Raw genomic sequence first — 72,089 nt, forward strand, 5'->3', positions numbered from 1 at the left:
GAGCAAGTTGCTTAATTTCTGTCTACTTCAGTTTCCTCATCTGTAAAAGGAGGGTAATAATAGCAACCTACTTCCCAATGTTGTTGCAAGGATAATGAAATATTTGTAAAGGGCTTTGCAAACCTTGAAGCATTATGTGAATTATTGCTCTTATTATTTGTTTAGCTTTTATTACTTTATTTTCCCCCAGGGAAAAGTAAAAAAAATTTTAACATTCATTTTTAAAACTTTGAGTTTCAAATGCTCTCCCTTCCTCCCTTCCTTAAATTCCCCCATTGAGAAGACGAGCAATCCCATTTAGGTTATATATGTGTAGTCAAGCAAAACACATTCATAATAGTCATGTTGTGAAAGCAAACACAGGCAAGAAAAAAGCCTCAAGACAAAGAAAGTTTAAAAAGTATACTTCAGTCTGTATTCAGACACCAACAGTTAGTCTCCTTTAGCAAGCTGTGGAATCGCTTTTCATGAGGAACAGAGGAGAGTGGTATTATAGAATAAGAGCAGAGGGAGATAGGCTTTCTTTATTTTCTTTGTTTTACTTATTTATTCTTCTACTTACTTTCCAAATTCTCTTCCTCCTTCCCTCTCCTCCCCTTTTCTTGAGAAAGGCATGGAATTTGATATCAGTTATATATGTGGTCATGCAAAATATATTTCAATATTAGCCATATTGGAAAAGAAAACATGCCAAAAATCAAACAATAAAAATAAAGAGTAGGAAAAGCATACTTCAATCTGCATTCAAAGTTCATCAGTTACCTCTCTGGAGGTGGATAGCATTTTTCATCATGACTCTTTTGGAGTTGTCTTGGGTCGCTCTCCTGTTCAGAGTAGCTAAGTCTTTGACAGTTGATCATTATTGCAATTTCTGTTACTGTGTACAATACTCTTCTGGTTCGGCTCATTTCATTTTGTATGTTAGTCTTTCCAGGTTTTTCTGAAGGCATCTGGACCATCATTTCTTGCAGTGTAATAGTATTTCATCCCAATCATATGCCACAATTTGTCCAGCCATTCCCTAGTTGGTGGGTATGCCCTTGATTTCAAATTCTTTACCACCACAAAAAGAGCTGCTATTAAATATTTTTGTATAAATAGGGCCTTTTTCCTTTGATTTCTTTGGGATACAGACCTATTACTGGTATTTATCAACTGGGGAATGACTCTTATTTTTTATAAATTTGACCTAGTTTCTTCCATATTTGAGAAATGATGCCTGTACTAGAGAATCCTGCTCTAAAATTCCCCCTGCCCCATTTTCTGTTTTGCTTCTATTTTTGGTTGCTTTTGTTTTATTTATGAAAAAGCTTTTTAAATTTCATGTAATCAAATTATCCATTTTACATCCAATTCTCTCTATCTCTTGTTTGGTCATAAACTCTTTCCTTATCCATAAATCTGACAGGCATACAGTATGGGATGTTGGTCTATGCCCAGTTTCTGCCAAGCTGTTTTCAAGTTCTCCTAGTAATTTTTGTCAAATATTGAGCTCTTACTACAAAAGCTTGGATCTTTTAGTTTATCAAACACTAGATTACTATGGTCACTCTCTACTATATATTATATACCTAATCTATTCCCTTCATGGACAATTCTGTTTCTTAGCCAATACCAGATTGTTTTGATAATCACTGCTTTGTAACATAGTTTGAAATCTGGATCTCCTAAGCTTCCTTCCTTCATATTTTTTTCATAGATTCAGTTGATGTTCTTGACCTTGTTCCTCCAGATGCATCTTGTCACTATTTTTTCTAGCTCTATAAAATAAGTCTTTGATACTTTGATTGGTATGTAAATTTATCTTAGATAAATTGTTATTTTTACTATATTTGCTCAGTCTACCCATGAGCAATTAATATTTTTCCAGTTTTTTAGATCTGTCTTTATTTGTGTGAAAATGTTTTTGTCATTGTGTTCATATATATTTCCTGGTTTGTCTTGGAAGGTAGATGACCAATATTTTATATTCTCTGTCATTTTAAATGGAATTTCCCTTTTTATCTCTTCCTGTTGGGCTTTGCTAATAGCATGCATAAATACTGTGGATTATTATGGATTATGTGGATTTATATTATGTCCTGAAACTTTGCTGAATTTTTGATTGTTTCAACTAGTTTTTTTAGTTCATTCTCTAGGGATTTCTAATTATACCACCATATCACCTGCAAAGAGTGATTGTTTTGTTTCCTCATTGCCTATTTTTTTATTCCTTTAATTAATTTTTCTCTTTTTATTGCTTTAGCTAGCATTTCTAGTACAATATTGAATAACGGTAGTGATAATGGACACCCTTGCTTCACTCCTGATCTTATTGAGAAATCTTGAAGTTTATCTGCATTACACATAATACTTGCTCTTGATTTTATATAGATTCCAGCTATCATTGAAAGAAAGATTTCATTGATTCCCAAGTTTTCTAGTGGTTTTTGAAAAATTGGAATGGGTGTTGTATTGGGTTAAATGCTTTTTGTACATCTATTGATTATAATCATATGATTTTTGCTTTTTGTTATTGATATGGTTAATTGCATTGATGATTTTCCTGATAGTGAACCAGCTGCGCATTCCTGGTATAAATCCCATGTGGTCATAGTGTACGATCTTTGTGATATATTGCTATAATCTCCTTACTGTTATTTTATTTAAAATTTTTGCATCAATATTCATTAAGGAAATTGGTCTATAGTTTTCTTTCTCTGTTTTTGCCCTCCCTGATTTGCATATCAAAACCGTATTTGTGTCATAAAAGGAATTTGATAGGATTCTTTCTTTATTCCTTTTCAGATAATTTATATAGTTTTGAGATTAATTGCTCCTTAAATGTTTGGTAGAATTCATTTGCAAATCCATTTGATCCTGGGGTTATTTTACTTACAGAGCTCACTGATCGTTTGTTCAATTTCTTTTTTCTTTTTAAAGATCAGGGCTATTTAATTATTTTATTTATTAAAACTTTATTTTTTAAAGTTTTTCAAACTTCAAAATAGTTTATATTTTTGCTAATATTCATCAATTTCACTTAGATTGTCAGTTTTACTGACCTATAATTGGGCAGGATAACTCCTAATAATTGCTTAATTTCATCTTCACTGATGATGCATTAACCCTTTTTATATTTGACACTGATAATTTTATTTTCTTCTTTCTTTTTAATCAAACTAAACAATGACTTATCTATTTTATTGTTATTATATTTTTGAAACCAGGGAGCTGAATTTTCTTAAGGAATATTCCAATCAAGTTAGATTTCCTTGAGGAATTGCCTATTTCTATTCTCTAAAGGTTTCTATTTAAAAAATTGTTAGTCATCTAGTTTTTGAGATAGTGCTGGAGATACTAGCAAATGCTTCCTGCTCATTTAAACTACCACACTTTAGTTTGCATTTGTCATGGTTTTCTGATTGGGAAACTTCTAAAAATCAAATCCATCAAATCAAATTTATAATATATATATAATGTAATAATAAACATGCCTGTTATTACTCATGCCATGATGCGTCTGTGAACATAGGTTTATCCCTGAACTAGCAGTAAGGATGATCAGAAGAGTACTTCCTGGAACATTCAGCTCTGGACGCATCTGTTACCTAGCTTTGTTATCAAACTGGCCATAAACAAAACTCAAAAGAGTGCTTGCTAGCAGGGTCATTCCAATGACACAGGTGTTTTAATAGGAAAAGGAATTCAATCTAGAAGGGGGCCATGGTATATTATGGAAACTTGAAGTAAATTAAGAGAATCATAGTGACTTAGATTATATAATTCCGAGGGTTACAATACTTTCAGAAAATAGAGGACTTATATGATAGTTTAGGGCTATGAAAAGAAATCACATAGGTAGTGTGGCATAGTGGAAAGAGAACTGTACAAGAATGGACTTGAGTCTCAGCTCTGCTGGTTACCGTCTGTGCGTCCTCTGGGAAATTACTCCATTTCTCTGAAGGTCAATTTTCTCATCTCTAAAATGGAAGTGCTAATGATTTCTGTCTAGCTCACAAGAGCCATTGTGATGATTCACTGTAATGTTTATAAATCATTATATAAATTCTAGTAGTCATAGAGAATGGCCAGAGGAATTGCTTCAAACCTATTAGAATAGGACCGAAAAGAAGGTAGGAAACAGCTTCCAAGTCTAAGGATCTCGAGGGTTAAGACAAGTGAAAGAGCCCTGGATTGAGAGTCAGACGACCTGCCCTTGAATGCTTGTATGACCTTGGACAATTCACCTCATCTCTCTGGACCGGTTTACTCACATGTACATTAAGGAGGATGGACCAGATGACTTCTAAGGTCAAAGCAGCAGAGCACATAGATGGGGCTCTGTGAGTATATAGGGGACTGCCCAGAGACACTTCCCAAGCTGTGGTACCCTGCATTATTAAGGAAGCTAGAGATGTGGGAGGTGGTTAGTATAGGATCTGAAAAGTTTTATAAGATTAATCTCTTCAAAAGCAAGATAAAAAACAAGTAAGAGAGTAAAACCCAACTAAAATGATAAAAATTGGAATTATTTAAATTTCAATAAAATAAAAAATTTAACAAAATAATAACTTCTTACTCTGTAGCTCTTTCTGATCTTTTTCAACTGAGTACTTAAGAATTTTTGTTGTTCCTCATTTCATTGTAGTCAAAATGTGTATTTACATTCTGCTTTCTTTGGTTGGTATCATTTCATGTGTCTATATTTTTTAATGAGTTATTATAAACATATTAAACATAAAACTAATTAAACTTGGTTTTACATTTCTTTACATATAAATGAGTGAATTTTAGGCAATCCATAATGACAGCTCAGTCACTCCACCTCAATCTTTATTAGCTTCCTTTTTCATTTATTCTGACTTTTCCTCTTATGTAATCCAATTGCCATGTGCTCTAATCTGGTTTGACTGTTTTCATTTTTTCATCAGGCTCTATCCAGCTTTATCTTAGGGATTTTAGAGAGGTCAATAAGGATGAGGATTTATAAAAGGTCATTAGATTTGGCAATTAAAAGATCACATGCAAACTATTTGGACTTGCTGTGTCAAATATGTTCTAATGTACTTGTAACATTCAAATATTGATTTTGACCAGTGAATTTTACTGAGGCATTTACACCTCTTACCCATGATTAGGTCAGATCTGGGTTGACTGTGGGGTATTCACTCACCTGACTACCCACTACTGTCCTAATAAAGATCTTCCTGAAGGGTAAACCATGAAAACCAATGAAAAAACTGATATTTGAAAGGACAAACTGATTATTACTACAGTCTTCAGGAAAATGGTAGCCATTTTCTACTGCATCAATCTAGCCTTTATCACCTGGAAAATGAGGATAATGATAGCACCTACCTCATAGAATTGTTTGAGGGCCAGATTATATAATCATTTATATATCATGATATATAGTAGACTAGCTGACTCAACGGATAGAATACGAAGCCTGTAGTCAGGAAGACTCATTTTCCTGAGTTCAAATCTGACATCAGACATTTACTAGCTGTGTGATCCTGGGCAAGTCACTTAATCTCTGTTTTCTTTACTCCATTAGATAAGCAAATGGCAAACCACTCCAGCATGCTTGCCAAAAATTCCCATGGACAATATAGCCCACAGGGTCACAAAGAGTTGGACACAACTGAACGACAAAATTAAGATGTAATCTCACCATCTGCAAACCCATTGAAAGTATACTCATTACAATTTTAAGAGTAGATAAAATGGCAGGATAATGTGTACCTGACTTAGTTCCCATGTAATCTTGATATTTTCTGCCATAGATATTTTGAAAGCTTTTTGTTCCAAATAGATTGGATATTATGAATATTTGGTGTATTGACATCTATTTAAAATATTCCTTAGTTTTTATGGATCATTGTTAAGTCTGGGCGATTGTGGGCAATTGCTTAGTCTGTGATAATAAGCTGGTTCCAGTACAATTTATTGAGTGAGTATTTTGAAATCTTAATCATCAGCTTATGTCTTGCTAGTTATTTTTGGCACCTGTTACCTTTTTTCAGTCTTGGTAAGGTATTGAACAGTTTGTACCATTTCCTTGCATAAGCTCCATTGATCTCCATGTTTGTGTTCCTTAATGATAACTTGTCTATAATTCTGGTAGCAATGATCTGATCTTGAATTTCCATTAGAGACACCTCCATTTCTATGGGCATGATTCAATTGCTTGTTTTATTTATCATTCATATATTCTTGGCTGAACTCATGTGGATGTCATCCACAGAAGTCTTTTTATTTCCTTTCTTTAATCTTCACTGTTTCACAGGGTCCACCTGGAGGCAAAATGCCTTTTATTACATTGAACAAATCTGATGTTATGTAAGTGTTATCAGTCTTTACTGTGGCTTGCTAGAATCTTACCAGGAAATCAAAATCAGGTTGACTGGACTACATAGTTTGCAGACTCCATTCTCATCCCTTTTGGGAAAATTCATGTCATCTTCCTTCCTCCAGTTGGAACGTACCACTCCTACTCTCCATGAATTTTCAGAGATAGTGGCAGTGGCTCAGAAGCCATACCCACCACATCTTTCAGTTTTTCACCAGCACTAGATGTCTAGAAATCATCAAGTATAGACAGATTCCTATCTCATTATGTATGCTAGGTATTAACTCTTTGAAGGTCATTTTTGTTCGACTCTTTCCAACCAGGAGATCATTCTCCTTGGCAGAAAAAATACACATGCAAAAATAATGGAGCAGGTCTCACTGGATTCACCCTTAGCAGCAGCTCTCTCCCTTTAATCCATTGTCATTTCCCCAACCCGACTAGAGAATCCTCTATTTATTGCTCCACTTTCTTCATCAGCCTTGTCTCAGCTCAATCTAAACTTCAGCATTCCCACAAGACCTTGCAACATTTTTGTATTCATTCACTCTTACCATTGTCTATACATGTCTTTTCAACCTACTTATTAGTTACGGAGTTTCCTGTGCACTTACAAAGTTCTTTTTAGATAGATATTCTTTTTTCCTCTTCATGGAACTTGCTTCCTTTGTGCTTAAAAAACTTCATTCTTGACATCTTCCCATCGTCACTGGGGCCACTTACAATTTTTGCCTGTAGTACCTTGTCATTATTTTCTCTGAGCCCTTAGGGATTAGCCTATATCTCTTTTCCTCTTCTCAGCAAAATTTCCGAAAAAAAAAAGCCTCCATTTCCTCCCTAACCACTGTCTTCTAAACCCTGGGCAGGCTGACTTCAGACCTCATCTTTCATCTGAAACTGCTCTCCTCAAAGTTATGATGATGTCTTAGTTGTTTAATCTTTATCCTTTTCTCAATCCCTGCCCTTTCTCCCTCTTTACAATTTTAACACTGTCAATCATTCTCTTCTGGAAATCTCTAGGTTCTCATGATGTTGATCTTCTCCTACCTGTCTGACTTCTCCTTCTCAGTCTCTTTTACTGTGTCTTCTGCCGGGTCATGTCCACTAACCATGGATGTCCACCAAGGATTTGTTCTTATTCCTCTTTTCTTCTCCCTCTATGCTATTTCTCTTGATCTCATCATCTATCATCAACTGGATTCAATGTTTTTCTCAATACAGATGATTAGATTTATTTATCCAGTCCAGCTTTTCTCCTAACCTCCAGTCTTACAACAAAAACTCCCTATTGGACATCTTGAACTGGATGTTCATAGACATCTAAACTCAACAAGTCAAAAAGAGAATTCATTGCATTTTCCCCAAACCTTTCCCTCTCCCAAACTTCTCTCTTACTGTCAAGGGCACCATCCTATGTTTCATCCTCAACTTCTCACTCATACAATCCACACGTCCAATCTGTTTGCAAGTCTTATGTTTATCTTCACAATATCTCATATATAAATTCTCTCCACTCACATAGGCAGCACTTTGGTGCATTTGGTAACTGTATTTCAATATACTGTTCTTTCAATGCAATAGAATGTATATATAATATATACTTAATCTAAAATGCATTGTAGGCATTTAAAAGCATGATTCTGAGAAGGGATCCATCTATCGGTTTCATCATTCTGCCAGAGGGATGAAGAACCCCGACTCTAAATGATCCCTAAGTCTTTTCCTACTCTAACTCTTTGAATTCCCTACCAAATAGCTAATATCAGGGATAAACTACATTTTGCCTGAAATATACCACAAGGTGGTGCCAAATCTCCACCTTGACATTTTGAAGATTTGGTAAATTAAAATGAGAATTCGCATCCCTCAAATTTTCAAGCTGGAAAAGACCCTTGGAAAGTCACCTACTCCAGTACTCTCACTTTATATATGAAAAAACAGGTCCAGAGAGATTAAGTGACCTGTACAAGGTCACAAAAATATGAAGTGGTACAGTAGGGTCCTCCCAGGTCCTCTGATTCCATATCCAGTGTTCTTTCCATGACATCGCTTTTCACTTTATTTGTCCTTGTATTTAGCATTCAAAAGCTAGAGCACAATACCATTTAAAGGCTAGCACTTCTTTGGGAGTGTTCTATGATTTAGTTGGTGTCGAAACCTAGTTCAATGCCATACTGTCTTCTATTTTCAAATCTCTTGTCCCTTTCTCCTGTTGGCACATATGCTTTGCCAAATCTCAGCTCTGGATAACCCTCACCATCTGCTCCTTCCACTCTTGCTCATGTGCTGTTGAATGGCTTTGGGGGAAGTCATGCAACTGTACTGACTGGATTTCCTACCAATTGATGTTACCTAATCTCAATTGGACTGTCACTGCAGCAAGCTGGTGTCTTCCATTCTTTTCTAAGTGACTTGCAATTACATTCCCTACAGAGGCTTTTCCAAACATTCTCTTTTCTCTTTAAACTTTTCACATTTCTCCCTTCTTCCACCTTCTTAACTAAGGACCGTTCCTTATACTTCACTGGAAAAAAGGTTCCCTTTTGCCCTTGTGTTTCCCCTTCTATCTTGCTCTACATTTCAAAACCCCTTGGTATCATTCCACATTCTCTCCTTTGATCCAGCCTCTGATGACGAGGTCACCATCTCCTTATCAAGCAACCTTGCTCTCATCCTCTCTTGTCTCCTTAGACAAAATGCCTCTACAAACATTCCCTATTGATTCCTGCTCTGCTCCCTGAAGGCAAACACACCTAGGTTTCTGCTACCTTTAAAAAAAAGCCTGTACATGCAACCTCTACTTAATTGTGTGCATCTGATTTCTCCTGGAAGAATATATAGTCCTTGATTTTGTATCCCTGATTCTTCTACAATGTCTGGCACATGGTAGATACTTAAGAAATGTCACAGTGATGAATGTCTATTGATGGACTGGACTCCAGCTGTGGATATTGCTTCTATCAACACAGAGAGGTCAACTGCTATGGAACTGATAGTCTTAGAGACTTCCTTGGGGCAATGAGAATTTAAGTGACCTCCCTGTGTCCACAGAGTAAGCACGTATCAGTAGTAGGACTTGAACCCAAGGCTTCTTGACTGTGAGACTAGTTCTCTCTCTACTGGACATACTACTTAAGCAAGTTGATCATTTTTACTGTCTCTAAAATCAGGTCCAACTATGCACATCAACTTGGGAGGTTACAGATGGAGAATACAGATAAGGTGGGTTCATTTATGTGTTATCGTCACATGGAGAAGGTGACTGAGCTAAGCCCTACAAATACATTAGCCGAAATGTTTTGCTTATATGGCCAATAGGAACTAAAGTAGTGGTATTTCCAAGGAAGGTCTTCAAAACAGAGCCACAGGCTCAGTCTCCTGGGCCTCTCCAGCATAATATCATCAAATTTCCTCAGAATGTAAGCCTATGAAAATAAAATTTAAAGAAAGAAAAAAGTAAGCTTGCTACTAAAATTGTTCAATAATCAATCAGAGAAAGCCAGTCAAGTCATCATGTCTATTTCCAAATATAGTATGTACTCCAAAAACTGGTTATGCCTCAACTCCTTGTCCCTAAACTACTAATGTATTTATGAGTTTAGGGAATTAAGAGCAGATCATCACTGCAGACTGTCTTTCATTACTGTCCTGCTGGGTTCTCTTGTTTTTCATTTTTGTATTCTATATAGGAAATTTTCTGGCCAAGTCTCCTGTGATCATATTCTCTATGATGTTAGTTTTAAAGCATTTTGAACTTATGAACCCCATCCAGGCTGGTTTTCATATACTGGGACCTCTAGTGGAGAGACTGAAGGTTGGAAATTGGAGGTGGTAGACAGACACATTAGACAGGGAAGCCTTAACTACACCTTCTTTCTTGAATCCTCTTAAGCCTCCTCCTGAAACCTTCAGGATGATGGATCTAGAAAAATCTTTGTTCTGAGGTATTCCTCATGTCTCTGAAAATGCTATTTGGACAAAAAATTGCATATCAGAGAATCACACAATTGAGAGGGGATCTAGAGAAGGCACAGAACTGTCTCCTTGTGAGTCTCCTTAGCCAAGGCTAGCTCTAGAAAGGTCAAAATAGACAAATCTCCTCATCTAACCTTCCACCCCATGGCATCCTCTTTGTGCCCTCAGGTCAAACCCTGGCTGCTCAGTTCTGTACTTCCTCTATCTCTTACACACATACATTTGGGAAATAGTGTGGCTAATTAATTGGATGGGGGAAGAATGGAAAAATGAGGGAAAATTCCTCACTTCCTCTAAATAGGTTTAATCTGCTGCAAATAGAATTTAAGTGAGTAAGAAAACATAGGCAAGTTCTTCACAGTCTTCAAAGAATCTCTTTATAAAAGAGGTAAAAAGGATTTTCTTTCCTATGAGCTCTGCCTCAGACACTTAATTGTCAGAGATGAATTTAATGCTATTCTCCCCTCCTCCCCTGAACAGGGAAGAGAAAGTAGGGAAGCCCCAAATTGTAGATCGAGTGGGCAGACACCATTTGCCCTTTTTCTTCTTCCACCTTCTCAGTAGAATGTATCTGGGCTCAATCCCCAGCATGCATGTAGAGGATACAAGAGGAAGGGGAATGAAAGAGTGAGTGTGTAAATGAACAGAAGTAAAAGAGATGTGATAGGTGCTGTGAGTTTTTCAAGCAAAGAGGAAGCAAGATGACAATTAGGGGCAAGAAAGTTTTAGATTAAAGTAGGTCTTTCTCAGTTTACTTTGGGTTTTGAAGCAGGAGAAATCAAATTTAAGAACCAGACTTTTTTTTTTACTTTTAAGGAAATAAAAAGAAAGGTAACAAAAATAGCAGGTAAATTTTTAGGGTCATCAAGGACTTGTTGAAATGAGAGATAGACAGACACAGAGAGATAGATGGATATAGAAAGAGATACAGAAAAAGAGCAAAGACAGAGAGACCAAGTGAAAGACAGAGACAGAGAAACAGAGAAAGAGAAAGAAAGAAAGGGAAGAGAGGAAGAATTGAATTGAGAAGTTAAGGGTCATTACTTTGTAATCATGACTTTCATATTTTTGGTAAAGGGTAATGGAAAGAGAGAGAGACACACACATACAAAGTGAGAGAAAGACAGAGAAACAGAGACACATACAGGGAGACAGAGAGAGATACAGAGACACACACAGAAACAGAGAGAGACAGAGAGAGACAGACAAGAGAGAGAGACAGAGAGGATGAAGGAGAGGGAGGGAGGGAGGGACGGAAGGAGACAGAGAGATAGAGAGAGAGACAGAGAGAGACAGAGAGACAGAGAGAGAAACAAAGAGAGAGAGAGAGAGAGAGAGAGAGAGAGAGAGAGAGAGAGAGAGAGAGAGAGAGAGAGAGAGAGAGAGAGAGATGTCTAGAGGAAAACATGAGTTCAATTTTAGAGTTTGAGATATTGATGGGGTATTCAGAAGCAATGCCTCGCAGCCAGTTGGTGATATGGGACTAGAGTTCAAGAGAGAAATCAGGGCTAGATAGGTAAATTTGTATAATATGCACTAGATATGTAGATATGTATGAGATACTTGATATGTAGATATACGGACAGTAACTAAACTCATGGAAACACAAGAGATCACCAAGGGAGATGGTAGAGCTATAGAAAAAGTGAGGCAAAGATAAATCCTTAGGCAAACCCATGCTTAGTGGGTACAAGTTGTATGATGATCCAGCAAAAGTGATTGAGAAATTGTGTTTAAACAGGTTGGAGGAAAACCAAGGGAAAGCAATGCCATGGAAGCAAAAGGAAGTTAAGAGAAGAGGGGTGGTTGACAGTATTTAACACTGCTGAGAGGTCTACTAGGATGATTGAGAAAAGTCTCCTGGCTTTTATATTCTGGTGATAGGCAGTTCTTCCATGCGATACCTTTTTCAGAGGGGCAGCCAGGTGGTGCAGTGGATAGAGCACCAGTGCAGGGGTCAGGAGGACCTGAGTTCCACTCTCACCTCAGACACTTGACACTCACTAGCTGTATGACCTTGGGCAAGTCACTTAACCCCAATTGCCTATCCTGGGTCATCTCCAGTCATCCTGATGAATATCTGGTCACTGGATTCAGATGGCTCTGGAGGAGAAGTGAGGCTGATAACCTGCACAGCCCTCCCTCACTCAAAACAAAGTCAAGTGCAAGTCATGTCATCATTTCTCTGATGGCATGGTCTTCTTCGGCAACAAAGGATGAACACATGTCTCTTATTTATCCTGTATATATCTTATTACAGTGGTTTTCTTCGTCATTAGACTATGAGCTCCTTGTGGATAGGGACTATCTTTTCCTTTTTTTGTATACCTCCCACTCGTATTCCTGGCACATAGTAAGTACTTAATAAATGCTTGTTGATTAATGTTGAGATGAGGAAGGAGTTGTGTTCAGATATGGGGAATATATTATTGCCTATATGAAGACATTAAAACTGTATTTTGGTAAAGAGCTAAGATGGTTAGTTTGACTGGAAAGTTGTGTGTGTGTGTAAAACGAAGTGCTATGAAGTAAATCTGGAAAGGCAGTAGGTGGAAGTAGGTAGTAGAGAGTTATAAATGTCAGGCTGAACAATTTTGTATTTTATTTTATAGGCAAGAGAGAACCTCTTATTAGAATGACATTGTGAACCAGCACTACTAAAGGACCACCAATTGGAACTAGTGATAACTTTCACATTCAAAGGATTTTTTTTTCTAAAAATGAAACAAAGAATTGATAAACTTCTCCCATTCATTGAAATTCCTGCTTTTGGTGGTAAATATTTTTCCTATTGAGCGATTCTGTGGTCCACACTTGGAAGAGAGAAGAGGCCTTTGCACAAAACTGACATATTCAAATAAGACATGTTGAACAATATTCTTTATGGTTTTGGAGACCTTCAGGATGGGCTAGAAATGGTGAAGGTAATGGGTTTGCTACAAATGTCCAAGTGTACCTTCATTACAGTTTGAAGTGCGGATAGAAGCACTTACCCAAAGTTGGCTTCCCAACTTTCTCCATTTGTGCAAGAAAAGTTTCATCACTGACATTTATTAAGTATACCTTCTTACTGCCTAGGGGACTAGGGCAGTGATTGGTGGTGAAGTAAAGTCTGTTGCTCTAATTTGCTCCAGTTCATTTCTGGCCTTTTCTCTTTAGCTCCTTATTCTTTCCAAATGGTTTCTTCTAGACTTAGGGTCTGAGGTGTGGAGGAGAGTCCTGATTTTATACTTTTTTCTGCACAAGGTAGGAAGAAAGTTGACACTGTATACTTGCTTTCTATGAGAGGAGGAAGGATGCATTTTTCCCAGATATTATCTATTAAAAACTAGAAAGTTGGAAGGAGGGTATGCTATTTTTTTGTTCTCATCAATCGAATACTGCCGCTACAAGGATCCAAATGATCCAAGACTAGGGCTTGAGCTCCTTATCAATTTTGAAAGTTTGTCAGAATGCTAGAGAAGTTGTTTGAGCAACATCACGTATGGAGAGCATATGACGTCCCTCCGTTCCTAGGATGGTGGATCCATCGCTAATTTGGGCAGCTAGTATTATTCAGAATTAGTTTAACAAATTTGGGTTGGTCCTGGAGAGCTGGTAGAAATAGCAGTTTGCATCTGCACCTCAAATTGTCAACTATCCATTTATCACCCTTTGCTCACCCCACCCCCATTTTGGTTCAGGACAGAGTCTGGATATAGACTGATTTTTAATGTAAATATTATGATTTTTTTTAAGGAAAGAAAGCCAAACCTAAATATGAACTAAAGTAGATTCTGGGGTCAGGGCATTCTCTAGCCTTCATTTTCCATATCCTTCCTTCTTCATTCTCTAGATGTTTCCCAAATCATATCTTGGAATTAGGGAGAGGGGCTGATTTGGTATGAGGCCATGGAAAGTCTCACCCTCCTGAGAGTTGACTGTAGCTCCCAAAGTCCCTGAGTTCTCCTATTACAGTAAAGCTCAGGCAGTGCCTACGTTTTACTCTGAAGATGGAGAGCTAGGAAATAATTTGCAGATTGAATGACCCATTTTTCCTCATCTTTCTTCAGTTCTTTCAGGACAAAACCCATCCCTTGTGGAATTATGAGTTGGACCTGAACCAACATGAACCTTTAGGGAATAAATTGTATTTCATTGTGGAATGAAGGCTTACTCCCCTTTCATTGATGGGTTCTTTTGTCTTTTTTATTAACAGCAGACTGTGTGGATTTTATTTCCCACATTTTCCCCCACTCCTCAGCTAGGGATATTGTATACTATGTAGCTGATCATGTGTCTTAGGATGTATTTGGGAGGTCTGTACTCCTTCCATGCATTGCTTCTTCCTGTCCCCCTCAGCATCTCTAGGGCCACGTGTCTGACATTAGCTCATTCTACGGCCAATGGGGGATGTCACTGTCCTGAGGTCTTGAAAATTTTATTTTTTCAGTGTGTGGTACTTTCCGTATAGATAGCTAACTTGATAAAATACTTCCCCAGTCTCCCATGGTAGCTGGCATAAATGACATCGTTCTATTTAAAAAACAAACAAGCAAAACCAAAGTAGCCTAATAATAAATGTAGAAATCACCTGCAGAAGGTGATAATTGAGTTAATCTTGAAGAAGCCAGTTTCTAAGAGGCAGAAGTAAGGAGAGAGGGTGTTGCAGGTTTGGGTAACAGCCCATGCAAAGGCACGAAGATGGGAAATACAGTGTCTTACACAAGGAAAAACAAATAATTCAGTATAGCTGGACCATAGGGTGTGTGAAAAAGAGTATTATACAAAAATACTAGAAAACCAGGAAGGGATTAGGTTTTGTGAAGGCTTTTAAATGCCTAACAGAGGAATTTAAACTTATTCCTGAAGGTAATAGGGAGCCCCTGCAGTTTATTGAGTAGGGGGCTGACATGGTCAGATCTATGCTTTAGAAAAATGATTTTGACAGTTAGTTGTTGTAGGGTATGGATGGATAGGAGCGGGAAAATCTTGAGGTAGAGAGACCAGTTAGGAGGCTAGTGAAGTAACCTAGGGAAGAATAAAAAAAGGCCAAAGCTGTGGTCATAGTAGTGTGAGTGGATAGAAAGGGACAGTTAGAGTGAGGTTTGTGGATAATATTAAGGTTGTGAACCTAGGTAACTGACTAGAAGAATGGTAGTGCTCTCAAAAGCAATAGGGAGGTTCTAAAGAGAAGTGGTTTTGGGGGAGAAATAGAGAGTTCTGTTTTGGATAAACTGAATTTGTCATCCCTGGGGAACATCTTAAACAGGTAGGCTGTGTAGTGAATAAAGCACTGAGCTTGGAGTCAGGAAAATCTGGGTTCAGATTTGGCCCCCGAAACTTACTAACTGCATAACCTTGGGCAAGTCACTTAACCTCTGTTTGCTTCAGTTTTCTCACCTGCAAAATGGGCATAATAATAGCACCTACCTTATTGTGAGAATCATATGAGATAATAATTGTGAAGTACTTAGCACAATGTCTGCCACAAAGTAAAGTCTAAGTGTTAATTATACTATTATAATTATTACATCCAATTCAAAACATCTGATAGACAGTTTGTAATGGAAGACTTGTACTCTGGAGAAAGATGAGGGCTGGATTTATATGTCTGGCAATCATCTGTGTAGAGGAGATAATTTGACCTATAAGAGTTAATGAGATCACCAAAAGAGATAATGGAGTAAATAGAGATGAAGACCAAGAACAAAAACTTGGTGTATACAGCTAGTTAGTGGGCATGACATAGATGAAGATTCAGTAAAAGAGATTGAGAAGGAGCAACCAGACTAAGTAGGAGAACCAAAAGAGAACAGTGTTTTGTTTTTTTTTAAAAATATCTTATTTTTTCCAATTACATGTAGAAACAATTTTTAACATTTGCTTTTAAATTTTTTGAGTTCCAAATTCTCTCCCTCCTTCCTCTTCCTCTCATTGAGAAGGCAAACAATTTGATATGTGTTGTACATGTACAGTCATGCAAAACAGACACATTTCCATATTAACCATATTACGAAAGAAAATGTACGCTTCCCCCTTCCCACCCCCTAAATAAAGGAAGAAAAAGAAAGTTTTTGAAAGTATGCTTTGATCTGCATTCAGTTATTTCTGTAGAGGTAAATAGCATTTTCCATCACGAGTCCTTTGGAATTGTCTTGGATCACTGTATTTCTGAGAACAGTTAAGTCATTGTACAATATTGCCGTTACTGTGTACAATGTTCTCCTGGTTCTCCTCACGTCACTTTGCATCAGTTCAAGTAAGTCTTTCAGGTTTTTCTGAAATTATCCTGTTTGTCATTTCTTATAGCACAATAGAGTATTTCACCAAATTCTATGCCACAACTTGTTCATCCATTCTCCAGTTAATGGGCATCACCTCAATTTCCAGTTCTTTGCTAGCACAAAAAGATCTACTCTAAGTATTTTTTCACTTATAGAGCATTTTCCTTTCTTTTCCTTTTCCTTTTCTTTTCTTTCTCTTTGGGATACAGACCTAGTAGTGCTATGTATGGGTCAAAGAGTATGCATAGTTTTATAGTCCTTTGGGTGTAGTTCCAAAGTGCTCAAGAAAGAACAGTGTTAACAAAAACTCTGAGTGAAGAGAGTATCTAGGAGGAGGAGGTATTCAACAGGATCAAATATTACATAGGTCAAGAAAGATGAGGAATAAGAAGAAGCCATTATGTTTGCCAATTAAGAAATCATTGATAGCTTTGGATAGAGCAGTTTTATTTGAATAATAAAGTCAGAAGCCAAATTGGAGAGGGTTTACACTAGTGAATAAAAAGGAAGTCAGGGTAAGGAGTATAGGTGCTTTTTGCTGTTTTTTTTTGTGAACTTAAGAAATAAAACAAGCATTTCCACAACAAAGTAGAATAGAAAAAAAGAGGACTGCACAGAAAACTGAAAATTTATTATGTACCACTTGCTTTTCCTTTAAAATATGTAATAAATATATTATGTAATTTTCTTCTCCTCTACCCCCAGCCCTTGAGATGGCTACTCTTAGATATAGTGTGTGTGTGTGTGTGTGTGTGTGTGTGTGTGTGTGTATAAATCCATACTATACCTACTTCTACTTATCATTTCTTTCTCTGGATGCAGATGGTATCTTTCTTCATCGGTCCTTTGTAGTTAATTTGGGTATTTATAATAGTGCAAATGACTTGGACGTTGAAAATTGTTCTTAAAACAATATTGCTGTTATTGTGTACAAATTCTCTTGGTTCTGCTCATTTTACTCTTTGTTATTTTGTGTAAATCTTTCCATGTGTTTCTAAATCATTGAACTCATTATTTCTTACAGCATAGTAGTGTTCCATCATAATCACGTACCACAACTTGTTTAATCATTCCCCGATTGATGGGCATCCTCACAATTTCCAGTTCTTTGCCACCACAAAGAGAGCTGCTGTTAATATTTTGGAAAATATATATTTGTTCCCTTTTTCCCTAATCATCTGGGGAAACAGACTTAATAATGGTAGTGCTGGGTCAAATAGTAAAAAAAAAGTTTTATAACTCTTTGGACACAATTCCAAATTGCTCTCTAAAATGATTGGACCAGTTCACAGTTCCACCAATAGTGAATTAGTGTCCCAATTTTTCCATATCCCCTCCAACATTTTTCACTTTCCCCTTCTATTGTTTTAGCCAATATGAGAGGTGTAAAATGATATCTCAGGATTGTTTTAATTTGTATTTCTTGAACTAATAATGATTTAGAGTACTCTTCATATGACTATAATTTGTTTTCATTTCTTCATCAGAAAAATGTGTTCATATACTTGACTCTTAGTCCTATAGATTTGACAAAACTGTATATATATATATGTATATATATACACACATATAGATATATTTGTATATTTGAGATATGAGACCTTTATATGGGAAACTGTCTCAATTTTCTGCTTTCCTTAGAATCTTGGTTTTATTTGTACAAAATCTTCTTTAATTAATGTAATCAAAATTATCCACTTTATACATCATGATGCTCTCTATCTCTTGTTTATTCATAATTATTTACCTATCCATATGTCTGATAAATAATATGTTCCATGTTCTTCAAATTTTCTTGTAATATCTCCCTTTATATCCAGGTCATATCCCTATTTTGATCTTATCTTGGTAAATGAGGTATGATTTTACTCTATGCCCAATTTCTGCCAGCCTGCTTTCCAACTTTCCAAACAATTTTTACCAAATAATAAATTCTTATCCTCTCAAATTAAGTCTGTACACCAAACATGATGTTACTATAATCATTTGCTGCTCTCTACTTTAATCCAGTGATCTACCTTTCTATTTCTTAGCTAGTACCATAATTACTGCCTTATAATTTTAAGATTTAGTACTGCTAAATCCTCTTCATTTACATTTTTTTCATTAGTTCCTTTAGTACTCTTGATCTTTTGTTCTTCTAAATGAATTTTGTTATTGTATTTTGTAACTCAGTAAAATAATTTTTTGGTTATTTATTTGGGATAGCATTGAATGTGTAGATTAATTTAGGTAAAAATTTTCATTTCTTTTTACTATATTGGTCCTGCCTACCCATGAACAATTAACATTTCTGTATTTAAATCTTCTTTTATTTGTTTAAATTTTTTAAAAATTTTTTTCATATAGTTCCTGGATTTGTTTTGGCAGGTTTACTACCAGGTATTTTATATTGTCCAGAGTGATTTTAAATGGGGCATCTCTCATTATCTCTTCTTATAGGGTTTTATTGGTGATATATAGGAATGCTGATGATTTATGTGGGTTTATTTTATATCCTGCTACTTTGCTAAAATTATTGTTTCAACCAACATTTTAGTTGAGTCTTTAGGATTTTCAAAGTGTATTATATTGTTTGCAAAAAGAGACAGTTTTATTATCTCACCGATTGATCTGATTCCTTTGACTTCTTTTTCTTCTCTTATTGCTATTGCTGGGATTTCCCAAACAATATTGGATAATACTAGTGACAGTAGGCATCCCTGTTTCACACCTGATCTTACTGAGACTGAGTCTAGCTTTCCCCCATTACAAATAATATTTGCTGATGGTTTTTAGGGAAATGTGGCTCATCTATTTAAGGAAAATCCATTTGAATCTGTAGTTTTGTGTTGTTTTTTTTAAAAGAAATGAGTGTTACACTTTATTAAAAACTTTTTCTGCATCTGTTGATATGATCATATGGTTTTTGTTATTTTTATTATTGATCTAATATATTATTTTTAGTAGTTTTCCTTATATTAAACCACCTCTGCATTCCTGGTATAAATCCTGCTTGATCATAATGTTTAATCTTTGTAATATATTGTTGCAATCTCCTAGTCAGATTCTTATTTAGGATTTTTGCATCCATATTAATTAAGTTGGTCTATAATTTTTTTTCTCTGTTTTTACTCTTCCTGGTTTAGGTATCAATACAATATTTGTTTCATGAAAGGAATTTGGTAAGACACCTTCTTCACCTATTATTCCAAATAATTTATTCAATATTAGAACTAGTTAGTTTTTAAATGTTTGATAGGATTTACTTGTGAATCCATCTAGCCCTGGTGCTTTTTTCTTGGGAAACTCATTTAGGGCCTATTCAATTTCTTTTTTCTGAAATAGGTCTATTTAGATATTCTATTCTCTCTTCTGCAAATCTAGGCAGTTCATATTTTTGTAAATATTCTTCCATTTCACTTAAATTGTTAAATTTGTTGGCAAATAAATAGATAAAATAACTCTATATAATTCCTTTAATTTCATCGTCATTAGTGATACATACACTGTTTTCATTTTCAGTATAGTGATTGATTTTCTTCTTTCTTTTTAAAAATCATATTAACTAATGTTTTATTTGTTTTATTGTTTTTTTTTTCATAAAACTAACTCCTGCTTTTATCAGTTCAATGATTTTCTTACACTCGATTTTGTTACTCACCTTTAGATTTTAGGATTTCCAATTTGGTGTTTAATTGGGAATTTTTAGTTTCTTCCTTTTCCAGTTTTTAAAATTGCACATCCAATTCATTGGTTACTCTTTCTCTATTTTATTGATGTAATCATTTAAATTTTTCTCTGATCACTACTTTTGCGGTATCCCAAAGGTTTTGAAGTGTAGTCTCTTTATTGTCATTCTCTTTAATGAAATTATTGTTTCTATGATTTGTTCTTTAATCCACTAATTCTTTAATGTTAAGCCGTGTAGTCTCTAATTGGATTTCATTCTGTGTTTCCGTGGTCCCTTGTTAAATATAATTTTATTGCATTTTATTTCATTGAAAAGGATGCATTTAGTATTTCTGCTTTTCTGCATTTAACTACAAATTTTTTATGCCCTAATATATCGTAAATCTTTGTAGAAGTACAATATACTATTGATAAAAAAGGTATATTCCTTTCAATTCCTATTCAGTGCTTTCCAGATATTTATTATATCTAACTAATTTAAAATTCTATTTGCTTCCTTGATTTCTTTTTATTTATTTTTTTGGCTAGATTTATCTCATTCTAAGAGGGAAAGACTGAAGTCCCTTATTATTATAGTACTACTGTCTATATCCACTTATAATTCATTTAACTTTTCTTTTAAAAATTTAGATAGTATTTGCTGCATATGTCTAGTATTGATATTGCTTCATTGTCTATCATGTTTTTATTATAGTATAGTTTCCCTATTTATCTCTTTCAATTAAATTCTTTTTATTTAATGTTGTCTGAGATCATGATTGCTACCTCTGCCTTTTTACATCAACCAAAGCATAGTAAATTCTACTCTAGCCCTTTATTTTAACTCTGTGTGTATCTCTCATTTTTAAATGCGTTTATTGTAAACAACATATTGTCAAATTCTGGTTTTTAATCCATTCTGCTATCTATTTCTGTTTTATGGGTGAATTCATCCCATTCACATTCAAAACTAAAATGTTGAAAAAGTATGTGACTTACCAATTTGGATTATCCTGGTCCCACTTTTTGCAAATCTCTAGGAAGACAGAGATGGCACCAGCAAAACAACTAAAAAGTAAGTTTGATGCATATCGACAAATAGCTCGGTTGCCTCAAATACACACTGGACACTACTGCAGGTTTTTGCACCAGCATTTATTAATACTTCAGCAGCAATTTCAGGTTTTTGTTTCCATCAAGCTTCATGAATTTAATAATTGATTTTGTTTCTACCTAATATTTTTATTATGTCATTCCTCATTAGAGTATCTTCTAATTTTGTTGAACCAATTATCCAATTTTTAAAAAGCATCTCCTGATGTCAGAAATGAATGCAATACCTTGTACACCTCTGTAATAGCCAGAAGTTGGTGTTCTGAGTTATCTTTGACCTGCAGTATCATATATTAGCAATTTAGTTTTATTTACATTGATTTACATTAATGTATGATTTTGTTTTCACCTTGAAGATAACACTTACTGTTGTTGCTAAGCTCGGGAAATATGAGATACAGTTGAAATGAGGCTAGTGGCAGATTGGGCAGAACTTTGAATGGCAAACTGAGAAATCCAGATTTTACCTTGTAGACTATTACAAACTTCTGAACAAGGGAATAGTATAGTTAGAATGATATTTCAGGAAAATCTATCAGAAGTGTGTGGGATAGTTGGAGGGAAAATGATAGGGTGCAGAGATTTGATGCAGGAAAAGCAATTAGAAGTCTTTAGGTGATGGCAGCAGGATTAGAATACAACAACAGTAATGGCAGGTGATATTTTTATAAATATGATACTTTATGGCTTTTAGAATATTTTTGTCAAAGCGTTCTGTAAAGTAGGTAGTACAAACATTAATCTCTTAACTCAGAGAAATTGTGATTTGTGCATGGTCCACTAAGCACTGAATAGGAATGGAAAGGAATATACCTTTTTCTCAATAGCATATTGTACTTCTACAAAGATTGACCATATATTAGGAATGTTATCCTAAAAATAAGTGCTTTGATTTCTATCACTGCCTTCGTCATTTACCATTTCCTCTGACTGTCCCTCCAAAAGTGACTGAATGGTCATCAGAGTTGTGTTGGGGTCAAGTAATTTGATAAGAGGAACATCCACATTTTTGTCTTGGAAGAGCTTATTCTGCAGGGTCATAGCTGACATAGAGTCCATGCCCAGTGACATGAGAGAGGTGCTCATTGTAATGTCCTTGAGATCGGTATTACTGAGTTCACTTACTAGAGAATAGATGTAATCTTTAGTTACCATCTGAGATGAGTCTTGATGAGCCATGGTATTAGTTTCACCCAGTGTTTTGTATTCATTTAGTGCAAGATTAGCAAATCGGATTCTGAAAGATGGAAACTGACTAAAGAAATCATTCTTCATAATTTTAAAATCAAATTTAACGATGGCTTGCTGAGGTTTATTTAAAAGTAAGCCTTTTTCAAAATATTCATAAATTTCAGATTTCTGAAGAGTAAGTATTCCCTTGCTTGCTAGAAACTTCTGAAGATTCGTTTTGTTTAGCAATAGTCCAAGATTCAAGGCTCCCCAGTTAATGGATTGACCAGCAAGACCGCAGTTCCTCCGATAATGGCAGAAGAAATCTAGAAAGGAGTTAGCAGCAGCGTAATTAATTTGCATCGCATTGCCAAGGAACGAAGCAACAGATGAATGACAGACAAAATAATCCAGCTTATGCCCTCTAGTAGCACAATGAAGATTTATTACTCCTGCAACTTTGGGACTTAATACTTTCTCAAAGCGAGTGAGGTTCAGAGCTTCAAGATGTCCATCATCCAACACAACTGCGCTGTGAAACACACCTTTGATTGGAGCCTTTGGAAAGATGTTACCAATGGAAGTAATCACCTCGTTTACTTCAGAGTGAACACTCACATCACACTGCAAGCTGATGATCTTGGAGACGTTATTCTGATTTTCCAAAGACTGTATTTCCTGCTGTTGCTCGGCATTTGGACGCTTTCTTGAAAGAATCACCACAGAGCCGCCCCCGTTCTGGACAATAAATCTGACTGTTTCAAAGCCAAGGCCAGAGAGTCCACCTGCCACAATATAAACTGCATTTGGCTGAAAGAATTTCTTTCTTGCTGCATTTTTAGGTATTTCTGAAACTTCAGTTTCTGATAATCTTCTTTTCAATACGACTAGCAAGAGGGCTGGGCAAGTGAAGTAGGAGAGAAAAGACGGCTCTGGGAATGCAAGAGACCCAATGGATTGAAAAATAGAATAGGTGAAGTTTGTGTTCTTTGGAAAAGTCATTGATTTTGCCCACTGGAAGACAGCTCTATTATTGTGTATTAAAGTTGATTTCTGAAAAATTAAACTGACGTTGAGGGTGTGAACCTGGATATGATCAGGATTGTTATGAAATAGCTGCTGCAGAAATTCAGGCTGGTGACTCCCGTGTAGAACCACCAGGTACCTGTGGTTTGAAAGGTCAGACAGAATTTCCTTGGAGGAGCTAGTTAACGAAGGCAGAAGTATGAGTGCCTGACATTGTTTCACAATTTTGTGTAGATCAGGAGAGGGTGAGAGAAGACGGGCTTTCCAGCCCATGTCGTTAGCTGCCAAAGTCAGTACTTGACCTAAAATGGATCCTGGATGAGTACAGATAACAGCTAAAGAGGCAAACTTCTTTGGTCTTGGCAATATCTGAGTGAAAATTTTCCATGCTATTATGAAATATGAAACACAGGGTGTATTTCTAAAAATTGGTAATTTCTTGGTTTTGAAACAGCTCATCTCGGAAATTAAGACCCTTGATGATGCAACAACTGGGAAGCATGTGGCAATGTGATCACCAACCTCTACTTCTTTCACTCCTTTGCCTATCTTGGTTACTGTACCACTGAAGTCCAGGGCTAGCAACTGATGTTTTTCCACAGTGTGCTCTGTCCAATACAGAGTGTTTCCAAAGGTCGAACTAGAGATGCTAACAGGAAAGTAGTCTTCTGAATGGATACATATGCTCTCAACTTGAACTTCAATAGTGTGGTTTTCAAGGTGAATGATTTCAGGTTCTGTTACCTGAGCAGACAGATCTATTGCCTTATATGGATCTGCTGTGTATAAAGTAAACATTCCTGAAGTCTCTGGATCCTTGGGAAGTTGACTGTCAGAAGGCAGTTCAAAGGGAGTGCGCCTGACTTCAGTAATGTACATTCTTCCCTGATCAATCCAGAGTTCAGGATAATCTTCCCCCTTATATTTAATGACAGCTTCTGCTAAACTTGCTATGTTCTGTGTAGTTGTATAGCTGATATCTATCATTTTAAATGTGATTTCTGGAACTTCTACAAAACAGCACCTTGTCATGCCAGACAGAGCAAAGCCAGGATTAATGTGATCAACGATGTTTGAGGTGGTTCTGTAAGTGATTAGTGTCACAGAAGAATGAGTGTTCTGCTCCCTCAAGGCCAAAATAACTTGACGAAATGTCTCACAACACTTAGCTGACTCTTTCATGATTGCTATTCCTGGGGAGTTTTCATTAAATTTTTGGATTCCCCACATGAATAATACATTGTGGAAGCCCTGAATTGTTTTTCTCATTATATCTCTTTCTGATTTTTCAAATTTTTGAATTGTTTCCCACTCTTCAAATATAATATACTTGGACTGACTGTGCAAGTATTTTTTTAGCTGTTGAGCTATTCCAAATTTGTCAGCAAACACCAAGAATTGCGGTGATTCAAGTGAATAGTCAGCTGCTGGAACTGGAGAGATTGGTATCCATTTATTTTCAAACAAGAAGTCATCATTAGCAGATGCTTTTGTCATATATGTGTTCCTAACATGCTTCAATTCTGCCAAAATCTGGCCATGTTTATCTGTAAAAAATCCACAGGTCTCTAAGTAGTTCTCAGTGGACTTGTTGGCTTTCATATATATCTTCATTTCCTCTTCCAGGGATCTGAAGACCACAAGGCTGCCTATGGAAGAAGGAAATGCAGGCTTTCCTCTAGTTTTTGTGGCTCTGCTGGCAATAACAGCTGTCATCTGCAGGAAGCAGTCTAGCACCACGGGGTGAATGTGATAGTCATGCATTTCCCTTCTGGTTGCCTCATTTACTCTAAGGGTTGCGATGCCTTCCTTTAGCTCATCACAGTATGAAATGTCACCTAGTTGTTTAAAAATGGCACCATATTGAAAACCAATAAGAGAAAGAGTTTCATAAACTTCCTCCATGGCTAAGACTGACTTACACCTTTGAAAGATGTTATCAAGAGAGACAAGTTTGCTTTTGTTTACATTTCCTTCTGGTATCTTTGTAACTTGTCCTGTTGCAAAAGCTACAGATGATGAAGAGAGTATTTTGAATTCAGTTGCTGTCTTTTTCAATTCAAGTTTGACCTGCAAGTCAAGGGAATCTTGGTTTACCACACAGGGAGATACAAAATTGATGCTCAGCTGACATGCACTTACTGGTATTTTAGGGCTTGAGTTGATCATTATCGAAGCTAAGCCAACTTCAGCAAAAAGGGCCCCTGGAACCAAAGGCACACCATTGTTTTTGTGCTCATAAACATAGGGTGCTGTATTCTGAGATATTGTGCAGGTGATTTCCAAGTTGTTATTTGCACTGCTAATGAGAGGATGATTGGAACTGGCTCTGCTGTGCTGCTGCTGAATGCTTTTCAGGTATGTGTTGAGATTCTGACGATCAAATTTATATCTTGGATATTCTGTTGGAACTGCCTTCAACCCAATGTAGAAGTGTGGCCAATTGATATTATATCCCGATTCAAATAGATTTTCTACCAGTGCAAAAAGGGTCTCATAATCTTTCTCTGTTTTCAGTGCAGGCAAAACAACACTTTGTTTTCCTAAAGTCTCTTTAATATTCCTTTGTAATACTTGTTTAGGGGCTATTTCAATGAACATTATGTTATCCTTTCCTTCAGCTGAAGCTTTGATGGCCTGTGTGAAAGCAACTGGTTCTCGAATGTTCCTGGCCCAATATTTACCTGTCGCGAAATCCTCTCCAGAAGCTCTTTGTCCTGTCACTGTTGAGATAATTTCCACTTTTGGTTCCTGTTTCACCAAATCCTTTATACTCTCTGTAATGTCCATGATTATTGGGTCCACCATATGACTATGATAAGCAACAGGAACTTCTAACTCAAAGAGAAATATATTCCTTGCCCCAAATTTCTGAAATAGTTCTTCACGAAGTGCATTTATCACAACTGCTTCTCCAGACAACGTACAGGAATTCGGACTATTGAAGGCTGCAACGCATACCTTTCCAGAATGGGGGGCTAAGGATTTTGAGATTTCCTCTGTGGGAATGTTTCCAACTACTAGCATTTTCCCCCCAGTAACTTTTGCCTGGAAGTTACTCCTGAAGTAAATAATCTTCACAGCATCCTCAAGGGTAAGATGCCCTGCACAGTGGGCAGCAGCTATTTCCCCCACTGAGTGTCCCACAATAGTAAGAGGTTCAATGCCCCAGAACTTCAGGAGGGATGCTAAAGCCACCTGGATTAGGAAGAGGAGGGGTTGGGTGATTTCAGGTCTTGAAAAATCATCAAATTCTTCCTCTATTAAATCCAGCAACCTGATAGGTGCATATTGCAGAAACAAATTGGAGACTTCTTGGCATTTTTCTCTGAACACTGGTTCTGACCTAAGCAAGACCTTGCCCATCCCCTTGTAATGGGCCCCATTACCACAGAATACAAATACTAAGTGGGGAGTCCCTTTTGCGTGAGATATTTGGACTTCTGTAGCTGAAATAAGTTGTTGCTCCAGATTTCCTAGGGAAGTTGTCACAAAAGCTTTTCTGTATTTGTAGTTGGCATGGCTTCTTCTACAGGCAGATGTGTAGGCCAGACTCTGTAAAGATACGTGGTCATTCTGATGCATTTGTTGAGCTGTGTCTTCCATTATGAACTTGAGGGACTTACTGGAAGCTGCAGAAAGTACAACTATTTCATAGGGTCTTTTAGAAGGTATATACTGAGACTGCTGTTTAAACTGCTCAACTATAATGTGGGCATTGGTCCCTCCAAATCCAAAGCTGTTTATGCCAGCGACTCTGCCAAATTCTGTGGACTCTTCCCATTTCTCTACTGTTGTTGGAATGGAAAGATTTAATTTTTCTATATTTATGCTACTCCCACTCTCTGAATAGTGGAGAGATGGGACAATCTTTTCATGTTTCATCATCAAAACAACTTTAATTAGGCCTGCTATTCCAGCAGCTGACTCAGTATGACCAATGTTGCCTTTCACTGAACCAATTTTCAGAGGAGGTGCGCTTCTCGATCGTCTCCTGCCAATAATGTTGCCTATGCTTTCTGCCTCAGTACGGTCTCCAACAGCTGTTCCTGTCCCATGAGCTTCGATGTATTGTACAACTGATGGGTTGATATGACTTGAGTAAATGCTCTCTAGGAGTTTCTCCTGTTGCATCTGAGAGGGCCTGGTGATAGGAGTTACTGATCGTCCATCCTGATTCACTGCACTGAAGCTGATAACGCCCCAGATTTTGTTGCAGTCTTCCAGTGCCTATAATAGTAAATTAAATTTAGGTAGCTGCAATGATATTTAGTTAGCAATAATTTCTGAATAAAAGTAATTTCCAAGAAAACCTCCACCTTCCCACCAAATGTCATTTGGCAGTCAACATTTTCATCTTATCTAAGCAATTTAATTTCAAATTTTAATATAAAATTTTTTATGTCAGAGTAATGAATTGAGATGTACCATGGATTAATGAAAAGAATTCAGGAATAGGAGTGATAGTTTATGAGTGATATTCCCAGTTTTACTACTAACTAGTTTTGTGGAGCTAGAGAAGTCATTTATCTTTCCTGTGTCTCAGTTTATTAATTTTGTGGAATACTTAGTGATTCTACATAATATGTTTCAAAACAATTTCATTCAAGATGTAGCTACTATATATTGTTTAATGAGAAGTATGGGATTATTTGTAAATAATGTTACTAGGAAACATATTGGATCAATTAGATTGTACTGTAAGATGCTTGTTGGTTTTCATTTTCCATATTATTGTCCATGTGGATGAGAGGAGAGAAATTTGGCCTTAAAGTTAGGAACCACTGAGTTCAAATCCTGCCTTCAACACAAGCTAGCTTTGTGATCCTGGGCAAGTCACTTATCCTGTCAATTCCCAAGGCAACTTTCTAAGATTAGAAATTGCAGAGAATCTGGCTATTTGCAATGCTAGGGGGTTGTTTTCATTGGTGAGTTTTCTGTATTTTCAGTAAAAGACAAAAGAAGACCTAAGACATTGACCCTGTACTTTATGGGAAGCATATTAATACTTACCTGGTCCATCACTGAGCCAACTTTTAAAAATAGTGGGTATATCCATGTACTTTGAAGTCTATTAAGTATTTTCAGAATGAAAATCAAAGACCTATCTTTTATATCCCTATATAATTTTTCTGATAAGGGATTTTCTTATCAAAATTATATTGTTGGAGATTCAGAGGAAACAGAGTTCTCAACATCTCTTCTAGGAACACAAGAGAAAAGAAAAATTGCTTAGAAAAATAAAGAAAATAAAAACCAACCAAAAAGAGAAAATATAATTTTGGGGAAAAAAGCAATGCTGTGGAGACACTAACCCTCCCTCAATATCACCAGAAGCAAAATGGAAAACATGCAAGGCATTTGGAGAGAGCCTTACACAGATAAACAACAAAAAATTTGTAATTAAGCAGAAGTCATACTGACAAGAATGTCACAAGACCAAATAAAATATCTTATATATATAAATTTTAAAAATCATGGAAGGAACTTAAGTTAGAACTACAAAATGGTTTATAGATCAGGAGATGATAGTGCAGTAAACTAACAAAAATTGACACTAGAATTGAATTCCATTCAGTTCAACATGAATTTTTGAAGTTCTTGCATATCATAAGCACTATTCTAGGTGCTGGCGACCCAAAGGCAAAAATGAAGCAGTACCTGCCTTTAAGGAGCTAATGTTCTTCTAGGAGTCACAAGATAGATTAAAATCTGAAGGGGTCAATAGAATCAATCAAAATGAACTTATACGCAGATACAGCAGAAAGTGGAGTTGCAGAAAGTGGAAAGAAATGGAAAAAAAAACTGACTAAGGTAATTAGTAAATTATCCAAAGAATGGAAAAAACATTCAGAGTTAAAGAACATGTACTGGGGGATAGGTGAATAGTGTAATACATTCTCAATCTACCTCATAGGGTAGTGGTGGAAGGAGTCTAGTGAATTTTAAAATGCTTTCTGATAGATCTATATGTCATGTGGCATCATATAAGCTATTATTAAATAGAAAAAAAATCAATTCTGTGGACGTTGGGCACTACTGAACTTTCATGATGGAAACTTTAGAAAAAAACTCATACCTTCTTTAGTGGCTTCAGTAAGACAATACCACAGCCTTCTCCTCTTCCATAGCCATCTGCGCTTTTAGAAAAGGGTCTACTCATCCCCTCAGGAGATATCATTTTGGCTTTACTTAATACTACATATAGTGTAGGGTCTAAAATACAGCTCACACCTCCACAAAGAGCTGCCTCACAGTCTCCTGCAATGAAATAATAAATAAGGGAATCAATTCTTTGAAATTCTTCATTGTTCTTGCTGATCCCCTTCTCCCATCTTCCCTCACCATGTAACTGGCCTAGGGCCATTACTTCAAATCTAGTCTTATAGCAGCGGTCTTCTGGTTCAACAGGCCCAACTTTTCTCCATTCCAGGTTTGATGTGATCTCTTCCACCTGTCAGCTTCTATGAGGTTTTATGGTATCTCTTATTTTTTTTTCATATTTTTACTTTACTTTATAATATTCATTCTTATTATGCAGATATATTAAGAAACCCTTGCTGTTCTGCACACAGGCCTTAACTTTTCCTCCTTGTCCATATTTCCAATTTCTCACAATTTACAATTAACAGACTCTCTCTCCTTGAGTTCAGCTGATTTTATTACAGTGGTTGCAATAAAATGAGGCATGAGACCTCTCCTCCCTCCCTCCTTCCTTCCCTCCTTCCTTTCTTACATCCTTCCATCCATCCTTCCTTCCTTCCTTCCCTCCCTCCCTAATTGAGTCATGTACCTTTCTACTTATGTATGATATCCCCACTTCTAGATTATAATTTCTATGAAGGCAAGGACTATGTATTATGTTTCTCCCTGAACTCTTAAAAGAAAATCTGCACTAAATAAAAGTTCATTGAAATGAATTGAGAGTGCATCCTCTGTTTATGGACAAAGCAATATGCTTGGCATTGTAACAGGATACAAACATATTTAATTCATAGTCCTTGTTCTCAAGAGGCTTATTATAGTCTCGTAAAGGACATAATACAGCAAAGGTTACATTGCAAAGCAGTTTGTGATCTCTCATACGAATGGCACTAGCAAATACTCAATTCTCTTTCTGCTGTTTCTGCTATTTATGCTGATAGCGTGATCTTGTCCTGGCTGGTTCTCCTTCTTCAGAACCTAATTATTTCTCTATATTCTCAAGGTTCTTACTTGAAAACTCCCATAGGTATTCTCCTACATATTGGCCACTCCTTTCTCTAAACATTAGAGCATTGAGAGTACCCATCTTATTATTTAAAAGTTGGTTATATACTGTCTTTTATTGATATCTACTTGTTTCATGTCTATCAGTCTTACTTTTCCACAGGATTGTAAGCTTCCTGGGGCAGGTGTCATGCTTTTCTCCCAGTTTTTAAAACACTTTTATTTAAAGTTTTGAGTTCAAAATTCTATCCTTATCCGTGGCTGTAACCACTTAATGACTGGCATAGAGTGATTATCAATAGTAAGAGTTTCTGTGTCTCTCCCAGTTTGATTTAGTTATTTTTCCTTTTTCTCATTAAAGGGGCCATTCCCTGACTATTTCTTGAAGAGACCTATTCACTAAATGGGTGTTACCTCCCCCTAAGTGAGTATGTGAAAAGACCTAGCATAAAAAGGCCAAGGTCTCCCATTGCATCCTGGGCCATCTCCAGTCATCCTGATGAATATCTGGTCACTGGATCCAGATGGCTCAGGAGGAGAAAGTGAGGTTGGTAACCTTGCACAGCCCTCCCTCCCTCAAAACAAAGTCACATGCAAGTCATGTCATCATTTCTCTGATATCATGGTCTTCTTCGAAAATGAAGGATGAACCTAATAACAATAACAACCAATCAGATATAGGTTATACATGTGCAATTATGTAAACTATGACTATTGTCTAAGGTTTTCCTCTCCAAAGGTCAAAAATGTAATTTTGTGTATTGTGGTGCCATGATGTGCACATTTGGGTGATTCACTGTGCAATGTTTTGATTGACTGTAAGAGGTTAAACTAAATTTTTAAAATGTTTGTGGCTATGAATATCACTTTTTCACTCTCACCCACTTGTATCTCTACCCCTACTACCACCATGGCTGTAGTCATAATTTCCAAAAATATAAACTCCTATTAGGAGCTGGGGATATAAAAAAGTATAGGACATAGTTTCCCCCTCCAGGTGCTCTTTATCTAGGTGGATAGATATGACATATCCATTAAAATGTAAACAACAGCACAAGGTTAGCATATGACATGATATAGCACAGCAGTGTTTTTTAGGCTGCTCAAGTCCAAAGAATACCTTGTTTAATTGCGAGGGAGGCAAAATGTAGAGCAACAAGAGATGATGAACAGGCAGTATCTATGGAAAGAGATGGTCCAGTTAAGTGAAAAACATATGAGATCCTGTTTGCAGCAATACTTGCTGGAGATCCAGTGACATCATAATGGTTCACAGTATTTGAAAAGTTGTGAGTCATAGTTGCAAAGTCTTGATTCATAAGACCTGTAAAAAATGCAAAATTTAAACCAAAGAGTTATAACAGATTTATGAGAAAGCAAAATAATAAAAATGAACTCTAAGCTTTCATTTACTTTTCAAATTTAATGAAATTTCACTCTTCCTCTCTCCATTTCTTCCTTCCCTTCTTTCTTCCTTCCTCCCTTCCATAAATATTGGCTTAGTTTATATAGGACTCTCTTTCTACCTTATGCATATGTATTATTTCTCTTACTTTGCATTCTAACGTATGTGAGGTAAAGCATTTTACCTTGTATATCTTTCTAGCATCTAATGCAACATTTCTATGTATAGTATGCACCAAAGAAATGTTTTGTTTAAATTATAGTTGAGTTTATTCTATTATATACCAGGTAGTATCCTAGGTGCTGCTCAGAATACAAAGATTTATTAAGACATTTGTTCCTGCACTCAAGAGGTTTATAGTCTAATAAAGAATATTATATAACACAAGTAATACATCACAGGGCAGTAAACAGCATATCATATGAATGATACCATAATGTCCAAAATTCTTTTAGATAGGACCAGTTAACCTCCAGCTTACAGACTGAGTTTCACCCTTATCCCTTGAACAAATAAGGTTTAAATCCTTGGTCAGGGCCCTGAATTATTCTGTCTTGTCATCTCAAGAAGTGAGGCCCTACTTTTGACCCACAACTCCTTTGGTTAAAAGTCTGCCATTGATGACTGAATACTGACTTGCCTGAACATTCCCATACTAGCCAGTACCAGATTTTTCTTTCTTAGATTCCCAAGACTTACCAAAGATAGTCTCAGCTATTCATTTTCTGCTATCCTGTCCTGTAATTATACCCTTCTGCTCTGAATCCTTCTGATGCCCACTTCTAGGACTATCCTGGATGAATCTGTATATTCCAGAAGATCCTTCAGGTTCTATTCACCCTAACATGCAATCCTCCTAATTAGTCTCCCTGTATCAAGTCTCTCCCATCTCTAGTCCATCCTTCAGCTGCCAAAATGATATTCCTAAAAAATATGCCAACTCTTATGTTTGGTTTTGGAAGTCTAGCATCACCCAGTGCGGATCTACCTTTCCAGTATTATTGTACATTACTATTCTTCATATAGACAGACTGGTCTTTGTGCTGTAAAAACTCCATTTCCCACATTCATGACCTTGGATAGCTCCATGCCTGGAATGCATTACCTCCACACCTCTTAACATCCTTAATTTAAAACTCAGTTCAAGTTAAATGAAGACTTTTCCAATTCACTCCTTCCCCTCCCCAGCCAGGAACTAGTGTCTCCCTCAAAAAAACTACCATGTATTCATTTTTATATATTTAATGTATGCTTACTAATGAGCTTGCCATTTTCACAGATAAAATATAAGTTCCTTGAGGGCAAAAGCTTTTACTTTTGTGTCTCTTCACAGGATCTAGCACAGTCCATGGAAGTGCTTACCAAATACACGTACATTGATTGATGAAAGTACTCAAAGAATAGGACCTCAAAGGAAGAAGAGGCAAAATGCTTGGAGAATACACTCCAGAAAAATGAGAGATTATTTCTCATTAGGTTAGGAAAAGTTAATTAAAGACATAATACTTAATCAGGGGGTTGGGAAATGAGTATGAATTAGCTAGTCAGATGTGGCACTGTAACTTGCCACAATGTGGTATATCTTTAAGTATGAGAAATAGCTATCCAAAAATGGAATGGGTTTGGGATGATATCAAAAGGATTCATACTTTGGGTAGGCATCAGCCAGTATTAGATTAAATGACTTATGAGATATTTTTTAGTCTAAATTTCAATGTTTCTAAGTAATAAGGGTCTGCACTAAGGTGGTGGAAATAGAAGTAGAGAGGAAGAAATCAATGTGAAAAAGAAGAATTGACAGAATTTTGTTATTAGCTATGGAGAACAAATGTGAGGGAAGAATGAAAGATTACAATGTTCCCAGCACATTATAAGCACTTAATTAATGCTTGTTGATTGATTTTGTTTTTGTTTTGTTTTGACTGATTGTTTTTAAGACTGGATGACTGAGAGAATGATGATGTCATGTACAGAAATAGGGAAATCAGAAGAAGGGGATTTGGGGGGTGAAGTTAGGGAAGGTAAATGGTTAAGTTCAGTTTTAGTTGTGTTGAATTTGAGGTCCTGGAAGACTATCCAAATGGAAATTCCCAGCAGACAATAAAAAATGTGGACAAGGACTTCAAAAGAGAAGTCAGAGATGGAGCAATAAATTTGAGATGTAATTTTAGAAGTCATGAGAATGGATTAGGTCTCTAAAGGAAAGACTATAGAGAAAAAAAAGAAGGTGGCCAAAGACAACACCTTCAGAAAAATTCACATTTGAGGTGAGGAGAAGGAACACCAACAGGGGAAGATGTCAGAGAAAGACTAGTCAGAGGATTAAGTAAAAAACCAGAGGAATGTTATTGGAGTGAATGGAAAAGAGTACTTCAAGAAAAATGGGGTATTCAGCTATGCCAAATTATACAGAGGTTAAATAGAGGGTGAACTGAAGGAGATCCATTGAATTTGGCAATAAGGTATTAGTGATGTTTAAGAGAGAAATTTCAATAGAGTGATGGGGTCAGAAGCCACATTACAGAGGGATAAGGAGTAAATAGGTGGTAAAGACATGAAGACAGTGACCATCTACTAATCTTCTGAAAAATTTCTTGATTAACATGTAGACTTATTTCTACTAGAAACCAGAGAAATTTGATTTAAGTATCTACATGTGGGTAGGTAGACATTACTCTGGGTTTCCCAAATTCCTGTACCTTTTGAATGGCTTCCCAGAGAAGTGGCAACTTATCTGGCCCAGACTTGTGGTCCTGATTGAAAGCCAAGGAGAAAAAACAGAAAAATGGAAATAAAGAGTACAATAAGGTGAAGAGACTCCTGGAACCCACTCACCCTTACTGTGTTTATTCCTCTTTCGTGGGAGAGTAATCTGGAAGCTCACCTGGGCGAGGTTTTGGTAGAGGTGCAGTATTTCTAGCCTCCTCTCTCTGAAAAAGGGAACTTTTTCGAATTTCCCAATTAATCATTTGCTTCTTACCTCTCCAATCATATCAGAGGTTTTATGTGGGGCAGGGCTTAGAAACATTCAGTTTCTGTCCCTTTTACAGGAACATGCCAAAGCATCTTTTGCAAGCTTTTTTCTTTTACTATTTACTTTCATTCCATATGATTTGAAGCTATTGTTTTTAAAACTCCATGCCTTATCTGTGGATGCACAGAGTAAGCTCGAGAGCAGGAAATCCAATACCCAAGTGGGGAAAGCAAGTTTCAGTTTCTCTTCTAAGTAGGAGAAAGCCAATTAGAATGAGAAAGATTGTCCATATCTAGACTTATTTCCCTTTTCTTTTGAATTCTGGAGCAAATGAACAAATAAAGGACAAACTCCCAGGCTGCCTGGTACTAGGGTTGAAAGCATTTTGCCTAATAGCATTTAGTGTGTTACTATTGCTTTCAGATTTGGAGGAGGGAAGAGGGGGACTGATGGTGTATGCCTGACCTCTAGCAAGGCAGACTGCCCACCTGGATTGACTAGGTGTTCAATTACTACTGACCCTTCTTTCTCCTTCCTTTAAAGACACCTCTCAAACCCAGGTATTACAAAAGGAAGATCTGTTAATAGTTGAAGAGTATAGCAGTGTCTAGATGATATAGGATTTTTTTATCCACATAGAAACATCTGTGTTCTTAGAATTAGTATAAATTGTTAGGATCAACAATAAGGCATTGTGTTAGGTCCTGTAAAGAGAGACAAAAATAAAAGTCTTTGCCCTCAAGGAACTTACATTTTATTTGTGAAAATGACAAGTTCATTAATAAGCATATATTATATTAAATACACAAAAAATGAATATATGGTATATTTTTTTTAAGGGAGACAGTAATATCTGGGAAATCAGGAAAGTCTTCATTCAACTTGAGCTGAGCTTTAAATCAAGGATATTAAGAGGTGAATGTGTGAAGGTGGTGCATTTCAGGCATGGAGCTATCCAAGTTCATGAATATGGCAAATGGAATTCTGTACAGCACAAAGACCAGTTTGTCTATATGAAGGGCATTAAAGTATAGTAAAGCTGGAAAGGGAGATTGGTGCCAGGTTTTCTAGGCTTTCAAGGCCAAACATAGAAGTTTGTATTTGATCTTCGAATTAATTAGGAACCACTGGAGTTTATTTAACAAGCAAATGATATGATAAGTTGTTTAGGAATATGACTTTGGCAGCTAAAGGATGGACTAAAGATGGGAGAGACTTGATAAATGGAGACTAATTAGGAAGGTTGCACGCTAGGGTGAACAGAGCCTGAAGGATCTTCTGGAATAAAATGATCTAAGAAAGTCCTGGAAGTGGGTATCAGAAGGATTCAGAGCAGATGGGTAGAATTATAGGACAGTATTTCAGAAAATGAATGACTGAGGAGGAGCTCACCTGGTGGAGACTTTGGTATGAGTGGAGAAAACTCCTAGAACTTCCTTTTAGGTGAATCATTCTTGCTACCTAGGTGCTAAACTCACTTGCTTCTGAACTATTGCAAGACTGAAAGGGCTTCCAGTTCCCTTTAATTTTAGGAAAAGTGCACTAAGTCCAATTGATTACACTATTTTAGTTTCTTGGTCCTGATGATTTTGCAGAATTTTTTGCTCTCTAAGTTGGAAAGGCTGTGAAAAAAATCACTGCTAGGTTGTTATCTCACCAACAAAAACACCGATTCTGGATCCTGCCACATCCTCTGTTGGGATTCCAGCATCCTCCAGGGCTCTATAGGAACATTCTAGGAGTAATTTTTGTTGTGGATCTATGCGTTCAGCTTCTGAATCACTGATTCCAAATAATTTGTTGTCAAATTCATTAAATCTGTGAAAGAAAAAAGCCTGAAATAACTTCTGATACCACATTTTAAAATTCTTAATACTTCAAAGGTCTTGAAGTATTTTTGAAAGCATATGCTTGGGAGAGGATTCTGGAAAGATAGCAGAGTAGGTTAGAAAATTCCAAGCCCTCCGTATTTCTCCCACAAATGAGATAATAATAGCACTTCAGAGAAAACGTAGAGTAGTAAAAGTAAATAAGAGTAGGGGCATAACAGTAGTCCTTTTGGGACAAAATCCCAGGATGAGGTTTGATCCCTGTGAAGTGTAAAAACCTCCAGGCTAGGTCTGCTTAAACAACAAGCAGCAAGCCTTGGGGTTAGCTGAGTGGGGAGGCTGCTTCAGGCCCAGCCATAGGAACTTTTACCTCAGGACAGTGAAAGGAGCTGGGCATCTGAGCCAGGCAAGATCAAGGGAAACTCAGTTGACAAGGAAAGCCAGACCCAGATGTGCTGTGGACATGTGACTGGGGGCAAGAAGAAACCAGCACATGCCCAGTGAGTACAGTAGTGGTGGGGTATGGACACTGATGGCCATGGGCACTTACTCAAGGCCGGAGTTCTTGGCTTCAGTTCCAGGCCAGAGGTGAGAACTGAAGGAAGACCTGAGACCAGTGCCCATACCCCAGTGCTAGAGGTGATTACAAAAACTAAGCTGCTTCATATTTTTAAAAATGGACAGGCAATGGAGAAAGAATCCAACCATGAGAATTACTATTAAAATAGAGATGACTGGGACTCATCTTTAGAGAAGGATACCAAAGCAAAGAAACCCTCTTCTAACCCAAAGAGTAATGTCAAATGGTCATCTGCCCCAAAAGAATTTGTAGAAGGACTTAAAAATGCTTTAAAAATCAAATGAGAGAGATTGAGGGGGAAAACTTAAAAAAAAATCCAAGAAAAGCAAGTAGATTATGAAAAGAAAGTCAACCAAGCAGAACAGGAAATTGAGAATCTTAAGGAAGAAAACAGCTCCTGGAAAATCAGAATTGAGCTACTGAAGTTATAAGAGATAAAGAAATAACAGAACAAAAAAGAAAGATTGAAAAAATAGAAGAGAATGTGAAACATCTCTGAAGAAAAACAACTGATCTGGAGAACAGATCAAGAAAAGAAAAATGTAAGAATACTTGGACTACCTGAAAGATATATAAAAGAATCTTGATACAATAATACAAGAAATGATTAAAGAAAATTGTCCTGAAGTGTTAGAATAAGAGGGGAAAGTAGAAATAGAAAAAAATCACCAATCACCACCTGAAAGAGATGCTACAAGGAAACTCACAGGAATATTATAGTCAAATTCCAAAAACTCCAGCTCAAGGATAAAATGTTATGAGCAACAAGAAGAAAACCAATTTAAATAGGGTGGTGCCACAAGAGTCATACAAGATCTAGCAGTGGCAACATTAAAAGACTATAGGACTTGGAACACTATGTATTGAAGAGCAAAAAAACTGGGATTCCAACCAAAAATATCATACCTAGCAAAGCTAAGCATAATTCTGAATGAAAAAATTTTTTTAATGAATTGTCAGACTTTCAGAATTTTGTTTAAAAAAACTGAACTTAATAGAAGATTTGACATACAAGAATCAAGGAAAATATAAAATACATACCAAAGATCAATGACAAAGGACTCATAAAGGACAGACTATTTACCTTTTACATATGTAAAATGTGTGTCTAAGATTGTTATCAGCAATTAGGTAGTTCAAAAGAAAGATTGGGATAGACGTGAGTATGACATGGTTTTAAAAACCTGTAGGAACAACTAAAAAGAGTAATTGTCTCATACAAATGAGGTGCAAAAGGGAACCAACACAGAGGAACTGGATGGGGAATGGGGCTGGTAATCCCAGAAACCTACTTGGGTTCAAGAGGTGCAATACATACATACATACATACATACATACATACATACATACATACATACATATATACATATAAAATAGTATAAATAAGTTAAAAGGGGTTATAGAAAGGTGTTTAGATTAATGGGAATGGGAGGATAAGGCAGGGATCCTGGAGGGGGTAGGTTAAATAGTAGGAGGACAAGGTAGTGGGTAGAAGTAAAATAGAGGAGTCAGGAGGGATAGGAAATGAGAGATACACAGAAATATAAAATAAAGATCAGAAGAATTTGTTAGGGTTAAAAGGAGAAAGGGTAGTAACCATGATCTCAGACAAAGTTAAGGCTAAAATAGATTTAATCAAAAGAGAAAAACAGGAAAACTATGCTATGTGTCAGTTGTTTTGGATTATTTAAAACAACTAGATAGTATAAGCTGGGAATATTGCTGTGGAGTAGCAAATGATCAGTTTGTGGACTTGGAAAAACATGGAAAGATTCAGACTAATGAAGGAAGAAATTATTCAGCCTTGAAAAAAACAGGATAAGTAAGTATAGTATGGTCTTACATAGATGCATATATCAATAAAACATATATATTTTTACATGTAACTGAAGAAAAATAAAATACTAAATAAAGAAAAAAATTTAAAAAGAAAAAAGAAAATGTAAATGAAAATGTCAGCGAGTAGAACATTTCAACAGTTGAACATTTTGATACTTTCCTTAGGAAATGAATTTTAGAACATCAGTTTTAAGGAGTCTATAAAGCTATAATTACTAAAGTTATGACTGACAGATACTTTTTCTTACTTCTTTTCCACTGGAAGTTACTGACATGTTTAATGCCAATTTGAAGTAAAAAAAATTAGATCCTAGTGTAGCATCTAAATTTCTAAAGAAGTTAAAAGAGTTACAGGAAGAAATAGTAAAATTATACTATGGAGGCACCTCAGCCTTCCTCTCTCAGAACTAGACAAATCTAATCACAAAGTAAACAAGAAAGAAGTTAAGGAGGTGAATAGAATTTTAGGAAAGGCAGATATGATAGGCCTCTGGAGAAAACTGAATGGGGAGAGAAAGGAATATACCTTTTTCTCAGTAGCATGTCACCCCAAAATTGATCATGTATTAGAGCATTAAAACCTCAAAGTCAAATGCAGAAAGGTAAAATTATTAAATGCATCCTTTTCAGATCATGAGGCAATGACAATTTTGTTTAACAAATAGCTCTAGAAAGATTAAAAATTAGTTGGAAACTAAGTAATCAAGTCCTAAAGAATGAGTGGATCAACAAAAAAATTTAGATCTTATCATTAAATGTATGGAGTGTGAACACAGAAAACAAGTGACAATTACCAGAAGCCAGCATAGTTCTAACTAACAATAGTTTAGCTTAACAATAATTCAAGTTACACTAGCATCGTTTCCTTTTTAAAAATCAGGATATTCAGTGTGTGACTCTGGGCAAGTCACTCAAGCCCGATTGTCTCACCAAAATAAAAGTGGAGAGGAGGTGGCTAGATAGTGTAGATCTTGACAGGAAAGCAGGTTGGGCTGAATATAATAAGGTGAAATTTATTAGGGACAAAAACCAAATTTTACGTTTAAGTTTAAAATATGAACTTCACAGGTGTAAGTTGGTGGCAGTCTACTATTATTACTAATGAAAGCTAGCATTTCTGTAGTGCTTGAAGGTTTATAAAGCACTTGGGAAATATTATTTCATTTGAAGTAGTTGCAATTATTAGTCCCATCTTACAGATGAGGAAACTGACAGACACAGGTGAAATGACTTGCCTAGGATCACACAGTTGATAAGTGTCTAAAGCAGGACATGACATCATGTCTTCTTGACTCCATGTCTAGCAGTCTATGTGCTGTACCACCCTTCTGCCTCAACTAACTATATAGTGGTTCATCTGAGAAGATCTTAGGGTGTTAGTGAGCAGCAAACTCAATATGAGTTCAAAGTGTGATATAGCAGTACAAAAAAATTAAAAACCACTGAATGGAATCTTAAAGAGATACGTATAGAACTAGGGAAGTGATGAGCTCCTTATTGTCTGCCCCATCAGACCAATTCTGGAATATCATATTCTGTTCTGGATTCCATATTTTAGGAGGGACACGGATGAACTGGAGAGCCTCCAGAGGAAGACTTCCAGGATGCTGAAGAGACTCAAAAATCATGGTGAATCATGAGAAAAAAGACTTGGGACAGAGGGCATGATGGCTATCTATAAATGGTAAGGTGTGTCTTGTGCATAGGGATTTGACCTCTACTGCTGGGTACCAGATGGCAGAAGTGGGATGAGCCAGTAAAATCTGCAGAGAGACAGCTTTAAGTTTGATCTAAGGAAAAGTTTCCCCACATTTCAAGCTATTCAAAAGTGTAATGGGCTATCTTGGGAAGTGATGGGTTCCTTCTTACTAGACGTCTTCAAGCAAAGGCAGGATCATTAGCAGGTGAGTATGTTATAGTGGGGATTCTTGCCCAGATATGACTCAGACTATGTGACTTTTCAGGTTTCTTCTAATTCTGAGATTCTCTGATTTTTCTGCTTGGGGAACTAGTTTGAGTTGATGACCAAGAGAGAGCTGGAAGAGATTGAAAAAGAAACGAGTCAGGTCTGGCAACAAATTATCACTAGACTGGTTCCAAGAATGAAGTGCTCGGTTCAAATAGAAAAATTGGTATTTTGAAGTTCCAGCAGTGACCTTACCCTTCAGTAAGAGCTGCTGCTTTTGTCCGACTTTTACCAGGTGTGTTATCATTTGCATCATACCACTGTTCCGTGTTAAACCTTTCAGATGGTATCTCTGTTGTACAGTTTTGGCCTTTCACAAGCACCTGCCAGAAGTTGTCAGTCCCTTCACCTGTTATAAGAATATAATGTTTCAAAGTTAATGAATAGATTGCTAGATGAGATACTACTGGCACCAAGTCAACCAAGTTTTTCCCTCTTTCTAAGCAATAAAGAAACAAGCTAACACTTAAGGCTTTTGTTTGTAAATGCTTGATGGTGGGTTTGGAAAAGGAAGATGAAAAGTTCTTTTCCTGTTTAATTTGGATCCTGATTGATCTTACTCAGATAGGAAGGGAATACACAAAAATAGAGTCAGAATTAACCCATGTTTTAATGATGTAGGAAGTGATGTAGATTTGGGGAGTGAAGGACAAGAAGGATGAATGGTGGTACAAGAAGCGTCTCTCTCAGCCTGGACATGCTCTTGGGTTTGACTCTACTATGCAACTTATGATAATGCAGCAACAAGAAGTAATTGAAGTCTTATATAACCTACGTGATGAACTCCAAGAAGCAGTCTCAGAGGTTCCTCCTGTGATAGAGATGTGAATCGGGAAAAAATAATTTAATTTCCTAATTTGAATTTCCCAACTGACTGTGCATTGACCAACAAAGAAGTGATGAATGGAACAACCTTGAGGGATGCTTGTTGTGTGTGTTTGTCCTTGTTTGCCAAAGAAGACCATGCTATCAGAAATAATGACATGACTTGCACTTGACTTTGTTTTGAGTGAGGGAGGGCTGTGCAGGTCACCAGCCTCACTTCTCCTCCAGAGAAATCTGAATCCAGTGACCAGATATTCATCAGGATGACTGGAGATGACCCAGGATGAGGCAATTGGGGTTAAGTGACTTGCCCAAGGTCACACAGCTAGTGAGTGTCAAGTGTCTGTTTTATTTCTTTCTGAATTTAAGAAGATTTTTATACCTTCCTCTCTCTCTCTCTCTCTCTCTCTCTCTCTCTCTCTCTCTCTATATATATATATATATATATAAAATATATGTGTGTGTATATTTGTGTGTATGTGCGTTTGTACGCATATGTGCATGTGTATAGCTAACTCCTGATGACAGTAGGGTTATAGAACTACCAGCTTTCCTCCCCATCTAATTCCTCTGTGTCAGTTCTTCCTCTTGCACCTTATTTGTATAATTATTTTTTTTACCATTTCCTAAATGGTTTTGCTTTTTAGAATCACATCATACTCAGGTCTAAAGCAATCTTTCTTTTGAATTACCAATTACTAACAACAATCTTGGGGATTGTAATGGGGATTTGCATCTGAGGTGAGATTTGAACTCAGGTCCTCCTGACTTCTGCACTGGTGCTCTATACACTGCACCACCTAGCTGCCCCTGGGGTGCTTGTTAGTTCCTGGTGGAACACCAGATAGGGGGATATGACTCTAAATACTCAAACTATTCCTATTTTGTAGGGAAAGACTGGTTTGGGCTGCCTGGGTCTGGTAGGCACGGTGGGCATCTATGTCCTAAGAGGGTTGTTTTAGCATGTTGGGTTTCATCCTTGTTGCTTCTGTCATCTTGAGAGAAAACATTATACAACTAAACCGTGTTTGACTGATGGAATAATAATAGCATTTCTATAGTGCTTGAAGGTTTGCAAAGTTCTTGATAAATATGAACTCATTTGAGGAAGTTACAGTTTGCAATGGGGATTACCCCATTTTGCAATTCAGAACACTGAGACAGATAGAGGGGGTGTGGTTTGCCCAGGGTCACATATAGTTCATAATGGCTGAGGCTTGATTTGAACTTTGTTTTTCCTGACTTTAGAGGCCCAGGGCTCTAGGCACTGCACCATCTAGAGACCTATATAATATGAATGTATTATGGTATGCTCACTTGACTGAATTCCATTGAAACTACCTCAAAAGGGAAAAGGTGTAGATTTTTCTTACCCGTGCAGAGGGGCAAGAATTGGAAAAATCTTATTTGTTAAAATCTTGAATCCCTCTAGACTGAGGAGATAAACACTGCTATCCTCCAAAGAGGGGTTAGCAAACTCCAAGCCTGAAGGCTAAAACTAAGAATGTGTTTTCATTTTTCAAAACAATAAAACTTTATTTAAAGTCTAGAAAGTAAAGATAGTCAACAGTCTAAAAACCACAGAATGCTTGTTGGTTACTAAGAGTGCCTCCTGGTGCTGTGTTATAACTAAAAGAGTCAAGTGGGGAAGAGAGGTCTGCCCTTATGGCATCCTTAACATTCACCCAAGTCAATCAAATGACCAACACTGAAGTTTCACCTTGTGATAGTGAAAGGAGAAAACAGTGTTTATTTAATTCTCAACAATCTCTTGTCTGTTAATCAGAACAAGGAATTGAAAAGAAGCACTAGAAAGAAGTTTCAGTCAGTTGAACACAATAAATGAATTTATTACCTTCAACTCATCTTGATTTATGGATATTTTTTGCAACTCTATGCCTGTCTGATTGCTCAGTCTCTGACTGCAGGACTCAGATACTAAAGGGATAGTTACCCCCCACTACTGGTTGGACCACCATTACAGCATTTGAAGTGAGGGCTCCTTGAGTCAAAAGGTAGAAAATGAAGTAGAGTTTATTGACTTTTCCTCTTGGAATTCTAAATATGGAATGCTAGATCATATTCCATACATAAGTAAACAAGTCTACTTCACAGCTGTTAGTATCATAGTAGAGTTGTGGTCATCAACAATAATATAGTAATTACTAATTGATCAAGCACAAGGGGAGGGAAGAGAGGAATCCATTAAGATTTTCATTGTGATGAAACAGCGTGGTTGGGTGATTTGGGTCTCCAAGGCATTTTCCCTCCTTTCTGGGTTAATGTCAAATGATACAATTAATGTAAAAGTCTTTGCAAACCTCAAAATTCTTTATAAATGTAGTGATGATGATGGGTTGCCTGTTGGCAAACTGTCATTTCCTAGGAGTCACTCTGGGGACCTGGTATTATGTGTGTTCCTCTAAGAGTATTCTATGAATCTGCAGCTACTCTGTTAAATTTCTTTAAGAAGGGGAAAATACTAGTCATCTATATAGCACCTACTTGTTTCAGGCAAAATGTTATATCATCTCCATCACCCTGCAAAGTAAGTGTTGTTATTATACCCGTCTTACACTTGAGGAAACTGAAGCAAACAGAGGTTAAATTACTTGCCCAGATTCAAACAGCTAGTAATTATCTGAAGTGAGATTTGAACTCAGGTTTTCCTGACTCCAGACCCAGCACTCTATCAACTGCAGCATCTAGCTGCCTCAACCTAGCAAGCCAAGGAGTGTGATTTGTTATTAAATGTATAGCTTCAGGACCAGGGAAAGCTGCATTCCTAGTCAATGTTATATAACTAAGGTCCCTCAAAATAAGGAAAACAGCCCAAGCTGGTATGTGGTACTAAGTCTCTCTGGTAAAGTGGGATTTGGTCCGTTACCATGGAGCAACTTTGTTGCTGTTGTCTGTAGACATTTACAAACCCATGCCCCTCTGTCCTTCAGGGGGCTGCTAGCCACAGGTATATGTGAGCCTTATCTCTAACTTCTGTGCTGAAATTAGGCATATGGAAAAGTAGATGGGTAAACAGGTATCATGATGCTCAAGAAACCTGGACCTTTTCTCTTTCATGCTTCAAAGATCTATCATTTCATTCTTATGGATACCCCCTCTCATGACATTGATTACCACTCTTCTACCACTTAGTAGATGGACTTAGCTGCTATAACTGGTTGGACAGTCTTCAAATACAGTGATATTCTACATTCATTAGAAATGAGATTCTGAACATTTGGACATTAAATGAGAACAATTTGAGCTAATTTAGAAATATTGCTGGCTTTTGTTATTATTATTACCATACTTACCCCCTGGAAAGTTGCAACCAATTCCAACAATTGCAATTCTGTCATCCGTCTCCATCATTCCTCACAGTTGCCTAATAACCGCAAAACCAAACAGACAACATAGTACACCAGAAGCTGTATTTTGAAAACAGTGTGGCATAACTGAGCATTGGACTTGGGGGCAGAAGCTGTGGTTTTCAGTTCTGGCTTTGTTCCTTACTATTTATCACATCTAGAGAAAATACTCTCTAAGATCCTTTAAAGTTCTAATTCCTGTATTCCTATAAATAAGGGGAAATTATCCATCTCAGATAAAAGAGAAATTGTTAGAACTATTTTCTTTACAATTCTCTTAGCATGTTCTATTTCAGAATTGCTTTGAGTGACTTAAATGCCTCCAAGATGTAGAATTGGAATTGTATGGTTATTTGGGTAATACACATATACATAGATACATACACCTACATAACACATACATAGATACCTATAGTCATGCTCATATATAGGCATATACATTCATATGCATTTATGTAAGACCATACTCTACTTTGTCTTTTTCTGAAGGTGGATAACATCTTCCTTGATAAGTCAAAGTCTTTCCATATTTTTCTAAGTCCACCAACTATCATTTCCTATACCACAGCAATATTCCAACCCTATTCCTTCTAGTTATTGTAAATAGCCTAAAGCAATATTGCTTAATATGGCTGATACATAGTATAATTTCCCAATTTTTCTCTTTTGATTAAATCTATTTTTGCTTTAACTTTGCCTGAGATCCTGCTTTTTTTTTTGGTAATGAATTCTACTTCTGATCTTTATTTTATGTTTGTATGTATCTCTTATTTTCTATACCTCCTGACTCCTCTATTTTGCTTCTACCTGTTACCTTGCCCTTCTGTTACTTAACCTGCAAAGATATCTCCCTTATTCTCTCCCAGCTTTCTCCTTACTCTTGTTTCTATCTGAATTTAAAAGACTTTTATAGACTTCCAAATATATGTTATTCCTTCTTTATCCCATTCTCACTGATCTAGACACCATTATATACAGTCCTCCATCCTATTCCCTCACACTCTTATTTCATTATAAATTTAGGAGACTTTTATTCCCTTCTAAATGTATATATTGTTTTTCTCTTTAACCCAGATCTGATGTGAGTAGGGTTCCCTCTAAATATCCTTCCCTCTCCCCTTAGACTTTTATCTCTTTCTGAATTTAGAAGATTTTTATACTTTCCTATATATGTATATGTATATATATATACACACACATATTTGTGTGTGTGTGTGTGTGTGTGTGTATACACATACGTGTGTGTATACCTAACTCCTGATGACAGTAGGGTTCTGGAACTACCAGCTCTCCTTCCCATCTAATTCCTCTGTGTCAGTTCTTCCTCTTGCACCTCATTTGTATAATTACTCTTTTTACCTTTTCCTAAATGGTTTTGCTTTTTAGAATCACATCATACTCAGGTCTAAAGCAATCTTTGTTTTGAATTACCAATTACTAACAACAATCTTAGACATATGTTTTACATTTCTTCATATAAAAAGTAAACAGTCTGTTCTTATTGAGTCCCTTGTAATTAATTAGTCTTCGTTGTGTACCTTATATTTCTCTTTGATTTTATATGTCAAATTTTCTATTAAGGTCAGGTTTTTTTGCAACAATATCCTGAAAGTAATTCATTGAATGTCTACTTTTTCATTCAAGATTATGCTTAACTTTGCTAGGTATGATGCTTTTGGATGGTACCTCAGTTCTTTTGAATTCTGATATATAGTATTCCAAGTCTGTAGTCTTTTAGTGTTACAGATGGTAGGTCTTATGTGATTCTAATTGTGTCTCCTCCTTATTCGAATTGTTTTTTTTCTTGTTGCTTGTAATATTTTCTCATTGATCTAGAGCTTTCAGAATTTAACTAGGATAGTCTTGTCGCTTTTCCTCAGGTAGTGATCAATGAATTTTTCTCTTTTTCTAATTTCCCCTCTTACTCTAATGCTTCAGGACAATTTGCTTTAATTATTTCTTGTATTATTCTATCAAGATTCGTTTTTTGATCGTAGTTTTCAGGTAGTTCAATTATTCCTATGTTTTCTCTTCTTGATCTATTCTCCAAATCATTTGATTTCCTTATGATATAACTCACATTCTTTTCTATTTTTTCACTCTTTATATTTTATTTTATTATTTCTTGGTTTCTTATAACTGCTGGCTGCCTCCTGCCTAATTCTGATTTTCAAGGAGTTGTTTTCTTCCTTAAGATTCTGGATCTCCTTTTTCAGTTGTTTGACTTTCTTTTCAAAATCTAATTGTTTTTCTTGAATTGTTTTTATTTTTGAAATTTTTTTCCTTAATTTTTCTCATTTGATTCTTAAAGTCTTATTTAAGTTCTATGAATTCTTTTTGGGCAGATGACCCATCTGATATTCCTCTTTGGGATAGGAGAGGTTTTTTTTTTCTTTTTTTTTCTTGCTTCAGTAACCCCCTCTGATGATAGATCCTGGTCTTTTCCATTCCCATGGTAACTTTTTTTTTTCGTCTTTCTGAAAAATTTTGGAATCAAACATCAAAATTCAAATACACAATAGAAAAATGAAAAAGAAACATAAGCTTAAATATTGAAACAAATTCAAAGAAAAGAAAAAAAGCAGGACATGTGCACACTAAAGAAAAGAGAGTATTCAAAATATGTAGCAATAAATTTCCATATCAAGAAAACATGTATTACACATTGTGTTGAGAGCTCTCCATCTCTTCATTGCTTCCTCTTAAGTTTTATTTTTGCTCTCTGATGTGCATTTTTTTCTTTGTTCTTTCAAGGTTACAACTGAGTGCAGATATATTTATATATAGATATATACATTCACATATACATATACACACATACATGAATGCATATATGCTCATACACTTTCCCTAACAAATTCTATTCCTTATCTTTTTAATTTTATATCTGTGCATATCTCTTATTTTCTATCCTTCCTGACTCCTTTTCTCTACTTCTACCCACTAACTCGCCCTCCGATTACTAAGCCTAGCCTCCCTCCAAAGATCCCTCTCTTATCCTCCCATGCCCATAAATCTAAACAACCTTCTGTATCCTCCCTTTAACCTATTCCCTCACTCTCCTCTCTTGACGTCTTCCCCTTATCCACTCTCTCTTCCCTATCCCCTTCCCATTTTACTTCTTCTGAATCTTTTTTAGGATTTAAAAAAATTATTTTAGACTCAAACACCACAACACAAATGCCGAAGAGAGAAAGGAAAAAAAATATCATAAACTTAAATTTTGGAACTTGAAAGGAAAAAAAAGCATGTTATGTAAATAGCAGAACATAAGAGAGGATTCAAAATATGTAGCAACAAATTTTCATTTCAAGAAAGTCTGCATGATAAATACTACACATTGTGTTGAGAGCTGTGCATCTTTTCTTTGCTTCCTTGTAAGTTTTCTTTTGTTCTCTGCTGTGCACTTTTTACTTTGTTCTTTTTTCGCTCTTCCCCCCCCAAAGGTTATAATTAAGTGCAGATGTTTCTATATATAGGTAGATAGATATACATACATATATAGACATATACTTTTCCTAATAAAGTCTACTCCTGATCTTTGTTTTTATTTTTGTCCACATTTCTTGTTTTCTATCCCTCTGACTCCTCTACTTTACTTCTACCTCCTACCTTGCCCTTCTTTTACTTAACCTACCCTCCTTCAAGAATCCCTCCCATGTCTTCCCATTCCCAGAAATCTAAACACCCTTCTGTAGCTCCCTATAACCTATTCCCTCCCCCTCCCCCTAGAGATCCCTCTTCTCCCTCCCATTCTCTCCGTACCATTTTATTTCTTCTGAAGTTAGAAGACCTTTATACTTTTCTAGATACATATGTATCCTCTGTATCAATTTTTCCTCTTGCACCTCATTTGTATAAAATAATTACTCTTTTTAGCTGTTCCTAAATGGTTTTGCTTTTTAAAGCCATATCATACTCAGGTCTACCCCAATCTTCCTTATGAATTACTCCATTACTAATGACAAAATTAGACATACATTTTACATTTTACACTGTCTGGAGGTGAAAATTCCTGTGACTGGGACTGAGGCTACCTCCCAACCCAGCTAGCCCTAGCACTTGCTGCTTGCTGTTTCAACAGAACTAGCCTGGAGGTGTTCACTGTTCACAGGGACCAAACTTCCTAAGATTTTTCTTTGGATCTTTTCCAATTGTCCCAGTATGACAACGGTTCTGTTCTAACTCTAGTTTATTTTTACCTCTGTGCATTCACCCTGAGGAGTTATTTTATCTTGTTTGTGGGGGAAATCTAGAGAGCTTGGAATTTTCTGGACAACTCCACCATCTTCCCAGAATCCTCTTCCCCCAGTCATCTTTTTAAGAAAGGCTGAGCTTTTTAACGACAAAGTCTATCATTTGCTTCTTTTTATATCTGCAGTGCTTACCACAATGCTCCCCACAGTGATAAAATCAGAGATACAGTTTAAAAAACAGTCTCATGTATGCAAATTTTTTTAACTATTCAAAGGTTTAGAATATGTATAACATATTATATATACTATGTTATATGTGTATAATATATTATGACATAATATAGTGTATTATATTTTATAACATTATAACAATGTTATTGCATGATTATATGTTACATATAGACATATTATGTTTTTATAATTTAATATATTATTACTATATTATTTTAATTATTAACATATTACATATCTTTGTATATATAAAATCAATATGTGCAAGTATATATATACATACACACAAACATACTGATTTTTGGTACAGCTTAGAGCTTATCACAATTTGAAATAAAATAAAAACTTGACTTCTAAATAATGATTTGTAAAAATAAAATATGTAAAAATAGAATGATGATATGTAAAAATAAAAAATAAAATGAAGTGTAAAAAATAAATAAAAATATGTAAAAATTAAAAAATGTAAAAATGTAAAAAGATGTAAAAATAAAAATAAAATTAAAAAACTCATAAATATAAGCTCCTTGAGAGCAAGAACTCTATTTTTTGCTTTTGCTTTCTATGCTCAATGCCTAGCTTAGTGCTAACAGAAGTTTAATAATGTTTGTTGAATTTCATTGAATTGAAAGGACATAGGAATCTTACTATAACACAATTTCATGTAGCACTGAATTTGGCATTAAATAGGACTCAGCTTGGATTCCATTCAAAGAGACTTAGCCACTAAGAATGCTGAAATTGTATCTTGTATCATTGTCCATGTTATGGACAAAGAGTGCTACAATCAGTCTTCTATGTCCAGATTTTTGTCAATTATAAAGAGATGGTTGGTTCTTACCTTTAGTATTTATTCCTCTCTTCATCAGAGATGAAAGTTTTAGACTCTGTCTCACATTCTCCTTATATAGGCTGATGGGATTTAAAATGATTGTGTCATGGTTTCTTTTTTAAACATTTTATAGAGGGGAGACAAATTAACTGTAAGGACCTTGAGTAAAGTTCAGAAAAGAAATCTCAGTATTTCCTGCATTCCAGTAATGCCCGCGATTCTTCAGGGTTGCTAAGAGATCCCTTGTTATTTATCAAAACTATGGGGTAATTTTAATGGTCTTGGCACTAGCTGGAAGGGAGTACATGGAAAATGGAAGGAATTCAATTGCTCCTCCTGTTTAACAAACAACTATCCAACACTCACATTTTTAGCAATTGTATGAGAATCTTGAGAACACCTCACATTTTTTAAACATTTTCTGTCCCTGAAAAATGATTCCAAGCCTTAACTCCTGCTGGTGGAACCTGATTCTGTAGGATCTATTTGCATGTTTTGTCCATTCATAATTCCTCTGTATCTAGTAAGAACCCGAGAAAGGCTTTCTGTCTCTGGGAAAGATACATTTTGGGAACTTCTAATAAAAAACATGGCAAAGCAACCAGAGAAACACTTGTTGAATTAGTGCAATATCTTCTTGTTTATGTAGTGAGAATAGTAAGGTTTGTGTTAGGTAAAATGTATATGTGTGTGTGTGTGTGTGTGTGTGTGCATGTGTGTATGTATGTATGTGAAATTGTGCACCCTGCCTTCTTCATCCAGTTTTTGCTGTGGCCATTAGCTTCATTCTCATGCTAATCTAAGATGATTTTGGAAGTGAGGGGGGTAGCATCACCTCAAACCCTCCCTATAAAGGTCCTGTGGAATTTTGGATGGCAGAGTCCCCAATTTGGATTTTGGAGGTGCAAATTCACCAGCAGGAATTTAACAGCAGTTAAAAGAAATTTTTGAATCCCAAGACCCTTGAGCTTACACTGGGAAAAACATAGTCAGAATAACACTCTAAATTTTAGTCTATGGCATACTACTGGATTCTGTTAAATTTCTTTCGTGTGGTGATACAGAGCTGTAGAACTGTAGCTTTCCTTGCTATATGGAGGCTTTCTAACTGCTACAACCCAGTATCGAATTGCCTTGAAGAGACTGGATACCTAAGCCCCAACAGATGGTAGTATAGATTATCTTGACATAAGACCAGCAAAGACATTAATTACTCAATCTGAAATCATAAAAAAATATTCATAATAATTGAATAGTTAGTTTCTAGGTCACTGTCCACTCTTATTCCTGGAACTAACGATAAGGAGTCATTACAAGATTGGAGGGGCAGTCATATTGACCCCAAGAGGTAGATTTTCCTTTAAAACTTCCCTTACCAGTATCCCTAACAATTCATGCATCTCTTCCATGGGCTGGTGAGCAATCTACACCAGGCTGTCTAGTGAGAGAGGAGAGGCAATATGGTGTAGTAAAAAACGCATTGGATTTGGAGTTTGAAGGACTGTGTTCAAACCTTGTCTCTAACAATTGCTGGAAGTCATTTAACTACTCTGAACCTTAATCTCACGAGTAAAACAGTAATATTCATAGTTGATTTGTTTCCCATATACAGTTGCTATGGAGGAAGGTGTGCTGCATGTTGTAATGGACTTTATAAATGTGATTTTTCAGAATTAACCGGGAAGGTCAAAGGCCCCTAAATACTCAGCCAATATATAATTTCCCAACCATGGTTCAGGGACCTTATATCCTGGTTCTCATCTCATTTTATTAACTATTACTTTCATTTTACCATGACATTGTAATGTTCACTTTGATATACCAACCCTTAATGCTACTTGATTGGCAATGTGTTAATGCTCCCATAATTTAAAAAGTTGTTGGATTTATGGTTTCTCCAAATCAATATCAGCATAGTACTAGATTAACCTTGTGCATATCCGATCAACAGTTTCAGCCATGCAACTTGTCCAGAGAAGATTTCGTTCCTCACTATCTTATTTTTGGTCATAAGGTCTTTTTCCCTCTTCCATAGATCTGAAAGGTAAAGTTTTTCCATGCTCCCCTAATTTGATTATGATTTTGTGTCTACACCTATTTTGATCTTGGTCAAAATGGTATTCCATGTGAGATGTTGATCTGTGCCTAGTTTCTTCCAAAAATACTTTATAGTTTTCCCCCAAATTTTTGTCAGATGATGAGTTTTTACCCCCAAAACTGGAATCTTAGGATTTATTAAATGCTAGACTAGTATAGTTATATGCTACTGTGTACCTAATCTATTCCCCTGACCCACTATTCTTTTTCTTAGCCACGATCAGATTATTTTGGTGATTAATGCTTTGTAATAGCCTCTTTACTTCACATTTTTAAATTGATTCTCTTGATATTGATCTTCTGTTCTGCCAAATAAATTTTATTATTTTTCCTAGCTGCCATGGCAGCTAGGTGGTGCAGTGGATAGAGCACCAGTGCAGGAGTCAGGAGGACCTGAGTTCCAATCTCACCTCAGACACTTGACACTCACTAGCTGTGTGACCTTGGGCAAGTCACTTGACCCTAATTGCCTCATCCTGGGTCATCTCCAGTCATCCTGATGAATATCTGGTCACTGAATTCAGATTACTCTGGAGGAGAAGTGAGGCTGGTGACCTGCACAGCCCTCTCTCACTCAAAACAAAGTCAAGTGCAAGTCATGTCATCATTTCTCTGATGGCATGGTCTTCTTCAGCTACGAAGGATGAACACCCACACCCACACACACCCACACCCACACCCACACCCACACCCACACAAACACACACACACACACGTGATCATAGTGTATGATCTTTGTGATATATTACTGTAATCTTTTTGTTAGCATTTTATTTAAAATTTTTTTTATCAATATTTACTAGAGAAATTAACTTATGGTTTTCTTTTTCTGTTTTGCTCTTCCTCATTTAGGAATCAAAACTATATTTGCATCATAAAAAGAATTTGGTAGGACTTGTTTTTCACCTATTTTTAAAAACAGTTTATTTAGTATTGAGATTAATTGTTCCTTAAATGTTTGGCAAAATTCACTTGTAAATCCTTTTGGTCCTTGGGATTTTTTTTGTCTTAAGCAGCTAATTTATAGCTTGTTTAATTTCTTTTGCTAAACTAAGGTTATTTAAGTATTCTATTTCCTTTTCTGTTAATGTGGGCAATTGGTATTTTTATAAATATGCATCCATTTCACTTAAATTGTAAATGCTTTAATTTCATCTTCATTGGTGGCACATTCACTCTTTTCATTTTTAATGCTACTAATTTTTTTGAATCAAAGTAACCAGTGGTTTATCTATTGTATTGTTGTTGGGTTTTTCTTCCCATAAAACCACTCTTAGTCTTATTTATTAGTTTAATGGTTTTCTCACTTTCAATTTATTAATCTTTCCTTTGAGATTTAGGATTTCCATTTTGGTGTTTAATTAGGGGTTTTAAATTTGTTCTTTTTCTAAGTTTTTAAAAAAAGATTTACATGTCCAATTCATTGACCTAGTCTTTCTGTCTTTTATTAATGTATGCTTTTAGAGATATAAATTTTCCCCTAAGCACTGCTTTGACTGCATCTCACAAATTTTGCTATGTTGTCTCATTTTCGACATTCTTTTTAATGAAATTATTGATTGTTTCTGTGATTTGTTGTTCTTTCACCTATTCAATTTTTAGGGTTAGATTATTAGTTCCTAATCAATTTTTAATCTATGCCTTCTTGGCCCTTAAATAAATGTGATTTTTACTGCCTTATAGTCTGAAAAGGGTGCATTTAATATTTCTGCTTTTCTGGTCTTGTTTGTGAGATTTTTAATGCCCTAATACATGGTCAATTTTTGTGATTATGCCATGTACAGGTAAGAAAAAGTTTCTTTCTATTCCCATTCAATTTTTTTGCAAAGGTCCATTATACCTAACTTTATTAAAATTCTATTAATTTGCTTAATATTTTTCTCATTTATTTTACGGTTAGATTTATCTAGCTCTGTAAGGGGAAAGTTGATATCTCCCACTTGCACAATTTTACTGTCTACTTTCTTTTATAACTCATTTAACTTTTCCTTTAAGAATTTGGATGCTATGCCATTTGGTGCATATGTTTAATATTGATATTACTTAAATATCTATGGTGCCTTTTAGCAAGGTATAGATTTCTTGCCTATCTCTTTTAATTAGGTCATTTTTTGCTTTTGCTTTTCTGAGATCATAATTGCTACCCCTGCCTTTATTTTTTACTTCGGATAACACACAATAGATTCTGCTCCAGTCCCTATTTTAACTCTGTGTATTCTTCTGTTTCAAGTGTATTTCTTGTATATTGTTGAATTCTGATATTGTTGATTCTGGTATTGAATCAATTCTGCTATCCACTTCCATTTTACTCCCATTCACAATTATGATTACTATGTTTCATTTCCCCCTCTCTGATTTTCTTCTGTTTATCCTCCTCCTCCTCCTCTCTCTATCCTGTTACCCACCTAAAGTCTGGTTTGCTTCTGACTACTGCCCTCTTTTTTTTTTTTTTATCACTCCCCGCACTTTTCTCTTATCCCCTTCTCCTACTTCCTTGTTGGGTAAGATAGATTTCTATATCCAATTGAATGTATGTGTATATACATATATGTATATGTGTGTATATATGTATATGTATGTGTACTTATATATAAGTATATTAAATGTACTTATATATAAATACATATATTTATATATACACATATATGTATATACACACATATTTCTCTCTTTGAGCCTATTCAGATGAGAATGAAGTTTAAGTGTTACCTATCTCTCCTACTTTCCCCTCCATTATAAAAATTCTTCCATGTATGTTTCTTTTATGTGAGAGAATTTCCCTCATTCTTCCTATCCCTTTCCCCTTGTCCTATTGCATCCCTCTTTCCTGCTCATCCACCTTTAAAAGATCATTCCAACACGATCAACTTACTCTCATGCCCTCTTTTCTATGTAGACTCTTTTAAACTGCCCTAATAATGATAAGATTCTTAGAAGTTACATGTGTCATCTTTCTCTATAGAAATGTAAGCAGTTTAACTTTATTGAATCACTTATGATTTCTCTTTCATGTTTACCTTGATATGCATCTCTTGAGTCTTGTATTTGAACCTCAGGTTTTCTGTTCATCTCCAGTCTTTTCATTATGTCCATTTTTCCTCTGAAACATTATACTCAGTTTTGCTGGGTAGGTTATTCTTGACTGTAATCCTAGTTCCTTTGTCTTTTGGAACATCATATTCCAAGCCCCCTGTTTTCTTAATATGGTAGTTGCTAACTCTTGTGAGATCCTGACCAGCTCTGCAGTATTATTTTTTGACTGCTTGCAATAGTTTCTCTTTGAAAAATATATATAAAATGTTCTGCAGCTCTTAACATACTCTGTAAATATTAGCTATCATTGTTATCATTGCTATTGTTGTCATTAAGAAGTTGTTGCTGCCTTCTCTTAATATAAAATTGGGTTCTGGAAACTTTTTTTTTTTTTTACAAGAAATTGGCACTGTTCATTCAACAACACTGAGTCTCCCAATTCTACAAGAACTTGATATTTTCTGAAATATTTCCCCTTTTCTCATAGATTCAATTACCATCTCTATGTTGATGATGCTCAGAACTATAGCAACACATATTCTGTAAAGCTTTGCCCTAGGCTGGAGACTGAGGAAGAAGAGTTTTTGTTTCCATCATGGAAACTACCTAGCAGAGGACTGAGATATGAAGCCATATAATTATATTGCCTAATATCATGTGGCAAGTGCATTGCCCAGGATCCCACAACAAAGAAGCAGAATCATATAACCTGTAAAGTGGTGTAAATGGAATCTGCCTTTGAATGCAGTCTTGGATTTTTTTTAAGCTATGTGATGTGTGGACTAGTAATAGAATTTTCGGAAACCTAGTTTACTCATCTGTAAAATGAAGATGAAATGTTTGCAGTATCTCATAGGATTATTGCAAGGAAAGTATTTGAAAAACCTCAAAAATGTGAATTATTCTTATTACAACTCTCTCAGGCATTATTTAAATCCCAGAGAAGTGGAATTTACAAAATTAAAACTTCCATGGTGCTAACAAACCCAGATCAAAGGCCAGTGAGATTGCAAGACTGAATGAAAGAAGCCTTCACTGCAGGGGTGAGGAACCTGTTACCCTCAGGCTACAAGGCCTTCTAGGTCCTTGGGCACTGCCTTTTGACTGAATCCAAGCTTTACAAAACAGTTTGTTCTGTGAAGTTTGGATTCAGCCAAAGGGCCTCACTTGAGGACCTAGAGGACCACATGTGACCTTGAGGCAGCAGGTTCTCCACTTCTGCCAGAGACTTTACCTCTCCAAATTCAATTCCGTCAATTTTGTATCAAAACTACAGAAGGAACTCTGAATTTTGTCCACCTGAGAACTAACGTACTTGTCCTTTGTACATCCACAGCATATTTTTCATCCTAAATGGGCTTCTTCCTACAATCCATCCTGATCATTCCCCGTTAGCCCACTTCAAAGAGGAGAAAATAAATGTGATGGGGAAACCCATAACGCCATGCCATTAAAAAAATCTTTCTTTCATTAGTTTGAGTGATTCAGAGCTGGCTATATTGTTATCCTTCATATCCTTAGGAAATCCTACAGATGGTGGCACCTATGTGCAAAACTGGGTGGGCCTTAAAAGCCCCTTTAGTGACCAGTTGGCTTTTCTGCATTGCTAGAGCATTAATCTCTACATACACCTGAAAGCCTCTGCTGGCACTGCCGTTTAGCCTCTGGGTGCGGACTCTTTTGCTTAGAGTTCCACATCGAAGTGGAGAGAATCTCCCAGCAAGGTTGTCTCACTCTCTGAGATTGCCCCTCTTCCCCTCCCAAGTATCCCTCCAGAAATAATGTTTCAATCAGTCCAAGGTTGTGCAAGGGTCAAACTGAGAGCAGGCAAAAGTCCTCCGAGTCTCACTTCCCCGCCTCTCTCACGTCTGTCTGAAGGCTGGGTTTGGATGCGATGCCCACGGAACCCGCAGGGCGTGGAGGGGTTGCGTGTAGAGCCGTTAAACGGGACGCTGAGCGCGTGACTGGAGGGGTCTGGACAGCTCCGCCAGGTAGCGCTACCGTTGATTTCTCCCGGGAACAGCCGGTGGAGGCTGCCGCCCGCCCGCTCTCTTAGGGCTCAGCTGTACACAGCTCATCCGATTCCTAGGATGATCCCGAATAACGCCGAGTTACCGCCCGACAGTCGTCCGCGCTCTCCGCCGCCGGAGCCTAAATCTCTTTTATCGAAAGAGGTAGACAAGTCGGTGGCTGGCAGCCAGAGCCAAGACCGCGCCACCCAGGTCACGGCACCCCGGTGCCACACCAGCTGTATTGAGGCGCCCCTGTCGCGGCTGTTCCGCAGGCTGGGCCGTGTGGTGGCCAAGTACCCCTGGGTCTTCCTGCTGCTGCCTGTGCTGCTGTCGGCCGGCCTGGGGAGTGGCTTTATGTTCCTGGAACAACGCAAGACGAACGACATCGAGGAGCAGTTCACACCCGTGGGGGGCCCTGCGAAGGGAGATAGGAGCCTGGTCCAGGCCTATTTTCCCACCAATGACTCGTGGCGCTTTTCGAAGTCCAGGCTCACCACGGAGGGCGCGTTCGTCTCGCTCCTGGTGGTCAGCACCTCGGACTTGCTGACACCATCGGCTTGGGAGCAGATCAGATTGCTGGACACCAGCGTGAACAATCTGAGTATAAAGGACGCAGAAGGGGTCCCCTTCACCTACGCAAAGCTGTGCGCACACACGCTCTCTGGGTGCAGTCTCCCTAATCCTCTTCTGCAATTTCAGACTATACCCACGACTGTTACTTTCCCCTTCCTGAGGGTAAATAGATCCTCCGCGGCCTTTCTGGGCAACGTGGTCGGGGGCGTGGAGCTCGGGTCCGGGATAAACCCCTACTGGAGGCTGAAGACGGCTAAGGCTGTGAAGCTGGTGTATTACCTTCGTGAAGACGCAGCGCCCGACCGCGAAATGAGCCACGCGTGGCTGAACGCTTTCCTCAAGGACTTCCCGTTGGTGCTGCAGAAACTGCGGCTGGAGAACTTGGAGGTACCCGCAGGAACCTGCGGCTGGAGATGGGGAGGCAAGGCTAGGGATGGAACGTGGGACTTCCCTGTTCTAGGGTGTCACAGAGGCGCCCAGGGCACTGAGAGATGTTAGATGACTTGTTTAAGGTCATACAACCAACATGTGTCAGAGGCAATTCTTGAATCCAGATCTTTCTGGATTCCAGTCCAGTCCACTCTCCACTTAAATGAGAGTTCCAGTCTGATGGAGTCAATGACTTCGTGAGGGCTGGGTTTTTCTCCGAGTTCCCTACGGTACTTTGAAACCATCAGGGTGGAAGCTACCTAAAGACTATCTAGGCTCATCACCAGAGTGAAATAGGGGCTCTAGGCCCTAGTGTTTGTCACACTGAGAGGGTATGGAAGCATTTAGAACTGGGTACAAGAAGCTGCCCCCATCATTGATATTAGATTGGTCATGTTGGAAACACCCATTTACCTCATTTTTCTTGGTTCAAAATTGACTCTGGAAATGCTCTCCTAAGATAATAGACAATTTTTTTTTTAAGCAAAGAAGGTTGTGACTCAATGGGGAATGTGGGAGAAGAGGATGGTGCTAGCAAATTTGCATTTTACTGTAGTAACAAATAGCATCCGTATATTTATATTTCTCCTAGAATTTTTACGTTCTAAAATATAAATTGTTGTATTTCACCCTTTAAAATTTATGAACAAATAAAAATGTAATTTTCCTGATTCTATTTTACCTCAGGTGTCCTATTTCACATCACTATCCAGACAGAAGGAATTCGAAGGAATTGTGAAGGAAGTAATTCCATTGTTTTCTGTCTGCTACTTTCTCATCATATTCTTTTCAGTGATCTCCTGTTATAGGTAACTGTGATTCTTATTGTTTAAATTCTTAATTGAATATTACCTTTTCTTTTGTTTCCATCACCACTTGCTTATGAGTGAGCTTAGAAGCAACAGAAACTGGCACGAGTTAGAACTGGCACATCATATTTATCTCATTCACTGCCTTAATGGTCCTATTTTTTTCATTTGTATTGAATATAATCTTATATTGAGAGAGAAATGGAACCTTGAAGCAACTCTTTGATTTTATGTTAAATTTAAAACATTATAGCAGGAATCACTGATAAACTACATAGCCTAATTGTAACGGAAATGAGAGTTTATTCTTCCACTGTGACAGTCTTTGTTTTTCTGGTTATAAATTGTTCTCTGACTATATTGATAAAACAGAAGTTAGAGCTCTGAATTCAAAGATAAAGACCCTTATTTATTCTTGGGGGGAGGTTGTCAAAAATTATCATGGCATTTTCATCATTTTTACAAGTATATAGGTTGTGCACAAAAAATGTTTGAATGAATTTAATTTAAAAAATAATGATTAAGCTGAGCAAAACAACTATATTTAGCCCTATTTCGGTGACGTCCAAAATTAGTTTGATTTAATTTTTTCCATTCAACCAGTTATTTTAGCATCCTATATTAATTCAATAAATGTTTATCAAGCATCTATTTTTATCAAAGCATATTAAAGATTTTGAAGGAGATACAAAAAGAAAATTAATCCCTCCCCTCAGAAAGCTTACAGTCTGACAGAAGAAATTTTTCTACGCAGTTGTTATCGTAATTTACTTTTTTAACAGTTAAATAATAAAAGTAATGCAATAAAAGTGCTATGAGAGTGTAGAAGGCAGAGGGTTAGGAAGAGGACTAAGTCAAGGTGATTCTTTGAATGGCAAACCTGAGTGTCTGGAAGGATAGTACTGTCGTCAGGAGAAAGAGGGAATGCAGGGAGAAGTTGGCTTTTAGAGGAAAGATACCAAATACTATTTTAGACCCATTCAATCTAAAATGTCTACAAAACATCCCTATGGAAATGTCCAGTATGTAGTTGATATTGAGGGATAAAAGCTGAGGAAAGTGAGAGTTGGATATATAGATGTGAGAGTCATTTGCATAGAGATGATAATTGAATCTATGGAAGTTCATGAGGTCACCTTGAGAGGAAGTGTAGAAGAGGACCCAGGACAGAGCCTTGCACTACACCTGTTTAGGAATATGGAAGATTTTGATGTCTTGGCTATCCATTACCTCCAGCATCCATTCCTCTGTTTTGCTTTTAAAACCCTTCATAAACTGCCCCCCAACCTACCTTTTCCAGTATTATTCACTTCCCATACTCTTTAATTCATTCTCCAGCCAAAGTGGACTTCTTATCGTCCCTCATGCCTGACTCCACATTCCATCTCTGAACCTCTGTAATGACAATCTCCCGTGTCTAAAATGCACTCTTGCCTCACCTTGAACTCTTAAAATCTCCATTTCCTTCAAAATTTGCCTCATGTGCCACCTTCTCCATGAAACTTTCTTTATTTCCACTCTCTGCTGGTGCCCACCCCCAGAATTGCCTCATATTTGTTTTTTTATTAACTTGTACATGTTGTAGCCTCTAATAGATTGCAGAGTCTTTGAGGGTTGTTTTTGTTTTTTTACTTTGCATCCCCAGCCCATAGCACAGCCCTTGACACATAGTAGGTACTTATGCTATGGAGATGGAAAAGGAACAGCCTGATAGGAAGGAGGAAAATCAAAATAGAGTGATGTCCCAAAATTGTGGAGAGGAGCAAATGTCCAAGAAGACTGGGGTGGTCAGTAGTGTCAGATGCTACAGAAAGGTTATAAAGAATGAACATTGAAAAAAGGCCACTCAACATGATTAAGATCATTGGTAACTTTGGAACAAGCTGTTTCAGTTGAGCAATGAGGTTGGAAGTCAGGTTGTAAAGGACTGAGCATTAGGTGAGCTGAGAGAAAATGAGGACACTGACTGTAGAAAGTTTGGTGGTATATGGACTAGAAAGGTAAATTTAGAGTCAGGAAGACCTGAGTTTGAGTCTTGCTTCACATGCTAACTGCATGTCCCTAGGAAAGCCACTTAAAACTCTCTCTGCCTTAATGGGATAATGGTAACATCTACTTTGTAGGATTGGTGTGCAGATCAAATGAGATAAGATTATAGTAAGTGTTTTGCAAACAATAAAGTGTTATATAAATGTTAATTAGCCTTTTTCTAGGAGTTTGGTTATGAAATGGAGGAAAGAGCTATAGTTAATAGGGTTAAGAAGTTGTCTTTTCTTGCTGTTGTTTTTAAGGATGGGGAAACCTGTCTGTATGTGTAGGCAGCAGGGAAGGAATTAGAGATTGATTTGAGCAGCTTAGAATGTATTTGTTAGAGAATATAGAACTGCTGACAGTTTTGAGCATGTGAATGACTTTGAAACCACGTGAAAGCTCACCATCAGATCAGCACTCCTGTGCCTCATCCCTACCTAGAACTTAGAAGCAAAGGCTAAGTGGAGACCTTTCAGATGCTGACACAACTAATTCAGTTTTGTACTTGGAGGCAGATTAATTCTGTAAATTCTCCATCGCTGGTGCCTGTTACCTCAATCTTCCTCTAGCTGTCCTGGTACCTCAAGTCTGGTCATCTGGTCTCACTACCTTGAGTACAAATGGCATTCCCATAAGACCTCCTCCTTAACCCGTATCCCTATTCTGGTCAAATGTCTCCCCACATAGCATTTGACCTAGACTCCTACTTCATTGAGAAGACTGAGGCCATCCCTCAGCATTCCAACAAAACTCTATGTTACCAACTGTCTTTTGCTTACCGCAGATCACAGAAGAGTTGTCTCTGCTCCTTTCTACCTATGCCCATGATTTCATTTCTCTATGCATCTTCTGAGAATTTTCTTTCTCATTTCACCATCAATCTTTCCCTCACCTTAGGGTCATACTTCTCTGCCTTTGAACATGTCCAGGTCTCTCCAATTTTTTTTAAGTCCTTTCTTTCACCTCTGTATCTCATTCAACTACCATCCGTCCACATCCTTCCTTTCACAATTAAATGTCATGACAAAAGTTGTCTACATTCTATCTCTACTTCCTCAGTATCTGTCCTTTCCTTAACCTGTGGCCTTCAATTTTCATTACTGTATTGAAATTTCTCTCTTTAAGGCCACCAGCCATTTAGTTATAGATCAAATGACTTCCCCTCCATCGGTTTCTTCCTCCTTGATCTCTCTGGATAATTCTCTACTATTTATCATCTCCCTCATACCATATGAATTGGCCTCAGAAACACCATACTCTTGTAATTTTTTCTCTTTCTTCTCTAATTGTGTCTTCTCTGGATCCTATGCTGATATATGAACCCTTCCTCCATACTTTACTATTGGTATTTTCCAAGGTTCTCAATCTTTTTTTGTTTCTCTTGACAATCTCATTCACTTCCTCAATGGTCCAAGTCATGCTGCATTTAGCGAAAGACATTTTGAATAGACCACACAAGTGATCTTCAAGCAAAGACTGGTATATCACAGAGGGAATTGGGTTGAACTAGGTGGTTAATGGAATCCCTCCCTACTTTGAAATTCTGTGTTTCTGTGATTTAGTTTAAAACTTTGGAATTTACACTCTGGAGAATTTCAGAGAATGCCTATGCCATTTATTGACCACAAAATAAACCTAAATAGCTTTCTACTGAAAGAAGATGTGGGCCATGTTTATGCCTACACCTAGAAAAAAAGCGTCTTGCATTGCCTTTTGTATATGTCTTTGCAGATCAGTGTTGAGGGAGGCATTAACCTTCAAAAGCTAGAATGTTTGAGTTTTTGAAAGTGGGGACTTCTATAAGTTAATAAGTGTAGTTAAAGTCAGTGCTCTGAATAAATTCACTGTTTAGTGGTGTCATAAATTTCTAAGAAAACTTATTTGAATTAGCTGAAGTTAAATAGATGGGTCACTATCTCAGTAACGTTTCTTTTCAAATTTTTCAGGACGAACCATATAATCAGCAAAATGTGGGTGGCAGCGTTTGGAGTCGTTTCAGCTGGTTTAGCAGTGTTGAGCAGCTTTGGCCTCTTGCTGCATTGTGGGATGCCATTTGTTGTCACAGTTTCCAATGCACCATTTCTTATTCTAGGTGAGAAAAGAGAACTAGGATTATAAATCTGTTTCAATTAAGTTAAAAGATCTGGGAAGAAAAAAATTCCTTGAGTGAATGATTCCTCTAGGCTTTTCTCATCTACTTCTGAATTTGTGCACCAGGCCTACACAATACAATATTATTTACTTTTTTTTCTTACCAGTAAATATAGACATACAAACAAAATAAAGGAACTTCAAGCACGCAGTTATTTATGTTGCTAAGCTGTCTTCATTTAATAAACATTTATTGAGGACTTTCTATGCATCTATATATATGTATGTTTATTTCTATCTATCTCTATCATCTATCTACTGATCTCTCTCTCTCTCTGCCTCTGTGTCTATTGATCTATCTTTCTATTCTATCCACATATTTATTGATGTATCTCTATATGTGTCTGTCTTTTTCTCTATCTACTGAATTTTCTGTCTACTGATTTATCCATCTGTTTATCTATCTCAATGTTTTTGGCACTAGGGCTACAAAGACTGAAATGGAGCAGTCCCTGTACTCAAGGTGCTTACATTTTACTGAGGGTGGGAAGGATAACGTGAATAGTCAATACAAAATAGTTATCAAGTAATTTTGGTAGAGAGAGTACCAACAACTTGATGATTGGACAAGGCAACATGGCAACTGAGCTGAACTGCTAGGCATTCTTTGAGACTTAACTTTTAGTTTTAGATATCTACTTTTATTATATTTTTAAAAAAATCTTCTTCTATGCCTATTCTTTGTAGGGTTGACATAAACGGTTTTTAATGAAGACATCCTGGCTTTTTGTGATCATCCCATATTTTCCTAGATGTTCACTAACAATCCCTTTAAAAATATGTTATTAAATTTTGCCAGAGATCAATGCTAAGCTTGCTGCCTAATATTTTGATGAGCTACTTTCTTCTCTGTTGGTGATCACTGGGACAGCACTTGCCTTACTTCTGTCCCAAAGCTCTTCTCCTTAGCTCCATGTTCTCATAAAGATCAGTGATAGGGGCGCAGTAATCACAGTCCCTAGTTCTTAGAATTTAGTTAATGTTGGCCTAATGAAACGTGCTTGGCAAAGACAGGTAGGTGACCTTTTATAATCTTCCATCTTATGTTGGGTTTCAAGACCTTCTTACCTAGTTTTGTTCTGTCCTTTCCAACCCAAGGATTACTGAAACAAAATAAGAATGGAATTCAATCTTGCTTCAACTCTAACTTAGTGTGTACTCATCCATCCCATCAAAGCAGTTATGTAGCCTTTGCTAGCTTTTCATCTTCCTCATTTCCCTTGATATAAATTTTTTTTAAATTCTCCCTTTTGTGTTTTTTTCACAGCTTTGGTTATTCTGTGTTTTAGTGTTCCTTATAAGATGATATCATTTTATATTTGCCATCAGTTATCTGTCTTTGTCTTTTTTCTCTGTATGTCCTTTAAGAAATCCATGTTTGTTGATGAGTTTCTTGTGCATTCACATCAGAATCTTTTAGGCTACTTCCCTGTTCTTTCCTTGAGGACACCAAAAGTTATCTTCAGAATTTCATTCTTGACAGTTTTCCATCTCTGCTGGGCTGACTGACTTTCCCTGTAGATTTTTTGTCTAGTGGAGGTTCTGTGAACCCTTAGAAATCTGGTCAGGTTTTTTCCTTCAGAATTTAGGATCCATATTATACTATAATTATCTTTCATGGCATTCTCCTTTCTAGGGTAAGAGTTACTGATTTAAGCTATATCTATCGCAAGCAGAGTTATAAGAGATTGGTATATGTTTTTATCCTTTCATACAAGAAAAGGATATGAACTTATGGTCCCATGTAATTCTATGTTCTACATATAAAGAGCATAGTGTTTAAATAGATGGTATAGTCCTCAGTGTTTGAGTAGCAGAAGTCCAGGTTTTATTTACTCACTGTAATACCCAGATGGGAGAATACAGACATCATGATGATGATGATAATAATAGCGAATATTCATAAAGTGCTTTTAAGTTTTTCGAAAATGCTTTATATATGTTATTTAATGCTCACGAGAACCCTATGAAAGTAGGTACTGTTATTGCCCCCATGATTACCATTTTTTTTGTGTCAAGGTTCCCCTTGACAGTTTAGTGAAGCCTATGAAGTCCTCTCAGAATGTGTTTATTGCCTACATTCAGAATTGAAGGAAATGCTAAATTTCAATTAAAAGTGAGTGAAAATAAAGATGTAATTTTTCCAGTCCAAGATCATAGACCTCCTGAAATAAATCCATAGATCCCTTGGCGAGTGAAGACTCCAGGTGAAGAACTTTGCCTCTTCGGAAAGAGTGTCACACTTTTATGTTCCAAAGCTTCCACTTTTCTTCATACATTCCTTCTTCTTCCCACTTTTAATCCCCTGACAAAGGTTAGGATTTCCCTCTGCATTTTCATATAAATTTTATTTTTTTTTTGTTTTTCTTCTTGTAGCAGAGCACTGAGGATTTGTTTCTCCTGGCAGAAGGAAAGGGCCCATCCCTGACTTCATGAGTGTCTTACTGTCTACCATAATGCCTTGAAGCATTAGCCAGTTAGGGAAAGATTTCAAGGCAAAGTGTCTTTCTAGTCTGCCCAAATTACACCAGAGAATGAACTTCTTTTTCATATCTATATAAGTCCTATTAGAAATATAAGCAAACAGACAGATTTTCTGTTATGTAGTCCATTTATTTTAAGCATTCAAGTATTATAACTGTCCTACCTATCTTTAGTACAATACACGTATGTCCTGTTTATCTGACAGACAAGGGAACAGGGCCATTTAGGTTGGAGAAGAGAAGGTATAAAAGAGAAAGGAAAGGTGTTTTAAAGTATTTTAAGGACAGTAATGTGAAGGAGTCATTGGATTTGTTTTAGTTGATCCCAGCTGGTAGAATTAGGAAGTGGTTGGAAACTGTAGTCTTGGTACAACAAGAAACTTTCTGATGATTAGGATAATCTAAAAGTGGAATTATCTGCATCTAGGGGTGGTGAGTTTTTCCCTACTTTAGATCTTCAAATGACAACTGAATGACTACTTGGAAATGTTATAAAGAAGTTTCTCTACCAAGACAGGCTGGACTAGATAAATTTAGCATTCCTTCCAGCTGAATTTCAATGATTCTTCTTTGGCCATATATCACAGCTAGGTCAGATACTAATAGGTCAGATCCTATGGTAGTGGTGTGAGCTACTCTGCTATTGGTCCTCGGATGCCTTTGAAGGTTGGAAGCTCATGGCAGAATACCTTCATACATTTTCACAGTTTGATGGGACTCACAATGTGTATTAATCACCCTCTAAGGTTAAGAGACTCATGGGACTAGTAGTATCTCAAACACACCTGCCATATGGCTTACACAATCATGTTCTAATGTCTTTTTAATGAGATTTTAGGGTTGTGACTCAAGCACTATGAGGAGACTCATACATTCCATATAAGGTAGGAGCAAAAATCCTTTTTTTTTAGGATATTATGATGACATCAGTTTAAATTGTAAAATTCCAATTCAGTTTGTCATAAAGGATACAACTTGTCATTGTTAAAAATGATATTACTTTTCCAAAATTGCATTTGAATTTCTTTTACATTATCTTAATTTCCAAATGTATCTTTTCCCCTTGCTTTACCCAAAGAGGCAGTCTTTATTACCAAGAATGAAGAAGGAAGAGCAAAAAGCATTGAGTAGAACTAACCAGGAAATCAAACAAGTCCAATAGTTATGTGTAATGTACAAATATACAATCTGTACCTCTGCAAAGAAGAGGGAATTGTATAGATTGTCATTAAGAAATAGATAAAAATTTGGATCAATCTGTTTAATTTTGAATGAGCTGTTATAAACTGCAGTTCTTTCCCCCTACTTTATAGGAGTTGGTGTGGATGACATGTTTATCATGGTTTCTGCATGGCAGCGGACCAAATTCATCCATAGCCTTGAAGACAGGCTGGCTGATACGTACGCAGAGGCAGCTGTGTCCATTACAATCACCACGCTGACTGATGTCCTCGCCTTCTATGTTGGGATTATGACCTCTTTCAAATCTGTGCAGGCCTTTTGTATCTATACGGGAACAGCTCTTCTTTTTTGTTTTTTATATAACATTACCTGTTTTGGAGCATTTCTTGCCCTCAACGGTAAAGTCGAAGTCTATCTGAGCCAATTTGTCTTTCAAGAGGATTATGGCAGATGTTCATCTGTCAAAAAGTTTCTCTGTAGAAAAGGCCTTTGTCTCTCACCAAATGGTGAAGAAGAAACCCATGCAATGAATACATTCTTTAGGAAGTATTATGGTCCCTTGATCACCAACATCTGGTCTAAGTTATTTGTGGTGCTGCTTTATGCTGGATACTTGGCTGCTAGTATTTATGGGTGTTTCCAAATCCAGGAAGGTATAGACCTTCGAAACCTGGCCAATGATAATTCCTATATCGTTCCTTATTATTCAATGGATAAGAAATATTTTTCAGAATTTGGTCCTAGGATCATGGTTTTTGTCACTAAATCTGTACCATTTTGGGATGAAATCACTCGGAACAATTTGGACAATTGTATTCAATCGTTAGAAAAAAATCATTATGTGAGTGAAACATTCTCAGATTCCTGGTTAAGGGCATATGAGAAATTTTTCGAAGCTATACACCAAAATATAAATAATAGGACTGTTTTTTTCAGACACTTAGATCAGTTTTTACAATTCGTTCCACAGTATGAGTGGGATATGCAAGTTAATAGAACTGCAAGAGAAATATTGTCTTCACGGTTCTTCATTCAGTCAGTAAATGTCAGTACTGCAGTAAGTGAAAAGATGATGTTAAACCAGCTAAGAAGTACTGCTGCACAGTGTGACATTCCCCTTACTGTGTATCACCCTGCATTTATCTATTTTGATCAGTATTCTGTGATCGTAGAGAACACTATTCAAAATACACTTGTTGCAGCTGCTGCCATGTTGGTAGTTTCCTTATTGTTCATTCCCAATCCACTATGTTCTTTGTGGGTGACCTTTGCTATTTCATCTGTGATTGTGGGTGTGGCAGGTTTCATGTCATATTGGAATGTCAATCTTGATTCCATATCCATGATCAACCTTATCATTTGTATTGGGTTTTCAGTAGACTTTTCTGCTCATATTTCCTATGCATTTGTTTCTAGTGACAGTACCAGTGCAAACCAAAAAATAATTGGGGCATTGGATCTTATGGGCTACCCAGTTGTACAAGGTGCTGCTTCTACAATAATAGGGGTGGTTGCCTTAGCTGCGGCAAAAGCTTACATCTTCAGAACTTTTTTCAAGATTATGTTTCTGGTTATTTTGTTTGGGGCTGCTCATGGCCTCATCTTTATTCCAGTGTTTTTAACCTTTTTTGGAATTTGTAGCAGAGCCCATGAAGAGACTCCTTGCAGAGATCCTGACTGTCCTTAATCACTATGCTCTTTTGTAAATGAGGCCATTAAAGAAGTTGGCAAAATGTATTTTTTCTTAACTTGAAGTCCACTTTTCCCAGATGTAATGTATTGCATGATTTAGGTCAAAATCTTTTTTGTGCTAACCTTTTAAATCCATGACCATAAGAAGCAGGATCTGTCTGGGTTAAATGACTTACTCGCACCGTAATATCTCCTAACACTCCCTTCCTCAATTCCACTAGTGTACTTTTCCTTCCTTCCTTCAGTAACCATACCATCTATGGTAGTTGCAGGATCCTCATTCTCAGCACCATGCCAATTTTACTTGTTTTCCTCCAATTAGTTTTGAGACTTGATCTAATGACTCAGGCTATTGATCACTTTCTGGTTTTCTGAGTCCAAATATTGCTAGGAGGAGCTCCAGCTTTACTCTAACATTTGGCCAGTGGGCTACAATGAGCCAATCAGGAGCTTTGCTTATTCGAATAAACTCAGGATGTCCTTAGTGCTTGCCTTTGTTGAATATTCTTATTTTGCCATGGCTAATTAAATCTTCATTTTTAAAAATTATTCAGTGATTACCTCTGAGTGTATCTTTGCCTTCCAAATTGAAACATAAATTACCAAGGTCTTCCTGAGTAAGGTCCCTCTTTAATGGTAATTTAAATGGGAAGATCTTTCCCTTTCATTAATTGACTCCTGTGACCTGCCTGGGTCCCATGGAAGTCTGAGTTACATGGAGCCTGTGCTGGGAGTAGCTTGATCAACAGGTGGAACAAGAAGGGTGTAACAGGAAGAGGTGGATTTAGAGCAGAGCTGAGAGGAAGTTAGTCATGAGAGCAGTCAGAGCTAGGAAGGATGCAGGCAAGTAGGCAGCTGGCTAGCATGAGTGAAAGAGCTTGATTGTGATTTTGTTTAAGGGAGCCTGGTTGTGATTAGTTTAAGGTAGCTGGTTTGTGGAAAGCTTAAGAGAAGGAATACTTGGGGGTGGTGTTATTCTCTGTATTGTTATTTTGTGTATAGATTTTTGTTACTGTGATTTGGATTTCTGGTGTCTGAATAAATGTTTTGGTTCTGCCTTCCATGTGGAGAGTCTGTTGTGTTTCACCATTCAGAATTCCACCAGGATATTCATGACTGCCATAGGCATTCTGAATATTGCATTGGCACTACACCCTCTCATAACATCTATCCTTCCCTGCTCCAACCAATGAGTCATCTTTCTTGCCAGAGAAGTGAAATTCTCTTCATATCCAATCAACAAGCATTTTTTTTAGTTCTTTAGAAGCCAGGTACTTCCTTCTAAAAATTACCCATTCTCTTTTATTAGAAATATGCTTCTCAGAACCCTCATTTTTACTATCCCTTTTCACCAATTGGGTACTTCTGTGACCAGTAAGATGTTGTCTGTCTATTAAAATGAAATCAAAGTGACCATGAGATAATTATTAACTTCATGCCCCTTCTCAGTAACTCTTTTTAAAAATTAATTAATCTATTTTTAGTTTTCATCATTCACTTCCACAAGATTTTGAGTTTCAAATTTTCTCCCCATCTCTCCCCTCTGTCCATCCCAAGACAACATGCATTCTGATTATCCCTTCCCTTAATTTCCCCTCCCTTCTATCACATCCCTCCCTTCTCCTATCCCCATCCCCTCTCTTTTCTTGTAGGGCAAGATAGATTTCTATACCCTATTGCCTGTATGTCTTATTTCTCAGGTTCATGTAAAATAATTTTTAACATTCATTTTAAAAACTTTGAATTCCAACCTTTCTCCCTTCTTCTCTCCCTACTCATCCCCGCTGAAAAGGCAAGCAATTCAATATAGGTTATTCATGTGTGGTCATGTAAAACACTTTCATAACAGTCATGTTGTGAAGGACTAACTATACTTCCCTGTATCTTATCCTGCTCCCCATTTATTCTACTTTCTCCTTTGAACCTGCATCTCCTCAAAAGTGTTTACTTCTAATTACACTTCTCCCATTTGCCCTCCCTTCTGTCATCCCCCATCCCCTGCTTATCCCTTTTCTCCCTACTCTCCTGTAGTGTAAGATAGATTTTCATACCAAATTGAGTGTGTATGTTGTTCCCTCCTTAAGCCAAATGTGATGAGAGTAAGGTTCACTCTTTACCTCTTACCTCTTCCCTCTTCACCTCTGTAAGGGGTGCTGACTGCCATGCCATCTGGGATGCCACACTGATGGACATCAGGTAAACTGAGTCTGGAGCAGGGAAGGGTGAACAAGATGGCGCTGGAAGGGACAGCCCCATCCCTGGTTTGTGTTCTTTACTATAGTTTCGCGTTTGTTTGTGTGTGTTGCCATGGTTTGTTGGGCTGACTGGCAGACTATATAATCAGAGTGCTTGCTTGAATAAATTGGAGTTGCTTCATGACCCACTCTCCTGCCTCATTCTTTTACTCGCGAGCTCCACAGGAGGACGAGCAGCCTGCTGGTCAGGCATAAGACTTGTTCCTCTTGGTATGCTATGCTGTCACCATAGCAACTTGGCACCCAAACTGAGGCCATAGGCAGGGGGAAGGAGCAGGGCTGGAGGCTACATATAGCCCAGCCGAGGGAGTCAGGTCCCTCAGGAACCTAGATGGTCAGGATTCACAGAGTCCAGTGTACAGGAGCTATCAGGACAGGGTCAAAAGCGGATACCTGAGTGCGACAGGAGACCGTAGCCTGTCTACCTCACTGAGTGCCTCCGGAGTGCCTCCGAGAAGCAGATGCAGGAGAAGACGCACATCCAGCTCCAGTGAGACGCAGTGTAACCATGAGTAAAATTGAAATGGGGCAAAGCTCACAAAAGTTGAGTCAG

At 36.9% G+C, this 72,089-nt stretch overlaps 2 protein-coding genes across 2 annotated transcripts; one reads left to right on the forward strand and one right to left on the reverse strand.

The window, feature by feature from the left end:
* Positions 1-21,362: 21,362 nt before the first annotated feature.
* Positions 21,363-50,959, reverse strand: LOC140532842 (phenolphthiocerol/phthiocerol polyketide synthase subunit C-like). Its single transcript, XM_072651810.1, has 7 exons — positions 50,799-50,959; positions 45,477-45,547; positions 41,533-41,686; positions 36,781-36,941; positions 31,865-32,068; positions 29,615-29,796; positions 21,363-27,765 (listed from the first exon to the last, which is right to left on the reverse strand). The coding sequence occupies exons 2-7, from the start codon at positions 45,532-45,534 to the stop codon at positions 22,213-22,215; spliced, it is 6,312 nt and encodes a 2,103-aa protein (XP_072507911.1). The 5' UTR covers positions 45,535-45,547; positions 50,799-50,959; the 3' UTR covers positions 21,363-22,212.
* Positions 50,960-57,789: 6,830 nt separating this feature from the next.
* On the forward strand, positions 57,790-70,344 carry LOC140532843 (patched domain-containing protein 3-like). The gene is made up of 4 exons (XM_072651811.1): positions 57,790-58,891; positions 59,621-59,742; positions 63,720-63,865; positions 67,721-70,344. The coding sequence occupies exons 1-4, from the start codon at positions 58,010-58,012 to the stop codon at positions 69,274-69,276; spliced, it is 2,706 nt and encodes a 901-aa protein (XP_072507912.1). The 5' UTR covers positions 57,790-58,009; the 3' UTR covers positions 69,277-70,344.
* The last annotated feature ends 1,745 nt before the right edge of the window (positions 70,345-72,089 follow it).

This window comes from Notamacropus eugenii, chromosome 3 (assembly GCF_028372415.1).
Source record: "Notamacropus eugenii isolate mMacEug1 chromosome 3, mMacEug1.pri_v2, whole genome shotgun sequence".
Lineage (NCBI taxonomy): Eukaryota > Metazoa > Chordata > Mammalia > Diprotodontia > Macropodidae > Notamacropus > Notamacropus eugenii.

Bases quoted from the DNA above. Each gene is read 5' to 3' on its own strand.
- LOC140532842 (XM_072651810.1), bottom strand. From the start codon at position 45,534: ATGATGGAGACGGATGACAGAATTGCAATTGTTGGAATTGGTTGCAAC. The intron at 32,069-36,780 runs GTGAGATAACAA...CATTTTTTACAG, and splicing joins CAGAATCGGTGTTTTTGTTG to GTCTTATGAATCAAGACTTT. The intron at 29,797-31,864 runs GTATTCTTTGGA...ATTTCATTGCAG, and splicing joins CTCCCTCGCAATTAAACAAG to GAGACTGTGAGGCAGCTCTT.
- LOC140532843 (XM_072651811.1), top strand. From the start codon at position 58,010: ATGATCCCGAATAACGCCGAGTTACCGCCCGACAGTCGTCCGCGCTCT. The intron at 59,743-63,719 runs GTAACTGTGATT...CAAATTTTTCAG, and splicing joins TCAGTGATCTCCTGTTATAG to GACGAACCATATAATCAGCA. The intron at 63,866-67,720 runs GTGAGAAAAGAG...CCTACTTTATAG, and splicing joins TGCACCATTTCTTATTCTAG to GAGTTGGTGTGGATGACATG.